Raw genomic sequence first — 71,839 nt, 5'->3', positions numbered from 1 at the left:
GAGAGTTCAATGTGATTGGCCAGTCAGGCAATGGAATCAAACAAAAAAAAAAATTTATCAAACGACCAAGATGGTCGCAAATGTCAACTTTCTATCTTGGGAAACATTTCCTCAAAAGTTGCATCACAGGGAAAAGAGAGAGCACATCATTGCTGTCCTCTTAACATATCCCGGGAGATATTCTTTCAATTGGTTCAATCAAATCCCAAATCTTTACCACAAAGTGAAACAAAGTCCTAAACTTTTTAACTTAATTTCATTAAATTCTCAAGTTTTAGTGAAAAATTAAATTAAGTCTTAAAATTATGTTGAAAGGTATAACTTAAGGATGCCACATAAACACTTTTCAAGTGACATGAATGCGATTTTAGGTATTCTTAATCGAAAGGACTTGATCGCACATTTTTTCGAAGATTTATGACATAATTGAATCCATTGAGAAGTTTAGGACTTGATTCCATTTCATACACAAGATTCAGGACTTTCTATGCAGTTCTCCTCAATACGTGGTGTTTAGTGTAAACTGGCTGTAAATCCCATTCCTTTTACCCTTGCTTTTCTTTGTCATCTTCAACCGCCTGGGGGGATTAAAACCTGCCTTGCAACTTGCAACTTCAACTTCAAGGAAATTCATCTGACAATGCAAACACGCACACGCACAAAGAAATTCCTTGGAATTGGGGCTGTCATTTCCAATATCCTGTACTTTAAGGCCCTTGAAGGTTCTCTTTCTTTTCCCCGCATAAAACTATGGAGCATCCAATGTTTATTTGGCTTCTCCGAAGGTTGAAAGGCCGCGAGCCCTCGACTATATAAACTCCTTTTCATTGCTTCAAGTATCGCCCCTCTCTCTTCTCCATCTGAAGCATTGGCCAAGAAAGTTTATTTATCAAGAACTAGCGAGAATCCAAGAGCACTCGACCTTGCCTGAACTCTCTCCCTTAAAGCTCCCCTTGTTCTTTTAGCCGTCGTCCTTTTTATTTCCCTATCGAGGTTGATACCTCAGAAATGGTGACTAGAATCAAACGAGTCCTTCCTGGGATTGAAATCTTACAAATCCATGAGTTATTCAAATGCTGGGATGTTTTGTATTTACCTTGGGTTTATTCGAATTTACTGAAATATCTTGGGGGTCCTTTCAGTGACGTTTTTCTGGTTTTGTTTGCAGCTGAATGTGTCTTTTTTTTTTTCATAACAAGTCTTACACTTCCACTATGTTCATCATCTTCTCTTTTCCCATTGCTTTTGTGTAGAAGTTTTCCTAGTTTTGATAGCATAAACAATTTCGGTGCGTTGTGAGAAGATTCGTGTACGCTTCTTCATATACTTTACAGTTCAAACTTTCCATCACCTTCTGTAGTGAGATTAGTTCTCCATTTGTTTTTATGCTTTTGGCGAATTGGGTTCGAGGCATTATAAGTCACCACGCACATGTTGCTGTCCTTTTGGTTTTCAGTTTTCATTATATGCATTTTCTGACTACTGAAAAATGACCAAAGGCGCCTGACATATTGTGGGTTATCTGTGGCAAATTACATTTTCTGCCGTCATCCTTTTCTTTTCATCTTGATTTTTGCAGCTGGCTTCATCTCGATTTTCCTCGGTATTGCCTTTTCTTTATGCGTTACTAAGTGTCTTTTGGTGTTTGTGATTGGTAAGTGCTCTGTGTAGCTTTTGATGATAAAGAGAGATTATCTCTGGATTATTTTCTCGTATTTTTTGAGTAAAACAAGAAAAGGGAGCTTGAGGGGAAAGTCCAGACAAGATCTAGTACTCCTTCCACCTCAATCCATGGTTCGTGTCTCTTGAAGCTTCTTTTCTGGTTCACCACCTGAGTCGACATTGGCCTTGTACCGGGAGGAAATCCATGTATATATACACGGTTTCACAAGTCGTCAAAGCATCTCGGGGTAAGCACATATTCCTGTTGCCATGCATGGAGTAAGATCAGAGGAATGCACAGTTGTGAGGAGTTGGTTTATCATCTTTCACCAGGATTTTATATTAATGAGACACTACTGTACTTGCGAGCTGTGCATGAGTCTGGTTGGATTTCTCTCTCTCTCTCTCTCTCTCTCTCTCTCTCTCTCTCTCTCTCTCTCTCTCTCTCTCTCTCTATTTCCCTCTTTGGTGTTAAATCCTGTCAGCGTCAAGTGAACTGTGAGTTAAGCTGATATGCCATCAAGTCGGCCCATTTTTGTAATGCTTTAAGGTCTTGGTTTGCCATTGTGCATGTCTTGTTCCAGTGAATTTGAGTCACTTTTTGAGTCATTACTGTTTAGAGTAATTTTACTAGACCGGACTATCAATTCGAGAAATGGTGAGACCACCATTGGGCTTCATACATTAGATACCACTTAAAGAAACATCTTTTGAGGACATATTATGCGTTGCGATTGTTTTGCATATCAGATCATTCATTGAGTCTCTAAGCGATATATTTTCACTATGACAATGGACAGAATTGTCGAACAATATATGTATCAATTGCACCATGTGTGAGGAATAAGTACATTTCTATATGCATTTACAAGATGTTCGGAGTTCGTCCTAATATAGTAGGCTTGGATAACACAACTCACATCCTGTAACCGAAGATGACGCACAGAACAAAGATCGACTCATCAGGCAAATAGTCCTAATACTATCTCATTTGATTTTCGAAACATCTACTAATTTCACTGTTTACTGGTTTTTTAGATCTCCTTAGGTCCTCACGGTCATCTGATTAAGAATTCAGGTATACCCCAGAACTCATCGATCCACAGCATCGCAGGATCAAGCCAACCGTGAACTTCTTACATTGGACTCGGGGCAATTTTGAGAAATAACTGCTCTCCACTAGCAACCCTGCAAAATAATCTGCATGAAACAAACTGCACTGCACCTTGGAACTGCAGATTTGGACTCGGGTAGTTTTCATTCTGTACATGAACAACACATCCATGTTAAGGAAAGGCAACTCTCGCCAGCAATGTTATTTAAGGTTAATAAACTACAGGGAGTCTCCCATTCTTTTTGACTAATTGCAAAAATAATTGAGCATCATCTGTTGTTGACGTTTATATCTGCCGTCGCCGACCAATTCATTTTCCATCTTCTTCTTGCAGTCAAGCACAACCAAAGGAGTATGGACAGGGCTATCTGGTCAAGAAAGGTACGGATTGGCCCAAAGAGACATCAAGGGTTCAAGAGAAGACACGATGTCTCATACCATCAGAGATCTTCCAAACTACATCAGTCCAGAGAGAGCTTTCTTCAAGCCCCCGTCTTTTCGTCTATTGTTTAACGAACCCTTCTCTTTGGGGTGAACGAGTGCATTCGAAGAAACCAAGAAACATGTCTTCTAGGTTTTCCCACTCTTCTACAGAAGTACAATCTTGGAGCGAATTTGTTGTACTGCAATAGAATCTTAATCCTGTTTGGCTAATTACTCGGACTACACGAAATTTCTTGAGTTTTGTAAATTAATGTTCTCCTTTGTTTTTTGCATCATCACTGAATAAAATAGAATATTCACCCGTTCCAGTTTTTTCTTGCTTTTCTTTTGATCAACTTAACACGTCCACGCCAGTTTAGGCTCTTTAGAAGACATATTGATCAATTTCACTGAGTGAGGAATAGATGCTCTTGAGTTTTAGGAACTGAGAAAGCTGTTTCTTTCTTTAATCACACCCATATATGTACGTCTCAATTTTTTAGACCACCATCATATGAATATTCGATTTGTTTTGTTGAAGAGTATATGCGTTCTTCACCCAACTTTCAAATTTCATGGATTGAAAGTAATTCTCTCAATCCTTAGTAATTTCGTGATACTGGTCTATAAAATGACAAATTTGTTTCTTAAGTTAACACTACCGGTGCGTAGCGCAGGCTCGACTATCAATAGAGAGTGAAAATGTACCCTTGAATTGTTGTATCCAAAGCAAGACCCCTAATTTGACCCCTAAACATGCACATATCCCCAGAATTACTAAAGTTGAAAATGATGGGGAATTTCGCCTAAGGTCATTGAACTAGGGCGCGCTTTGCAATCAAGCTAACTTTAATTTCAATACGCAAATTTATTAGAGTTTTTAGATTTTTGCGATTGATGCGCTTTTACCAAAAAATTGGTCAAATTTTTGAGCGACTCTTTGTTTGGGCATTCCGATTCACACAAGATCTCTTCTTTTTTTTTTTTCGAAATTCACACAAGATGTTGACATAGCATGACATTAGCATGACATTGGCAAGAAAAGAGAGAAATCCAAAGCGATGTCACTAGACCCCTGCTAGTCGTGCAGCCCTCACTATCACGTCTAGGTTCTATGTCACACTCACCAAGTACACATAAAGGCCTCGCGACCTTCATCGACCGATCGTAGAGGGTCAGCACCCTCTCTCAAAGTAGACAAAGGTCACAACCCTTAGCCTGGGCGGATGAGGAGTCACAAGGTTGGACAACTCTCTTTTTGGGATAAGTACGTTATAAGTATCATAATTTTTGTACAGCGCTCACTTAAGTACTATAACTTCTAAAAAACGTTCACTCCAGTGTCATAATTTTAAATGTGATTACTTAAGTACCACAACTTTTCAAAAACGTTTACCCAAGTATCGAAAATCTAAATGTTGTTAAAAAGTCGTGATACTTAAGTGATCAATTGAAAAGTTAAATGGCACTCAAACAATCGGAGGAAAAATTATGACACTTAAATGAGCGCAGCATATAAGTTATGATACTCATGATCGGAAAAAAAAGTTATGACCCTCAAGTGTGCGTCATACAAAATAAAACATTTCAATACAAAAGTTGTGACATATATATTGTCCTTCCCCTCTTCTTCTTTTTTTTTCCCGTTTTCTTCATTAGGCCGATGTAACACTCAGCTGTCACATCATCACGGTTTCATGCAATATGCTACCTTAGTTTTTTTACAGAAAAATTTGTCAAAAATTGGGTAGAGTTCATAAATTGGAAGAAGAAAATGAAAAGCTCAAAATGCTTTGGAAAATTGAAATTAAAGTCTAGTTATATGATTGCAAATCGCACTAGTTTGTAAATATTATGATTGAAAATGCAAAATGCATGACATATGTATGTGTAAAACTTTACCTTACCAAATTAATCGACACCTTATAAACTCGAATTATTCCCGATGGCTCTTCCGTAATATCATCGGAGTGGACTCCATGCAATTGCAGAGGCTACGCGCGCTCGAGCCCCTCCACTCCCCGTCCCTCTTCTTCGCGGAATCGCAGGCCGCCGCCGCCACCTTCGTCCGCCGCCCCGTCTGCCCCGACACCTGCGTCGCCCTCATCGAGCGATGCGGCTCCTCGACCTCCCTGAAGGCCGTCCACGCCGCCATGCTCCGCGCCAGCCTCCACCTCCACCTCCACTTCCTCACCCACCTCGTCGCCAGGTACGCGTCCCTCGGCTCCCTCCCCCTCGCCCGCGCTCTGTTCTCGCGCTCGGAGTCGTCCTCCGACGTCTTCCTCTGGAACGTCGTCATCCGGGGCTGCGTGAACGGCCTCCGGCACCGTCCCTCTCTGGGTCTCTACGCCCGGATGCGTGGGCTGGGCATCGGGCCGGACAACTTCACGTTCCCTTTCGTCCTCAAGGCGTGCGGGTGCCTCGGGGATCTGAAGTCCGGGGCCTTGGCTCACCACGACGCGTTGCGATCTGGGTACGACTCGGACGTGTTCGTGGGCAACTCCCTCGTGGCCATGTACGGGAAGTGCGGGCGCGTGGACGTTGCCCGGCGGGTGTTCGATAGAATGTCTGACAGGAACGTTGTCTCGTGGAGCTCGATGATTGGTGCGTGCGCGCGAAACGGGTGTTATGAGGATGGCTTGCGCTTGTTTTGGGAGATGCTGGATGGGGGAGTCTGGCCGAACAAAGGGGCAGCTGTGGATGCCATGGCTTGTGTGCGCAGGGAAGCCGAGGCTGACGCGGTTTGTAGAGTTGCGATGGATAATGGACTCGATTCAGATCTCTCTGTCCTACATGCGGCAATGATCATGTATGCTAGGTGCGGTAGAGTCGATGTTGCGCGAGCCCTCTTCGATGGGATACATGACAAGGACTTGGTGTGTTGGTCGTCCATGATCGAGGCTTATGCCAAAGCTGATATGCCTTTAAAAGCTTTGGATCTCTTTAGAGAGTTGTTATGCTTGTGTATTGACCCCGATGCAATAACATTACTTAGTGTGCTCCGAGCTTGTTTGGAGTTAGGTTCTTTTTTGCGAGCTTGCACGGTGCATGCAATCATAATTCGCAGAATTCTTGAAGATTGCGTAGCGCTAAATACTTGTATGGTAGATCTCTATGCCAAATGTGGAAATTTAGAGTATGCTAGGAAGTTATTTGATCTGATGCCTGAGAAGAATTTGATATCTTGGAGTGCTATGATATCCGGATATGCGATGCATGGCCATGGTAGAGAAGCACTCTACCTCTTTGATCGGATGAAGTTTTCTGTAAAGCCTGACCACATTGTATTTGTATCAGTTTTGTCAGCCTGTAGCCATTCTGGGTTGCTAAATGAAGGATGGGAGTGCTTTGAATCCATGAGTAGAGATTTTGGGGTGACACCAATACATGAACATTACGCCTGTATGGTAGACCTATTAGGTCGAGCTGGACGTTTGGATGAAGCAGTGGATTTTATTGAGAGAATGCCAATAGAACCAAATGCTGGTGTATGGGGAGCATTGCTTGGAGCATCTCGAATCCATAGGGATGTAGAACGGGCTGAAAAGGCAGCGAAGTTTTTATTTGAACTGGATCCTGAGAACCCTGGTCGTTATGCTGTATTGTCCAACATTTATGCATCATTAGGAAATAAGGAAGAAGCTAATCAAATAAGAGACCTTATGAAAAGAAGGGAAGTGAGGAAACTTTCAGGCCACGCAATAATAGAAATTGGGAACAGAATCTATACGTTTGTGGCGGGGGACAGGTCACATCGACAAACAGATGTCATCTATTCAGAGTTGGACAAACTAATGGCTAAAACTCGGCTAGAAGGGTATAAGCCAAACATCCATGAAGCTGAGGAAGAGATTAAAGAAAAGATGTAATACGCACATAGTGAGAAGTTAGCTATCGTCTTCGGGATTCTAAATTTAGCATCAGGGAGTGTCATGAGGAATAGGAAGAACCTTAGAGATTTCGGCGATTGCCATAATGGTACGAATTTTTCTTCCAAGGTAACTGAATCATAGTGAGAGATGCTCACAGGTTCTATCACTTTAAAGATGGTTCTTGCTCTTGAGGAGACTACTGGTGATTATATAGAAATCTGGCCTTTTGACAAATCTTTGGATTTTCTACTCGTTTTATGGTGACTTTTCAGATCAAGACTCGTTATTTATGATGAGCCGAAGATACCCGAAGTCTTCCGTGGCTGGGACAAATTTATTTGGCTGATCCAAGAGACTTTTCCATGATCTTTTACAGTGTGCAGGCCTATGCATCTTTCTCTTGATAGCCTACTGAAGATCGGTGAAATTAGCAGGGATATAGTGGAATACTTTGTTGAACGAGACTTCTTATGCGATCTATTTTGTCTGAACTGGGTACGTGCTTATCTTGTGACAGTTGTCAATCTCAGAGCTCATGGAATCGAGCAATATATCACTCCATCTTAAGGATCTCAAAACAATGGACTTCTTCCTGAAGCTCATATCTGATCACCCGTCAGCTTCAGCAACGATTTCAACATGATTGGGTCGAAATCTGCAACGGAGGTCATAATGACAGCGGATGTAATTCTGAATGGATTTGTCTGATGCACTCTGATAAAGAAAGTTCAATGTCAGTTGTTGATGGCTTCTTCATGGAATCCTCATTTGGACATGGACATGGACAATCGCATAATGGGAGTTATTTAGCTTGCTTTAAAGAATTGACTGCACCAAAAGGTGTATTGTGCGGTTCCTATTTTTCCAAACCTTTAAGATGTGGAAAGGTTTGGATTGAGCCTTATATCAGAAAAGAGCTCTGATCAAGATCTCTTAGAGGGTAATTCTGCAGGATTCCATTGGTTTTGCAGTTGTCAGTCAATATCATAGGTCAGCGCCACATGATGCATCCAAGGGGGTTAGCTATTCCTCTAATTGAAGAGCATATTAGAGCAACAATATAGGGATTCCGATTCCCAGACAGGACCTTGCCTCATCTTCTGAAACATGGCGTTGAGGAAACTAATTACTTGCTGCCTGATGCATATTATCCATGTTCATCACTTGCGATTAGTGGCCCTCCTAAGTTCTGGAAATGCTAGTGGAGCTGCAGTTCACCATGAATGTGTCTCGATTACCAGTTTGAAATTCAGGGGTGTGGAAACAGTGAGAACCCGGCTTTGATTTGTTATGTTATACATACTGATGGTCAATCGGGTCAAAATTGATTGTCTATCTAAATATCGTACCGTTAGATGACTCATTCTTCAGCTCTTCTCCAAAAAAAAAAAATTTTGCATTATTTATATTTTGGGTATTTAGAGTCAATGTGAAAGCATACAATGAGAAAATTCAAGATGTGTACACAAATGTGATGAGATAATACAGAGCAGGAATGTTACTCTCTCTCTCTCTCTCTCTCTCTCTCTCTCTCTCTCTGAGTTTGCGGTTGAAAGTTGCATCCTCAAACAAATGTCATCAAAGCCTTTAGATCCACCGCTTGTTGCGTCGTGAATGGTGGTCACCTCGGAACCACCGCTCCCAGCCAACATCTGAAGGACCCTTTGTCCTAAAGCAAAAACACAGTCAACGGCAAGAACATCTATAGGCGAAATCCAACCTGATGATGAAAATCTGGAAGGATGTACATGACATCAATGGAATCAATACTTACACTGGAAGTAGTGGATCCGGAATGGATTCAATGCTTGAAATGAGCCTGCGCAATAATCAAACTTACAGTGAAGTTCTAGTGGGAGTCTATGAATGTAATTCATGTCAAGCGTATGATGAATTGGAGTTTCTCCTTACTCTTTGCATACGAGAGATGATTCACCCATGGTTTCAAGCTCCTCCAACTCTTCCTGCAACAAGAAAGATCCATGAGACCGTCTATCAATTGTGATGCAAGCATACGGATGGAAACCACATGACCAAAAGCACCAGTCTTTTTCTTTCTTGGGCTGAGAAAAAACAGTCTTAATCAGTGTTGAACCTGAATGATATTGATCTGGTTTTGGAGATGTGCTATGGAAGCAGCCAACCTGTGCTTGCCGATGAAGGCTGTGGGTTCTGCTCTTGGAAGAGGCAACCCTCCTTGTCTTCTTGCTTCGCACGGCATGGGAGTCTCAGATTTTGGCGTCTCCATTGCTGCTGAAGCTCTGTCCATCATGTCAAACTCAGACGTTTGTACAAAGAAGAAGAGAGGGCTTGCATTTGGACTTATGTTCATTGTCAAAAGAAGAGAGAGAGAGAGAGAGAGAGAGAGGGAGGGGGAGGGAGGCACGAGAACGTGGACCGAGTATGGCACACGTGATTAAAGCACTAGAGAAAAGTGTAAACGAAGGAGGGGAAATGTAAGATGTGATAAACAAAGGCTTAAAGTAGGATTTAGAAGAAAGGGAAATAGCGGTCAAAAGAAGAATACGAGTGGTGGATGATGACCCAAGAAAAGGAGGAATTTTTCTGAAGAATTGGGATGAGGACAGGAAGTGGGGCAAGAAGTCCACAGTCAAAGCATGACATTGCAGACACTTTCAACTGTTTCTCAAAACATCCAGTTCAGGATCGTTCATACAGATCGGTGAGCCACCCGCCCGCCGATGTCTCTGTCAGGCTGGTCAGCTGCATATGTTACAGATCTATTTTTCTAATTCTGGGTCGGCAAGGGATAGCCATAACCACTCGGTCAGAGTTGACATTGACGAGGGGGCAGCGTTTGATGATGCTAGGAGCGTTAATAGCTGGTTTTCGTGGAAACCCACCGATGAGCTGTTTCTACACTGGGAATTGTTTATGCGAAGATATGCACCGTTATCAACTTGGTCTAGTAAGATTATTTATGCACCGTTATCAACTTGGTCTAGTAAGATTATTCTACTGTATCTTCTGATAAGGGTACACACGCTTCTTCTTTCCCATAACCAAAAACCCTCGAACCAGCCTTTTCAACTCATTGGTTGGTAAAATTTGGAGACCCTCGACGACTCTCGTTTCAAGGTTCGGATGAATTCTTCCGGTTCGTGACCGCCAGCCCCTACTTTACTTTGATGGCGAGAGTCAAACTCGTGTTGCCTTCAATCAATGGGGCCTTCACGACCGGGGAGGCAATAGCCAGATCAATACAAATTGCTTGGCTCCGTTTTCTGTTATCGACCATTGAATTGGTGACGCGAAGAAAAGATACAAAAATGGCTTTTTTTCCCTTGTTAATGGCCGGGCAATAGGAGCAGATAGGGCAGCAGGAAGTACCACAGGGCATCATTGCAGCCACAAAGTAAAGGACAATGATGCTTCCAGCAAGAAGCCACTGCAGCCAGAAAACTTTCTTTTGTACCAAAGTGGCTGCATCCTTTATGTGAGTTCAAAATCAGGTCATTCATAAAGGAAAAAGCTTTGATTTGAGCAAATCCCAAGAATTTTCCGTACAGCCCATGGATTTTTTTTTTGGTTGCCTCAGCCCATGAAATTGAAATCCATAAGTTTTTGTGAGCATGTATGTGCTTACTAAGAGCCCATACGAGATAACCCAGCTCATCATTTTCAGGCCAAAGCCCAACTCCTCGTTACATCATGCTAAGCTAAACGAGCCTTTGAAAGAGAAGACTAAACCTCAGGACCCAAAAAACTCAAATTTGAAGGATAATGACATTGATAGTCCCTCTACTTTTTCTTGAAAATTTATAGTCGGCCCTTTATTTTACTTTTTTTCTTTTTTTGGATTCTCAATAATCCAATAGAGATGATCGATACTCGCCTAGATATCGGATCAGAGTGGCTGGTTTCCAAGTTTTGGAACTGGACCAACCACTCCCATGTGGGCCAATGGAACTGGTGGCATGTTAAGTATTTTTTTATTTATCGTTAATGTTCATGACAAAATTTGAAGATATTCTTGACAATCAAAATGTAGAGTTACGTGTAACATTGTAGGTTTCATAGGGATTTTTTCAATTTGTGACAAAATTTTGTTGGAATGAGCACTTACTATTGTGTTTTGATTTGTTATTGTCATCTTACTCACTTGCATAAGTAAATGAAGTCGCTCTAGCCTTGAAGGGCATTCCTTTGTGAAATGGGAAAGCAAACTTTATATAGCCGGAGGAAAACCTTCTTTGATTCTTGAATGTATTGAACCCTCTTCGTACTTATACTAATTTTCTTTAAAAAAAATTAAAAAATTGGTCCAATCTGGGTGGTCAAGGTGAGCGATTCTACACTTGGAAGCGGGAACTTGACCGAAATTCACTGGTTTCAATTTTATAGAATCAGGAACTAGACCGGTGTTCACGAGAAGCATTCAGAACCGGCCGATTCGATCCAGGCTATTCCCAGTTTGGGTGATTATTTTTTGGCTGAGCTCTAATATTCAAGTCAACATTCCAACGTCCAACTTAGCACCCAACTCACGACTTTAACAAAGAAGGACCATTCGAGCATATATTTGAAAAGTACAGGGACCATTTCAAATGAAAAAGTAAATGACGAGTGCAAGTTTCGAGAAAAAATGGAGAGATTATCGGTGATATTATCTCTAATTTCTTCCATGAAAATCAAACTGAAAAACTTTATCAGATGAGTCCTTCATTTTTACGGGGGAAGGGGCGGAGAGAGGCCACAAGTATGAATACATCCCTTCTTGGTTGTTGTAATGATGTTGTAATGATGTAGTTGTCAACTACAGCTATCCCTCCTGTGCCTTGGCATAACAGGATCTCGCCCGCTATCAAATGTCCGTTTTGAGCCCCAAGTATGAATACATCCCTTCTTGGTTGTTGTAATGATGTTGTAATGATGTGATAAGAATGTGAGCAACGTTATGTCACGACAAATTAAGTTAAGGAGTTTTAAAAGTCAAGAAGAGATTTGCTTAACACGATTAGGTATGCACATGACTGGACAAGAAAAGACTACTCGATGTGGACTTGTGGAGAGACCTCTAAGCGACATTTCGGTGGCGTAGAACTCAAACTCGTCCACCGGTAGGACATTTGCTGGCCGAAACACTATGATTTCTGCATTTTTATAATTTGTTGGGGGTAACGACACAAACAGTTCCTATTACATTAAATATTTGGGTTAATACCACGAAAAATCCTAAACTAGTATACTTGTGACACATTTACCCCAAACTATTTTTTTGACCATAAAAAACCCCAAACTGGTACACCTGTGATAATTTTACCCTGAACTATTTTTTTTACCACAAAAAATCCTAAACTGGTACATATGTGACAATTTTACCATGAATTAAAATTTTAATTTTATTTTTTTATTTTTTTCTAATTTTTATTCTTTTCTTTTCTTTTTTTTTTTTTCATCTTCAGACCCTGGCCGGTTGCCGGTCCGGCGACCGGCCAGAGGCGGAAGCCGACGAGGGCCGCCCTCGCCGGCGTCGTGCGAGGGCCGCCCTTGCCGGCGTCAGGCGAGGTCCGTCCTCGCCCGCCCAGGGCAAGGGCGACCCTCGCCGGTATCGGGCGAGGGCTGCCCTCGCCGGATCTGGCGAGGGCGACCCTCGCCTGCGTCGGGCGAGGGCCGCCCTCGCCTGAGTCGGGCGAGGGTCGCCCTTGCCCTGGGCAGGAGAGGACGGCCCTCGCCCAACACAGGCGAGGGTTGCCCTCGCCAGATCCGGCGTCGGGCGAGGGCCGCCCGACGCCGGCGAGGGCAGCCCTCGCCGGCTTCCGCCTCTGGCCGGTCGCCGGTTGAAGGTGAAGGAAAAGAAAAGAAAAGAAAAAAGAAAAAATTCAAAAAAATACAAAAAATAATATTAAAAATTAGTTCGGGGTAAAATTGTCACATGTGTACCAGTTTAGGATTTTTTGTGGTATGTTTGGGGTAAAATTGTCACAGGTGTACCAGTTTAGGGTTTTTTATAGTAAAAAAAATAGTTTGGGGTAAATGTGTCACAAATGTACCAGTTTAGGGTTTTTCGTGGTATTAACCCTAAATATTTTTATATAGTTCAGGGACTAAATTGAATATGTATTAAAAGTCCAGAGATCACATTAAACAAATTAAAAGTTTAGGGACCACATTGAACATTAGGTTAAAGTTCAAGAACTATACTGAACAAATTAAAAGTTCAGGAATCAAATTGTATATTAGGCAAAAGTTCAAAGACTGTTTGTGTTATTTTCCCTAATTTGTTCTATGTATGACTTGACAAAAAAGGGAAGAAAAGGAGCCATTGATTTACTTGTTTGCTATTAACGAACCTGGCTATGGCATGATTAGTGAAGAATAGAAATTCGTAGGCAAGGAGATTAGGACTTAATCAAATCGGGGAAGTAACTGAAATTGTACATTGTTCTATTCCTACTCCACAGTAGATGCACTCTAGCCTTTTTTTTTTTGTTGGGTATTATTACACTTGCTTCACGGAATGCACTTCCTTTGGGCCTTTTGGAAGGTCCGGTGTATTATTTATAAGCTGGCTTTGTAAAATGTTTTGACCGAACAGTCTTCAAATGTGTCCGAAATTCAAGTTGTGATGTTTGAGATCTTCTTTTCGAAGGCATCTGCTTGGAGAATTATAGGAAAAATTACCAAAAAAGTCATAAGAATATTGTACGGATGCCAATTCAGTACACTTAGTCCTAAACTTTTTGACAATTTGCCAATGTAGTCCTATTGGCATATTTTGGCCAGAAATCGCTGATGTGGACGCCGACAAGACCAATCTGGACAATTTTTGCAAGCTCTCATCGATTGCTAGCGAGGTTTGCAGCCCATGCCCAAGTGAACCTCACCAAATCTAGTGAGGGCTGCCCTCGCCAGGCCGCGAGGTTCGAGCCCTCGTTGGATCTGGTGAGGGTGTTGCGACCCTTGTTGGCCATTGCCAAGCATTGGCGATTGGTGGAGGGAAATAGGAAACAAAGAAAAAGGAAAGAAAAGAAAAATAGGAAAATAAATAATTAATTCAAAAGATTTAAAAAAATTCAAAAATCGTCCACTTCAGCTCTGGCTGTGCCGCTTAGAACGCCCGATGTCTACGTCAGAGATTTCTAGTCATAATTAACTGGAAAGATTACATTGACAAATCGTTAAAGGGTCTAAAGTTAAATCGTCGTAATTAAAAAGTTTAAGACTGAATAAGTTCACGATTTTTTGGACACTTTTTCTAAAATTATTAGTGTCATTCAACATACAAACTTGTGCACTTGTGCAACACAACAAAGGCTTTTAAGAGGAGCAATTGTTTCTATGAAATATCACATAGACCTGTCAAATAGGTAGGTCAGGTTGGATTTAGGTTAGATTGAAGATGGTCCAATCCAAATTAACTCATTTAACCCGTTTTGACTCATTTCTATACAATACAATCTATTGACCCATACCCAACTTGACTCATATTGCTAAAATATTTCCACATTTAATCCAATCTAGGAAAACACGTACCCAGACTAAGGTGAGAGCGAGAGAGAGTCATAGAGGTGAGCTAGGTCTAAGTAAATTGTAAATCCATTTAACACCCTTATTATTTTGGGTTTTATCATTCTAGACCCATTTATCCTTTACTGAATATAACTAACCCATATAACAACTCAACTCATCAAATATGGGTTAAGAAATGAGTTAATGACCTATTTTAACATATTCAATTTCATACCATCAGCATTAGACATGTCGCAAGAAGCGCCATGCAACGTCTTGGATTGTTTTTTATACCGTTAGATGCACAATAAATTTTTCCGCTAGACTAACGTTCCCTTTTATGATTCCGTCATCTTTTGACCCTTTCCAAACAAAACTACCATTGTTATGCATTCGCAAGTGACGCTATTCACGGACTATTTGTTTTTCATGGGGATTGGGCATGCACTGTGCCAACCCAAGGGCGTAGGCCAAGAGATGATAGCGGCTCGAGCTGGAGTTGCTATCCGTGATGCTGTCGACACTTCAGCTCAAGCATGGACTGAAGCACCAAGAACCTATGTACCTTGCCTTCTTAACAGTAAAGGAGAATGTGGCTATGACCATTCCAAAAGAGATCCAGGACGTGCTGCTCAAGTATGAATCTATCATGTCGGATTAACTTATGAAGGAACTCCCGCCTTGTCGATCAACGGGTCACGAAATTGAGCTCTTTCCACAAGCCAAATAACTTACTCGAGCACCGTTGGTTCAGCTGAGAAAGCAACTTGATAAATTGTTGGAGGCAGTTTCATTCTCCATCAAAGGCCCCTTAAGGGAACTTGAAGACATCGACAAATTGAGTGGGGGAGAGGGTCACAAGTCTTTTGGGATTGCCTTGATCCGGACTTGTCCAACGTGCATTATCTATAGCCTCTTGGGTCAAGCATGCATCAACATAGTGTGGAGTTACTTTAGACTTTTTCTATTTTTCTTATTTATAATTTCTAGATAGTGTCATCTCATATCTCAACATTTCTCATAGCGGAACAGGTTATTGCACGATTACAACTGCTCGTGCTGATCTTGGTAAATTAAGTACATGAGATTGCAAGAGTTCACTTCTCATTGAGAAGAATAAATCATAGTTTCCATAGGAAGGGACCAATTGAACAGGAGTGTAAGACCTCCCTCCAATGCGCCAATAGAACAGAAATAGTCCACTTGCTTAATAAAATAAAACTGAGAAATGCTGGCGAAGTGAAGTGCTCAGGTGGGCCTCAATAGAAAAATCAAACTGTGAAAAAGCAGAAGCAGAAGCAGAAGCACTCTCTTTAGTTGGAAAAGGCCCTTTCATCAACGACAACAGATGTCATGCACTTGTTAATCATCATGAGAAAACCGTTCATTAAGTAAGAAAAAGAACAGAAACACACCCAGTGGTTCCATAATCTTGTACATAAACTTGTCTGTTTTTTTCAATTTACACAAGCTCCATTTATATTCGAGGAGCTTTGGACAGACAAGTGAAATACATAAGAAAGGCCCAAGTCCCCTAATATGAGAAAGAAACATCAAGATTTAACACTTCCGGGCGGACAATATTTACAGACTACACAACCACTCTTATAAGCCCAACATTAAAAAGAAGATGGGTCTACCCTAAGTGGGGTGCCTTGAAAATACTTGCAAAGCTGATGGATGACTTGTGAGATTTATCCACAGAACCCACGAAACTTGAAGCAGTGTGTTGAACTTCAAACATTAGTGAACTATTTGCTTCCTCAGTTGGCCATGGAACCTCGCGATGAATTCCTCAGCCCTGTGGTCCACTTGCTCATATTTCCCGTCACCCTCATCATCTGATGAGAAGTTAGAGACCCTCACCGAGTAGGGCGATTTGAGTGGGTTGTGTCGCTCGATCTGGATGTTGAACGTGTACTCAGGAGTCGTCGTCATGAAAACGAGCTTCTCGGGGTACACGGGCTCATCCTCCACGAAGTCTTCGATGACTTTAGGGAGCCTCATGCAGGGGAAGAATTGGGTCTTGTTCTTGGCCGAGGGGACGATGACTTGGTCCGGGCTGTTGCTGCAGGAGAACTCGTACTCGTACCCGTTGAGCCCGACCAGGCGCCTTTTCCTCGAGTGGTGATAGTGGTTGAAGCTGAGACTCCTCGGCGATTCTCTCATGAGCTTCCTGTCCCTTGCCCTGTCGATCATGTCGCCGATAGAATTTCTCTTGGACATCAACCCTTTCCTGATCATTACGAAAGCGATTCTCACAACCTTCCATAGCCTTGTGGCGACGATTGAGCTCGCTCTCGGTCGTGACTCCATGACCACAATCCAAAACCAACAGCTCTCCTTTTTGACAAACAAGAAGACTAAAAACTCTAAAATCAAGTCCCTCAATATGAGAATGATGCCATTGGAAGATAGAAGAGTTAAAAAGCGCCAACAAAGAGATTTCTATGTGTGTTCGAGAGAGATCTCTCGGTGCTGGGCCTACACTAACCAACGCCAAAGGGCAAGCAAATTATAGGACGGAAACTTGGGCAGCGAGCCTGGCAATATCTTTACTATTTTGTTTGATATCGTGGTAGGCGGGACCCTTGGTCGGCGGGATTGAACAATGTTTACATGCACCTTTTGACTTAAAGTCATCCTGTCCAAGCAATTAACTGGAAGATTTCCGACGTGATTTTCTTGGCGTTCAAAGAAAAATACTGCGGAAAGCGACGGCAACGGTGCAGTAGGCCCGGTTCATGCGATAGGTTTGGATCTTCGCGGGCCTTCGACGTCCTGCTAATGGCTGACGTGGTAGGCTAACGTGGTTGGCTGACGTGTAGATGACGACGTCAGGGATGACATGAACATCAACAGTGGGGCATAACCCGTGTGAGTCTGATGTCAACGATGGCGTCACACGCCGGAGGAGCTTCTGGAGCATCCGATACCCGCAGCGCGTGGACCTCACGCGCGGTGAGGTTGGGCGGCGCGTGAGGTCGCATGAAGTTTTGTTTTGAGACACCGTCAACGTGGTTTGACTCATCGGAGGACGACAATTCCGATAGTGGTGCTTATTTTTTGAAACAATCAACTAAATTGTCGAAATTGCGCTTCCAAGCGACAGGCTTTGGTGGACCACGGACGTGGCGGTGCGTGGTGGGTTGTGGGGCAGCATCTGACGGTCGTTTGAGCTAAAGTTTCATGATCCAGTTCATTTAGGGACGGTGAGTCTAGTGGTGGTGTCCGTTTTCCGAAATGAGCAGCGGAAGAACCTAGCGATGCAATCGGTGTGACTGACGTCGTAAGCTCCGATATCAAGTTGAGAATTGTGATGATAAAAACAAAAATGTAATACTCAATACATTATCAAATGCAGAGTACATAAATAAATGACTTTCTAAAATAACAAAATATCGTTACAAAGAATCAAGGAAAATATATAAAATCTTCCAAATATATATTTAACACTGCGAAGTGATGACCCAAGAGCGGGATTTGTTCACTGAGTAAAGAATGATCATTGTCAATCTAATCAAAAGTGCGGTTGAGCAACTTTTATGAGTGAATGACTTCACCAGCTCACCAGCTTAAATTTATTTGTCACAGCTTATAAAAAGTAAAAAAATAATTCTTTTACTTTCCCACCACAATCTAAAAATGATACAAATTTAAAAAATATATAAAAGCTATATATGATATGCGTGCCTATATTTAGATGTTGTGAAATTTTCAATAATTTAAGATTAAAAAAAACAAAATGAATGTGATGCAAGATTTTAAAAAGTTTAAATTTAAAAGTAAAATCAGTCCAAGTTTTTCGGCTTCCAAGCTTCATGGTACTGTTTAGTACTGTTACACTGCAATGTTAACCTCCTCATTTTATTTTTGGTCGAAGTTAACCTCCTCATTTGAATAATGGCATTTTGGTCGGATATCTTTATAACCGAACTTTAATTTCCTTTTTCAATTGGCGACGGGATGACTCGATCCAATACCATCATGAGAGGTTAGTCTTTGTCATCTCAAACGAAGATATGTACGGTAGGTGTTTTAGGGATAAGTGCACTAAAAGTCTTAAAACTTGTCACGAAAGTGTAATTAAGTACTAAAATTTTTAAAAATTGCAATTAAATCCTAAAACTTGTCAAATTGGTGCAATCAAGTCCTTTCGTTAACTCCGTTAAACTAGGCATTGATTGCACTTTTTGAAAGTTTTAGGATTCAATTGCACTTTCGTGAAAAAATTTGGGACTTAATTGCAATTTTTGAAAGTTTTCGAATTGAATTGAATTTTTGTGACGAGTTTTAGGACTTAATTGTAATTTTTGAATGTTTTAATACTCAATTTCACTTTCGTGACAAGTTCTGGGATTTTCAATGCACTTATCCCGAGGTTTAACCACTGAACCAAATATGTCAACCGCAATAATGGTCTAGTTCACTTTGTTGTCTTTGATTTAATTTAGAGTATAAATCAAGCTGAGTATTCTTTCCTGGAAATTTCTTACAGATATGGCTTTATTATGTTATGCCACTCAAATGTCAAAAAGGGCGAACGAGATATCCACCACCCTATGAGGTTATTTAGAACCATTGTCAGTTGTTCTAAAAACTTAAGCTGTTATATGAAAATGTGGTTTAATATATAAATATTCTTTCACTCTCCCTCATGCTTAATCAGGTCTTTTTTGCGTAGTACTAAACGCGAACATATTTAATTAGAGAGGCAAATGAGGCTCGAAAAATTTTAAACTCGGGATTTTATACTCTGATACCATGTGAGATTACGTACAACCATAACTAACTGTTCTAAAAGTTTAAGCTTGTTAGATGAATGTGTGGTTGAATATTTAAATGTTCTATCACACCCACCCTAAAAAAGAGTCAAGAGAACCCTAATAGCTCTAACAACATATCACCCCATCGAATCGGCCACTTTACCTAGCACCAGCCAACCAACCATCCATCCCCCGCTTGCGACTGCACGCCCACACTAGCACCGACATCGCCACCATTCCCTCCCCCCCCCCCCCCCCTCACGTACACAAGCACACAGAGTGTCATGAAAGTACGAAATCATCAAGTCTTCCTCCTACTACCGTCCACTTTATTGGAAATAATCTCTTAATAGCAAAGCAATTCCAAAAATTGCTCGAAGTCAACAAGTTTATTAAGGTGTTACTCAAAGGAAATGGGTGAATCGCGTGTCCTAAAGGCAATATTTATTTCCTCGAATTTGATGCTGAGCCCATTTAGAACATGTATTATCAAATCGTCATTACTAATGGAAGAATTGATGATGGCAAATTCATCAACGATTCCTTTGACAACTCGTAAATACTCAGCTACTGATGGAGTGTCACGTTTTGTGAGGATTAAATGCTCTTTGAGACTCATGTTGTGCGAACATGTCTTGTTGGCAAAGAGATGCAAAAGTTTGTTCCAAGCTTCGTGCGCTGTTTTGGCAGAAGAAATGAGAAGCATGATTGAGTACGAAGCGAAACTTATGATTGCATGCAGCAATAGTTGATCTTGGTGTACCAAACGAGAATAAGATGGATTGGTAGTTGTTTTGTCATCAGTAGTAATGGTGTTAGACAAACACAATATAGTTCCATCTACATGGCCCATTAAATCTTAGTCCGAAGTAGAGAATTAAACTGAGCCAACTAGGAGGGATAATTCATCGATGTTTACTTGAGGGGTAGTTGTACAGTTGCATTGTTCAACACAAGCATGGTAGCATTATCTAAAGAGGGGCTAGTGACTATCATAGGAGCCATGATGTTTGAGGATTCTTCTGCCACTGAAAAAAAAAAAACTAAACGATATGCTTGTGAGCGGTAGGCTCTGATACTATGTAAGATTTTGTGAGATCACTATCAACTATTTTAAAAGTTTAAGTTATTAAATGAATGTGTGGTTTAATATTTAAATACTCTAACATACCTTACCGAGTTGCTGTATATCTCGAATTGTTGTCCACACGTGTAGCTTGCAAGGGCAGCTTGACTTCAAATCAAGATTGCCATGATCTAGGGTCCTCAACGGTCGATGCTGTCACCACAACAACATTGTAGCGAGTAGAGAGAAAGAACGGCAAAAGTACACTAGAAGTGCCATAACTTGTGTACGGCGATCATTTTGGTGCCATAACTTTTTTTCGGATCACTTTGGTGCCAAATCGGAGGAAAATTGATCACTTTAGTGACTCCGGCCAAAATTCTGGCCAAAAAGCTGACCTGGCATTTATATTAAAAAAAATGGTCTAACTTGTACACGGTGGAAATTACGTGGCTTTTTTTCGAATTTTTTATTTTTTTATTTTTTAAAAAAGTTGCAGCAGCGGCGAGGGAGCCCTCGCCGCTGCTGCCGCCAACCCACCACCGCCGGGAAGGGCCGACGGTGGTGGGCGCAGTGGTCGGTGAGGGTCGCCGGCCCCTGGCCGGGGCCCGGTGACCCTCGCTGAGCCCAAGGAGGGCCGGATCCAGCGACCCTCGCCGAGCCCAGCGAGGCAGGATCCGGCAAGGTGAGACCTCACCGTCGCGACCCAGGCGACGGCAAGGTCTGGCCTCGCCTTCGCTGGGCGAGGCGAAACCTCGCCGTCGCCTGGGTCGCGACGGCGAGGTCTCGCCTCGCCGGATCCGGCCCTCGCCGACCACTGCGCCCACCACCGCCGACCCTTCCCGGCGGTGGTGGGTTGACGGCAGCAGCGACGAGGGCTCCCTCGCCGCTGCTGCAGGTTTTTTTTTTTTTAAGTACACGTCAGCGGGCTAAACGTCGTCGTTTTTGGTTTTAATGCTGACTGGACCTCTCCGGCGAGCCGTGGACCTCTCGGGCGAGCCGTGTCAGCGCCACATTGGATTTCCGGCGAGCCACGTCAGCATTGGCACTAAAGTGATCGATTTTCAAAAAAGTTGGCACCAAAGTGATCGCCGTACACAAAGTGATCGCCGTACACAAGTTATGGCACTTCTAGTGTACTTTTTCTGAGAAAGAACCAACCAAGAGGAGAGAGGATATAGAGAACAGAGAGAAGTGAGAGAGCAAGACTAACATCAAGTTTCGCCATATGAAGTGAGACTTACCTATAACTACATACATAATAGTAGTTCGTGGAAAATTTGATTTGAAGTGTAACATTAAAAGTGTGAGAACAGGGACTAGCATAGCTGTTAACTGTATGAGCTCTGCACATTGTACGAAATAATCGGTTTAAATCCTAATTATTTGGTACACCTATTGGTGTATGAGCCTGTCAGTAGTCTTACCAAAGTGCTAGAGGCCAGAGTCTCTCCACATGACGTAGTAAAAGTTGTAAGCATAAGTTGACTAGACGCCATTCAAGATTGTGACTCCAACTTCACGGGTAAATTCTGGTCAGTCTTTTGGAATCATGAGGTTCGAACTATGCATGTCTTCAAACTTTCATCCCCAGACATATAGTCAAACTGAACGATTTAATGGAATGTTGGAAGAGTATTTGAGGTATCACCTGAGTGCCAACCAGAAGTTTGAAAGGCCAGTGTTAGTGCCAGCTAAAGCGGGCAAAGTTGCTTGCCGGCTTCAATTTCCTACTTGGTTGAAGATCCATGGGGGTTCCATGTGAGCTGTTTAAGGCCTTGCTCAAGACATGGAGGACCAAATGAAAATGTGCTGACTCAGTCAAGCGTGAAGATAAACTTTCTAGTAGGCGATGCCGTGGAAGAGATTCTAGTCAAGCAGACTTTCAAGATCCAATCACAGGTGCCATGCGAATGGAGTATCTAGTTTAATATAAGTGCCGAGAAGCCGAAGACACCAACTAGGAGGTGGAGGCCTCAAACCGCTCTTATTGCAAAAAACAAGGAGAGTCACCAAGGATGTCGACAAATTGAATGGGGAAGAGTGTCGCAAGTCATTTGTGAGTGCCTTGATCTTGACTTGTCGAGGGAGCATTGTCCATGGCTACTTGGGTCAAGCACATGCCAACATAGAGATGTTAGAATAGTAGGATCTTTCAATCACATGAGCATGAGATCAATTGATAAATATAGCGTACCCAAATCAAAAGAAGCCATTATTTTATCCAGTGAGAGAGAAGATGTTTTCCTGTGAGTATGAATCTTCACCAGTCTCCTTTATAATGGTTATGATGGGCGTGTATTTTTCTCTCAACAATTTTGTGGAAAATAGGGAAAGCATGATAATTGCATGCCAATATTCTCCACCAAAAAGAGACCTTATATAGAGAGAGTGATGGGACCAACCCAAAAGCTATCAAATCTCAACCGTCCATCAAGGTTTAAGATATGGGCTCCACATGCCTAATTGGACGTCACAAATATGTGGCTCATAATACATTTAATTCAATTAGGTTCATGTCAAATGTTAAATAATAGGCCGCATAAATGGGTTGGACCTTGTCAAGTCCAACATTCTTCCACTTGGCCAAAGGTTATATTATCGTTCTAATTCATGAGGCTTAACACAACATAATCAAGCATATACAACATTCCTTAAATAAAGTCATGTCTAACATTTATATAGAAAAGAATTGAAGCCAGTATCCATGTTCCAATGCTACAGTATACCGTTCTCCAGTTACTATCCCAGCACAAACATTAAACACAACAGTTAATGGCTTAATAGTCATGAATAATAATGTTTCATAATATAAACATGTTCATGAGGTCCATACATAATTGTTTGTTTCAAAAAACTTCAAAGGTGCATATATAATAAAAAACAACAAACGATCACAAAATAAATAAAAATACGTCATGTGTCCAAAACCATGACCTAAACTAAAGGCTATTAACCAAACCCATACTAGCAACATGTTCTCGAAAGAGATTAGGTGATAAGCCTTTCGTCATGGAATCCACTAACATGGCTTTCGTACTAATATGCTGAATGGACACAATTTGATTTTGGACCCTTTCTCTCATAACTAGGCACTTCATGTTGATGTGTTTGGATGCGCCACTTGATTTGTTGCTTTTCAAGAAGAAAACAGCAGCCTGATTGTCACAATGAATCTTCAGTGGTCTCGAAATAGTATCAACAACCTTAAGCCCCATAATGAAGTTCCTCAACCATAAACCATGAGAACTTGCCTCATAACATGCTACGAACTCAGCCTCTGTAGTGGAAGATGCAATGAAGGACTGCTTTGCACTCTTCTATGAGATGGGTCCTCCAACGAGCATAAAAATGTAATATGATGTGGATTTCTTGGTGTCGATGCGCTTAATATAATCAGAATCAAAATAACCAATAACCTCAAGGCTATCTGTTGCCTTGTAAGTAAGCATAAAATCTTTTGTACCCTGTAAGTAACGCATCACTTTTTTAGCTGCTTTCCAATGACTCATTTATAGGCTTATTTGGTAACGGCCAAGTATTCCAACAACATATGCTACGTCTAGGCAAGTACATATTTGAGCTTACGTAAGACTTCCTACAACAGATGCATAGGGAACATGCTCCATTTGTCCAAGCTCCAGCTGATTTTTAGGGCATTACAGTAAGCTGAATTTGTTACCCTTAACAACAAGGGCAACACTGGGAAAGCAGTTATGCATTTTGAATCTCTTGAGAATATTTTTAATATAGGCTCTCTAAAATAATCCTAAGATCCCTCAAGATCTATCTCTGTGAATCTCAATGCATATTACATAAGAGGCTTCACTAAGGTCTTTCATCTCAAAGTTGCGTGAAAGAAAACTCTTGGTCTCATACAACATGTTCTTATCACTGCTAGCAAGTAGTATATCATCTACATATAATACTAGAATGATGAATTTACTTCCATTGATCTTGAGGTATATACACTCATCCAACGCATTTCCTTTAAAGCCAAAATTACTGATCACATCATGAAACTTAAGATACCACTATCTTGAGGCTTGTTTCGAAGTATATATGGACTTTTTCAGTTTGCATTTCATGTGTTCCTTACCCTCAACCACAAAACCTTGTGGTTGTGCCATATAGACATCCTCTTGCAAGTCTCCATTAAAAATTGATGTTTTCATGTCCATTGATATAGCTCTAAATCAAAATGAGTTACTAAAGCTACAACTATTATCAAAGAGTCATTATTTGACACAAGGGAAAAAAGTATCGTTGTAATCTACTCATTCTCTACCTTTCGCGACCAATCTGGCTTTATACCTTTCAACATTACTTTTAGGGTCTAGCTTAGTTTTGTATACCCATTTACAGCCTACAGCTTTGGCCCATTTAGGCAAGTCTAATAGGTCCCAAACATCATTAGTTTTCATTGACTTCAACTCATCTTTCATGACTTCAAGCCACTGAGTTGAATGATCGCTTATAATGGCTTCATCATAAGAGATAGGATAAATTCCTTTGCCAACATCATAGTCTAACTCATCTAGATACATGATGTAATCAGCAGAGATAGCCGATTTCCTTTCTTGGCCCAACCTCCTAAGAGGTTGTTCATCAATGGGAGGAAGAATAGGCTCTGTATTATGTAGTTCCTCGTTAGGTACTTCCTCAGGTGGACCGGAACCTTCTAGTGAAGGTAATGATACGCTAGAAGCTTGAATAATAGACACCAAAACATGATCTCAAATAGAAACTTGACCTCAGGTTTCCTTATGGTTTGTTGTTCTATGGTACTATAATTAATATTTTCCAAAAACACGCATTTCTAGTTTTAACAAATTTAGTGGTATGTGAAGGGCGGTAAAATTTAAAACCCTTTGATCTTTCAGGGTAATCAGTGAAATAAAAACGTATGGTCCTTGGGTTGAGTTTCTTCATTTGTGGGTCATATATTTTTTGCCTCACCCAAACAATCCCATAAAATATCCCAAACTTGGTTTCCTTTGTGTCCATAGTTCATAAGGTGTTTTAACCACAGCTTACTAGGGACTCGATTAACGATATGCACGACTGTTTTAAGAGCTTCAACCCAAAGACACTCTAGTAGAGTGCTATGGCATATCATACTTCGTACCATATCCATTAGAGTATGATTCCTTTGCTCAACAATACCATTTTGCTGGGGAGTACCCGGCATTGTATACCACATCTCTCCAAAAATAAAGCCAAAGCACCAGAATTATGACCTGTATCGGACAACCTTCCATAATATTCTCCTCCACAGTCAAACCTTACAACTTTAATTTTTAGGTCGAATTGATTTTCAACTTCAGCTTTGTAGATCTTAAACATGTCTAGTGCTTCAGATTATACCATAACGTGAGTAGTCATCGATGAAATTGATAAAATACTTATGACCACTAATACCAGGATTAAGGAAAGGTCCACAAATATCAATGTGGATGATTTGTAAAAGTCCCTCACTCCTTGTGGCACTATGTTTATTGCCATTTGGGAATTTTCCTTTAATGCATTTAATACATGTGTCAAAGTTAGAGAAATATAGAGAATATAGAATTTCATCCTTAATGAGGCGTTCCATTCTGCCTCGTAATATATGGCCCAAACGCTCATACCATAATTTTGAGGAATTCTCATTCTTCGATTTTTGTTTCTTATTAGTTTTTAGCAACTTCATCATTCAATTAATGATTTAGTAAACGAAGGATATAAACACAGTTTGTAGAGGTTTCCCTCTAACATACCATAATCAATAGTCTCACCATAACGAGAAGTGGAATAACTTTTACTCTCAAACTTAAACGAATAACCATAAGCGTCAAGTTTTGAAACAAAAATTAAGTTTCTAGTGATACTGGGAACATAAAAAGTATCGACTAAATCCAAATTGAAACCACTCTCCAACACCAAACGGAGAGTGACAACATCTTCAACCAGAACCTTTTCTCCATTTCCCACGACAATGTTAGGACCCCTTTATTTAGTTTCTTCTTTGAAAGGAATCAATGTAATGAATTAGTTATGTGTAGAGTCGCACCAGTATCAGTCCACAATATTTTTAAAGGAGCATCAACAATATATGACTCATAACAAACATGACTTAATAAAGTATTACCTTTCTTCATCAGTCAGTGCCGGAATTTCGAGCATTCTTTCCTCGCATGTCCTTTAGCTCTACAGAAATGACACTTAGGACCACCTGGTCTTTTCGATCCAGAAGGACCTGTCTTATCAATCATAAGGTTGGGACTACCCTTGTTTCAATAATTGCGACCCTTGCCAAGCATCTTTCCTTTTACTTTATTTGAAACAAAGGTAATTACGTGAGCACTGTCGAGTTGTTCGGATTTCATCCTCTCTTCTTCTTGGACACACATAGAAATTAGCTCGCTCATCTTCCATTTGTCTTTTTGCGTATTATAGTTGATTTTTTTAAAAGGACCAAACTGTGCAGGAAAAGATGTCATAATGAAGTGAACAAGGAAATCTTCAAAGATTTCCACATCCAAGGACTTAAGTCGTGTACCATATTAGTCATGTGCATAATGTGCTCATGAACACTATTGATTCCATTACACTTGAGGATAATCATTTTGGAAATAAGAGCAGTAGCCTGTGCTTTGGAAGTGCTATCATACTGCTCCTCAATGTGAGCAAGGTACTCCTTAGCATTAGTAGAGTCAGGAATGGCTCCCCGGATAGCAGTTGTTATGGAACCTTTCATAATCATCAGAGATGCAGTTGGATCACTCCCACTTTTCATAAGTAGTTTTATGCTCATTTGAGCTTTCATTTGTGAGTTCAGCGGAGCGTCAACCTGTAATTCATAGTCCAAGAATAAGACTTATTTGCCCTTTCCATTTTTTAAAATTTGTACAACTAAGTTATTCAATAGAGGAAAGATAACTCGTAATAATAGCAGAATTGTATGCTAGATCATAAAAATTAAATTCATGCACAAAAGTACCTTTAGGAAATACACAAAATAAATAAAATGATGTAATTCATCATCACAATAAACTGAAAAATAAACAGTTCATGTACATGGAGAGGTAAAATACACAAAACCTTACCAAAAGAAATTCAAGAATCATCCATAGCCTTTCATTGGACCAACTATAAACGATTTAAATGGATTCTTTTATAATTTACCAACAAATTTCATAAGGCAAGCATAAATCAAATAAAACCGCTTGGTAGATTGATTCGAGTCACGTATTAGCAATTTACTTGCTTATCAGATTATCATTATACTCAAAATTAAATATCTTAACTTTCCATTGGGCCAGTTACGAATTTAATTATGAGCATAATATAAGACGGTTTTTATCATAATCTAAATCTATTTAAAAAAATAATCTTTTGTTGGGCCTATTACTGCTCAAATAGTTTAGAACCACAATAAAAAAAATTATTCGACATCATAGAGTTGTACTTGACAAATTTAACACAACCCAATCGCCAAATGAATATAAGCAAGTACTCATAATACAATCACATACAATGCCAATACGTTCACGCCATTAACAATACTCGCTTTCCAAATACAATATAAGCAAGTACTCATAATACAATCACATACAATGCCACCACATTCACGCCATTAACAATACTCGCTTTCCAAATACATGTGTGCCGAATAAAAGAGAAGGGAACAACATAAAATTAGGCCATTTAATGGCCAGATCACGAAACGATAACCGGAATTTTCGACAGTATCCATCGATTTCAGACGTGTTGTTTATACAAACTCAAAAACATCTTAATCAAATACATTATTTGCATAAGATATTCACAAAATTGATTATCATCATGTATTTATTCCATCATCAATGAAATACTATAAATCAATCATAAAAGGAGCCGAAAGATCATAATAAACATTATAACCATATTCATGCAATGAATAAACCAAAGCTCATATACCACATGTTAGAATAATAAGATCTTTCAACCACATGAACATGAGATCAAATTGAGTAAAAAATCATAGTTTCCACAGGAAGGAAACCAATTGAAGAGGCATGGAACACATGCTTCCAATGTGCCAACAGAACATAAATCAGTCCACTTGCTTAGTAAAATATAGGTGCCGGTGAAGTGAAGGGCTCAAGTGGGCCACAAATGGAAAATCAAATTGTGAAAAAGCATAAGCAGAAGCACTTTGAAAAAAGCTTAGTTGCATCAACAACAAGATGACATGCACTTATTAATCATCACTAGTATACCATAGATTAAGTAAGAAAAAGAACAGAAACATACCCAATGGTTCCATAATCTTGTACATATTGTTTGTTTTGCCATTTATACATGCTCCATTTATAATCGTGGAGTCTGGACATACATGTGAAATACATAAGAAAGACCGAGTTCCCTAATATGAGAAAGAAACATCAAGATTTAACACATTTCAGAGTCGACAGTATTTACAGACTAAACAACCACTATTATAAAGCCCAACATTAAAAAGAAGATGGATTGTTTTTTTTCCTTCTTTCGAAATCCTAAGTGGGGTACCATGAAACTGCTTGCAAATTTGACGGATGACTTGTGAGATTGATCAACACAACCCATGAAACTTAAAGCAGGATTTTGAACTTGAACTATTAGTGCACCATTTGCTACCTCAGTTGGTCAAAAAACCTGCTGATGAATTCCTCAGCCTTGTAGTCCACTTGCCCATATCTCCCATCTCCCTCATCATCTGATGAGAAATTAGAGACCCTCACCGAGAAAGGCGAGAGGAGTGGGTTGCGTCACTCGATCTAGATGTTGAACGTGTACTCAGGGGTCTGCGCCACGAAAACAAGCATCTCAGGGTACACGGGCTCGTCCTCCACGAAGTCTTCGATGACTTTAGGGAGCCTCGTGCAAGGGAAGTATTGTCTCTTGTTTTTGGCCGAGTGGATGACGACCGGGTTCAGGCTGTTGCTACAGGAGAACTCGTACTCATGCCCGTTGAGCCCCACCCGGTGCATTTTCCTTGTGTGGTTATAGTGATTGAAGCTGAGACTCCTCAGTGATTCTCTCATGAGCTTCCTGTCCCTCGCACCGTCGATCATGTCAGTGATAAAATTTCTCTTGGACACCAGCCCTTTCTTGATCATTACAAAAGCGATTTTCACAATCTTCCATAGCCTTGTGGCAATGATCGAGCACACTCTCGGTTGCAACTCCATGACCAAAATTCAAACAAACCCAAAAGCTCTCTCTCTCTCTCTCTCTCTCTCTCTCTCTCTCTCTCTCTCTCTCTCTCTCTCTCTCTCTCTCTCTCTCTCTCTCTCTCTCTTCCAACAAGAATACTAAATACTCTAAACCTAAGTCCCTCTTTATGAGAATGATGCCATTTGAATTTAGAAGAGTTGAAAGAAGAAGAGGAAATCAAAATAAGCCAACAAAGAGATTTCTATGAGTGTTTGCTGAGACCTCTAAGTGCTGGGCTTGCACTAGCCAATGCAAAGTGTAAGCACATTTATAGGGAGGGAAAGTTGAGCGGCAAGCCTGTTAATATAAACTATAGAGACCCTAATGAAAATTGTTGGCATGTAAATTAATGAGAGACATAGAGTATTGAGAAGAGCAAAGGAAGGTGGCAGTAAGGTCCCATTGAAAGCATTAGTACGATATTCTAGCGGACTACACATCGCCTCCACACATTTCCCTAGAACTCCTTGGGCAATAAATAATTGGTGGAACGATATAAAAAAAAAAGAAAAAGAAAGTTATTGTTTACTAGGAGCTATTACATGCCTGTGGGTCCAAAAGTGAAGTTTACCAGCTGAAATATGGAGTTGAATAGCACACAGCGAAATTGATGGGATTTGAAATAAAGGGTTCGTGGGGTCCTTGGTCGGAGGGATTGAAAATGATGTCTTTAGCTGCTCGTTTTGCCTTAAAATTTGTCCAGGAAGGTCTTGCGACATGAATTTCTTGACAACCTCGGAGAAAGTCCAGGTTCTATGCAAGAAAGTAACACGGAAAGCGACACAGACTTGAGATAACTTTTTGAGATGTTATCGACTAAGTTATTGACTACCCGCGTTGTAGTCGGCTCGATCCATGCGGTGCGTTGGATCATGTGAGTGTCCAATGTATCACATGTATTGGGACTCTTCACTTCAAATGCACTTACTAATATTCTCAATTTTGTGGACTCGGCTCATTTCTTTATTCTTTCTTTTTATAAAGTTATTTTCTTTATTTTATTTTCAAAAAATTAGCATAGTTTTGAACCGAATAGCCATCTAGTAGTCTCTTGTGCTTTAATCTCCACTGATAATAATATCGCGCAAATTTACTGTCTGCTGCCATAGTTCAATCTACTGTTTCCTCAACTCGTGTCATCCAACTTATGTTCTCACTTCATCTAGTTCCAATGAGTAATGATAGATGGACCGAAAAAGTAGACCAAAATATATAGATGGCTAAGTTTTTTAGATTCGTTTTTTAATCCATTGCATGGGTTTGCACAAAAATTCTAAACCTTGCCATTGGGTGGGCCAAGCCTGGCAAGGTCCTTGAGCCACAGCCTCTCCCACCACGCCCACATTAAAAGAGATCATGAAATATGTTTAACTAATAAGGGATAAGTATATTGTAAGTCCCAAAACTTATCACGAAAATGTAATTAAGTCATAAAACTTTCAAAAAATATAATTAAGTAGTAAAACTTTCCACGAAAGTGCAATTAAGTCCTAAAACTTTCAAAAGCTATAATCAAATTCTAAAACTTATCAAATTGATCCAATCAAGTCATTCCGTTGATTACACTATTTGAAAGTTTAAGGACTCGATTACACTTTCGTGACAAGTTTTACTACTTGATCGCATTTTTTGAAAGTTTTAGGACTCGATTGCACTTTCATGACAAGTTTTAGGACTCAATTGCACTTTTTGAAAGTTTTATGACTTAATTGCACTTTCACAACAAGTTTTAGGACTCCCAGTATACTTATCCCAACTAATAATTATATCGTGATGCTTAATATCTACAAATGGAAATAGAATAAGATAAGCTCAAATTTCTAATATAGAATAGAAAAACAGTATGAAACTCATCGTTAAAGTATTACAATACGATAATATAGAGCCCTAAAATAAATTTTTGCATTTGCTTTCTATTTCTATATTATTTTTTAGTTGAAAATAAGAAAAAGAAAGTCAATCCCTCTGGGCTCGCCCATGTTTTTCCATTGGGAGGTCCTGGGTGGGACCTCAAGAAATTTGGGCCTGAGCCGGCTCCGCCCAATGAGCAGGTGTATTCGTCCGGTGTGGCACATAATTTTCACACCTCCGACTAGATTAAGCCCCATAAAACTCGAGGAAACGACCATCAAGGGGTGTGTCTTACTTATTTTGAACAATCTCACTAGATATCTCCAATTGGATATGAAATTTTGAATTTTACACAAGGCTGATGGTTTACTAGCTTAAATCAATGAGTTATGGGCTAACTAAGATATATTAACTGCTTCACATCATATCAATATTTGATATGTGATTTCTTTAACATTACTCACACGTGCAACTCAACATCAAAATCATCTCTATGACTGAGACCACAGGTACAGCCTCACAAACAACCCTAAACATTGAACAAACACTTCCAATCATCCTCCCCTTATCCTAAGGAGAAGCTATGACCCAACAAATTACAAATAGATGACAGAGATGATGATGTTTACGGTCCTAGAAAATAAAAACCCTGAAAACTCAACTTGAGGTGAACTGGTTTTTTTTTTTTTTCTCCGGTCCGAGTTCTATGTGGATCATGTCTCAGGTCAGCAGGCATAACAAAACACATACCCTTCATGTCCGAATCAAATACCTTTCCCAACCTTGGCGAGAGAGTAAGAGAGAAAGTTGGCCATACATATAGAGCATAGAGAAGACAAAATGGAGCATAGAGAGACAAACGGGGCTGATGGTTGCGAGCAGGGGTGACCGACTATGGATGACGATGGGATGGCCACGTCACATTTTAGCGGGTGGTGCTCGGTGGAGGAAGCTAGGGTTTGTGGGTGGCTCGTTTTGAAGGGAGGTTATTTAGGCTGCGCATGACAACGATTCTGTGCCCGGGAACAGATTCTGCTCAGAAATGATTCTTTTTGATTCTGTGCCCGGAATTGATTTTGAGCATTTTAAGGCGTTTGTTAACGGTCCAAAATTCCATCCCTGGAATAGAAAAAGAACAGAAATGCGTTTGGTAACGCCAAAAAATTTCTTTTTATTAATAATATTTTTAAATATTTTAATATTTCTTTCTTTTTTTTTTTTCTTTTTTTCTTTTCCTCCTTCTTGGCCATAGCTTGCTCGCCGGCCATGACCGGTAAAATATTTTTTTATTAATAATATTTTTATTAAAAATATTTTTCTTTTTTTTGGCCATGACCGGTAAAATATTTTTTTTTATTAATAATATTTTTTATTAAAATATTTTTATTAAAAATATATTTTTTTATTTTTTTTGGCCATGGCCTAGTTGCCGGACATGGCCGGTAAAATTTTTTTTTATTAATAATATTTTTTATTAAAAATATATATTTTTTCTTTTTTTGCCATGGCCTGGTCACCGGCCATGGCAGGTAAAATATTTTTTTATTAATAATATTTTTATTAAAAATATATATTTTTTCTTTTTTATGGCCACAGCCTGGTCGCTAGCCATGGCTTAATAATATTTTTTATTAATAATATTTTATTCTCGTCAGATCCGGCGAGGGCGGTCCTCGGGCCGGACATTAGAAGCTAAATTAAAAACCAAGAAAAGGAAGAAGAAAAAAAAATTGATTCTCAAAATTGTTCCCAGAATCAAGAAGCTACTTTTTTCTGATTCTTGATTCTGCTCCAAAACTGATTCTGGGAACAATTTTTGACAAAATTGTGCCCAGAATCAAAAAATTAAACAAACGCATTTCTGTTCCCAAACTGATTCTGGGAACAAAAGAACAGAATCAAACACTGTTTGGCAAGTTGTCATGCGCAGCCTTAGTCTTTTTAGATGCGGGATTCTGGCTGAGTATGCAATGTGGTGTTTTAAGAAATGCGGGAGGAAAAGTAAAGAATTCTAGCTAGCATATTTTTTCTTCGTGATGGAAAGAATAGACAATGAAAATAAAGATCCACTTTTCAAAATGAATTCATTATTTGGAGATATCATAAAAAAAAAAAGGGTTTTGTTTATTTTGTCCAATAAAAGAGGGCGATGCTCATTTCTTGGGAAAATTACCAAAACAATTTTAAACCTATTGTAATTGTGTCAATTCAGTCATAAACCTTTTTTTTTTTGTGCCAATTCAGTTCTTAACTTTTTGCATTTGTGCTAATTTAGTTCATCCAGGCAATTTTGGCTAGCCGATGCTGACATGAACGTCGGCCGTCCGGCCAACGCTGACGTATCAATTTTTTAATAGTATTTTTATTGTTTTTGAATTTTTTATTATTTTTTCTTTTCTTTTCTTTTCTTTTTCCCTTTCTTTTTTTTCCTTCATCTTCATCTTCAACCTCTAGCCGGTCAAAGGCGGGGGCTGGCAAGGTCGGCCCCGCCAGTTGCTAGTGAGGACGAGCCACGTTGTTGCTGGGCGAGGTCGACCTCGCCAGTTATCGACGAGTGCAAGCATCACCGACGGTCGGCGAGGCCGACCTCGGTCCCACCCCCCCCTTTTCTAACTAGCCAAAGGTTGAAATGAAGATGAAGGGAAAAAAAGAGAAAGCGAAAAAGAAAAGAAAAGAAAAGAAAAGAAAAAATAAAAAAAAATATTAATAAAAAATTTCAAAAAAATAAAAATAATATTTAAAAATTACCACGTTAACGTTGGCCGGACGATCCGCGTCCACATTAGCGCCGGTCGGCCAAAATTGGCTGGATGGACTGAATTGACATAAATACAAAAGGTTTAGGAATGAATTGGTACAAAAAAAGATTTATGATTGAATTGGCACAATTATAATAGATTTATGACTGTTTTGGTAATTTTCCCCTCATTTGCTCATTTTCTCAGTAATGACATTTTAGTCGGACATCTTCAAAACCTAACTTTAATTTCCAAGAAAGCGACGGGATAACTCGATTCAATATGATGAGGTTTAGTCGCTGTCACCTTGAAGAAAATCATGTGCGCTAGAGGTTTGACCACCGTGTCTCAGCCGCAATAATTGTCTTGTTCGCTTCGTCGTCTTTGATTTAGAGTAAAAATTAAGCTGACTCTTGTTTCCTGGAAGTTTCTTGTCTAAGTTACAAAAAAAAAATTTGGAGTAAATATTTTATAACGAGCATAGTTTAACATTTTCGATAATTTTTTTCCTAAATTTTTTACTTAATTGACTCAATTAACTCTAGCATGGCTTTATTATGTTATGCCACTTGCATATGTGAAAAAGATCACTTGAGATAAATAAATTTGGGATAGTTAGAAAATTCTCTCTCTAGTTTCACTCTCGTATTAATTCGCATCCTTGGTTTTTAAAATCTATTATTAGCATTCACACCTAAAACTCCTGAATATAAGAACTAGAATACCCATTTTGAAAAAAAGAGTCGAGAAAACTCTACTATCTCTAAAGCATCCCATCCCAAAGAATCAGCCACTTCACCTAGCAGAAGCACCAGCCGCTGCCGCCAGCCATCCCACCCACCTCTTGCAACCGCAGCCGCCGGCACAACCACCGACATTGCCGCCATTATGCTGCCTCTCTCTCTCTCTCTCTCTCTCTCTCTCTCACGCACACACATGCACATCAGAGTGTCACAAAAGCTCGAAACCGTCAAATCCCCCTCACGCCACCATCCACCTCACCAGGTCGTTTTTCATCTCGAACTACTATCCCCTCACGCTCCTGCAAGCCCACCACCGCCAAATCTCAACGCCATGGACGACCTCGGGCAGCTCAACTTCCTATCAAGGTTGCCATGACGTTGGTGATTTACTTGATGGGTCCATCAAGCGACTAATTCTGCACATGTTTAGACTAATCCTTTTTATGGGTTGAAAAGGGTAGAGAACATCCACCGGCTGAGATTTACCATAAGAGATCCACTCTTTGTACTAAATATTCAGTTAGAGTAGTAGCTCTTCAGTGACCTGTTGGTGTACAAGCCCATCATCGCAACCTAACCGGCATGCTAGAGATTGGACGTATCTCCACATAATGTAGAAAACGCCATAAGCAAAAGTTGACTAAAGGCTCATTCACAATAAGACTACAACTTGTGATCTCATAAAATGTGATCCTTCACCATTGGGCTAATACGAAGATGAGCATGATGGATAACATCGTTCATATTTGCATATACAGCCCGTTTGGTTGCAGTAATTGAATAAGACTGTAATGTAATGGCTATAACGTTGAAATGTGATATATAGAGTTGTAATGACTATTGCAATATTTGGTTTAAGCAATGCAATACCTATTACACAGACTGGTTTCATGAATAAAATATACAGCAAGGAAAAATACCATCGAAATTTTCAAATACACCTAAAATCAGAAGTAGAGGGATGTGACTAACATTCATACATCCAAATTTAACAGATGATGATGATGAGATGGCAAGCCAAATCATTGTTACTTTCGCTCCCACACTTATCCCATGAATTGATTATCCCTTTTCCCCCAATCCCATTTATGCATCCCTTCCTTGTGAGATCATTCATGATTGGGACGTAGTTGTTGCAGGTTGGAGTGGGCGTTCAGATCCACGGGCGAACCCGTATTTAGAGTCTGCCTCATATGTGCCTGAGCCATAGGTGGAGCTGACCCTGACCATTCGCTGACGCCCCAACCAGTCTCGAATGGCTCGAAATGAACGGATCTAGACAAGCGATTCCCTTTCTGGACTTTGCCAATTTGGCCATGCCCACCCTCAGCTCGAACTGATCCTATTCTTAGATAGGAAAATTAATATTTGTAATTGTGAGCGGGCTTAATTAAGGACTTTTGTTCCTGTACTAAGCATTGCCCGCCCAAATAATCAATCCACAATAGTTGTAGCATACAGCTAGAAAAACTCTTTCTCATGAGACGGTAAATCGTGTGAAGAATCTCATGTTGGATCAATAGAGGTACTTTAGACATTTCCAATTTTCATAATTTTTTGATCGTGTCATCCCGTGTCTTGACATTTCTCATGGCTGAACAGGTTGTTTTGTGATTGCAACTTCTCGTGCTGATCTTGGTAAATTTGTTACGTGAGCCGGTGCAATGCTAGAGTTCACTTTTCATTGAGAAAAACGTAGTTTCCATAGGAATGGAACCAATTAAAGAGGAGTGCGACACATGCTTCCAGTCTGCCAATTGTACAGATATCAGTCGACTTGCTTAGTAAAATAAAAGCGAGAAATGCTGGTGAAGTGGAGCTCAGGTGGGGCTCAAAAGTAAAATCAAACTGCGAAGAAGCAGAAGCAGGAGCACTTTTTTTAGTTGTAAAGGGCCCAGTTCCATCAACAACAAAAGATATCATGCACTTACTAATCATCATGAGTAAACCATAAACTAATATGAAATGAACAGAAACAGACCCAATGGATTCATAAGTTTGTACAGACGTTTGCTTTGCCATTTATACATGCTCCTTTTATAATCAAGGAACTTTGAGACATGTGAAATACATAAGAAGGGCTGAAGTCCCCTAATATGAGAAAGAAACATCAAGATTTAACACATTTCAGAGCAGACAGTATCTACAGACTACACAACCACTCTTATAAGCCCAACATTAAAAAAAGAAGATGGGTCTTATTTTTTTTCTTTTTATATCCTGAGTGGGGTACCATGAAAATGCTTGCAAATTTGATGGATGACTTGTGAGATTGATCAACTCAGCCCAAGAAACTTAAAGCAGGATTTTGAACTTGAACCATTAGTGCACCATTTGCTTCCTCAGTTGGTCATAAAACCTGCTGATGAATTCCTCAGCCTTGTCGTCCACTTGCCCAAATTTCCCATCACCCTCATCATCTGATGAGAAATTAGAGACCCTCACCGAGTAGGGTGATTTGAGTGGGCTGTGTCGCTCGATCTGGATGTTGAACGTGTACTCAGGAGTTGTCGCCATGAAAATGAGCATCTCGGGGCACACGGGCTCGTCCTCCACAAAGTCTTCGATGACTTTAGGGAGTCTCATGCAGGGGAAACGTTGGCTCTTGTTCTTGGCCGAGTGGACAATGACCGGGTTCGGACTGTTGCTGCAGGAGAACTCATAGTCGTACCTGTTGAGCCCGACCTGGCGCATTTTCCTCGAGTTGTTGTAGTAATTGAAGCTGAGACTCCTCAGCGATTCTCTCGTGAGCTTCTTGTCCCTCATCCCATCGATCATGTCACTGACAAAATTTCTTTTGGACATTAGCCCTTTCCTGATCATTACAAAAGTGATTTTCACAATCTTCCATAGCCTTGTGGCAATGATCGAGCTCACTCTCGGTTGCAACTCCATGACCAGAATTCAAAACCAAAAGCTCTCTTTTTTTACAACAAGAAGACTAAATACTCTAAAACTAAGTCCCTCTTTATGAGAATGAGGCCATTTGAATTGAGAAGAGTTGAAAGAAGAGGAAATCAAAATAAGCCAACATAGAGATTTCTATTGAGTGTTTGAGGAGATCTCTAAGTGCTGGGCTTGCTCTAGCCAATGCAAAGTGCAAGCACATTTATAGGGAGGGAAAATTGAGCGGCAAGCCTCGCAATATCTTCTTTATTTTATTGATTGATATAAACTATAGAGACACTAATGAAAATTAGGATGTCACAGAAAGCATTGAGAAGGGCAAAGGAAGGTGGTGGCAAGGTCCGATGGAAAGGACCACTAGAATATTCTAATGAACTGAACGACCGTTCCACACATTTTCCTAGAACTTATTTCATGTCCAATAAATAATTGACGAAACAGTATACAGAAAAAGAAAGATATGGTTTAAAAGAGGCTATTATATGCTTGTGGGTCCAAAAGTGAAGCTTACAAGCTGAAATAGGGAGTTGAATTATTTTAATTTTTTTGGGTCATTGAATTAGGGAGTTGAATAGTATACAACTAAATTGATGGGGGTTTGAAACAATGGGTTTGTTGGTCCTTGGTCGGAGGGTTTAAAAATGATTTTCTTCGCCTTGAAATTAGTCATGTCCCAGCAAATGACACGAAGATCTTGCGCTGTGAAGTTCTTAACATTATATTGGAGAAAAAGTTCAGGTTCCATCCAAGAAAATACCACGGAAAGTGACAGCAAAACAGACACTTTGGGATTTCTTTTTGGTCGAAAGAAAGTTATATTCATTACTTAAAATGATCCATGAGAAATACATAAACTTCATGATAAAGCAAATCGAAACCGAGCAAAACCCAGAATACTGCAAAACAAAGCCAAATCCATAAAACAAAGAGGATCAACGGAACACCAGTAAAGTTAAACACACACTCGTTCCACAAGAACGAATCTGTCAAGCAAAATAATCGACAACCGATGCCTGAATCTTGTATCTACGTTAGTGATGAGCACATGCCGGAAATTCCTTCTCCAATAACTACGGCGTTGCTAATTGGCGATGTGCACCTAGATTCGGCTTCTTTTACATCATCGTCGAACAGAGACAACTAAAACAGGTTGAATAGATATAGATCTAACATTTGGAAGAACGAACCTTCGTGGTTCAGTAAGATGCCGAAGCTCATGCAATCACTATTAAAACTGGAGGCAGATAATCTGTTCACGGACAGAGCAGAGGGGTATCGAATCCCCAAAAGCATATTTATTAAACTCTCATAACTAGATTGGGAGAGGATAGCTCCCAAATCTAGAACGAGATTGAGAAGATTCAAACTCGCAAATGTAAAACTAAACCAGGAGAAGAAAGAAGAAGAAAAATACAATAAAACACAAACACAATCGACAAAAGAGGGAGGGGAGAAGACAACGGAGAGAGAAGAGAGAGAGGGAGACAGACACTTGAGATCGAGAAGCATCAATTTAATTAGAAGTTATGAATGGGTTATTGACTGCACCCCATGTAGTTGGCTCGATTCATGTGATACGTTGGATCTCGCGAGTCTCCAATGTATCACATGCACTAGATCTACTAATTTCGGATGCAGTTAATAATTTTACCACTTTTATAGACTCATTTCATTTTTTAAGTCTTTCTTCTTTATAAGTTATTTTCTTTATTTTAACTTTAGAAATTAGCTTAGTTTTGAACCGAAATGCCAATTTTATAGTCTCTTGTGTATTAATCACCAACGATGATAATATGAAGCAAATTTGTTGTCCAATACCGCACCATGTGTCCATCCAACTCTTGTTCTTACTACATATAATTCAACTGAATAATGAGAAGTGGACTGAAAAAGTAGATTGAAATATAATGGTGAATGAGCTGGTTCAATTTTTTAGTGGGCAGGGCGGGCCTCAACCCCGATCACCTCTGGCTCACGCGACGCTCGTCGATTCCCTAGTAGCCCTGCCCTTTCTTTCTTTCTTTTCTTTGAACTTTAAAGTTGCTTTACAAAATTTATACCAAAAACCACTTATCATCCAAACGCTATATACTTTGAGCAAATACATTTTGAGTCAAAGAAGTTTGGAGAAATGACTTTACATCTCCCCAAAACTCTCTCAAAAGATGAGAGGTAAATGAACAGAATGGGAAAAAGAATTCTAATTGATACTTTATTTTTGTGCGAGGAGAAGACGGAAATAAAAATATAGATCCAGTTTTCAAAATGAATTCTTATTTGGAGATGTCAGAAGAAAAAGGGTTTGTTTATTTTGTCCAATAAAGGAGGGAAATGCGCATTTGCTCGAAACAATTTAGAAGAATTGGTTTTATGTCTTTAAGGGACTACGGTTGAATATATGGAACCGAAGGTAACTCGATTGATAAGAGAAGGAAAATGAAAGAAAGAAAAATTTATGATAAAATTACATTATCAACTTGCATTTTCATTTCTATCTGGCTCGAAGGAACTTGCAATTTCAAAAAAAGTGACAGGAGCAACTCAAATATTTGATCATTTCATCACGACGCTCAAAGTGGCTCTATTTTAAATTATATTCATTTCGACATATGAGATTTTAGATGTCCTTCCTTTACCAAAATGCCATATAAGACCTCTAATGTACGAACTCCGTCTATTTTTCATCATACATCCTTTAAGATTAGAAATGGTGGGACAAACGGAAAATTTGTATTTACTTTCCCATCAAAATCTCAAAAACTATGCTAATTCAAAATAGCTATAAAAACTTATATATAAATACGCGCGGCGACTTTTCGGATATTATGAAACTTTCAATAATTTAAAATTTAAAAAAAGTGAATGCGCCACAAGAACAAAAAAGTAAAAAGTAAAATCACTCCAAAAAAAAATTTGGGTTTCCAAGCTTAATAGTACTGTTTAATAGTGTTATACTCCTAGGTTAAGGTCCACATTTAAATAATGGCATTTGGGTCGGATATCTTCATAACCTGACTTCAAATTCCAAGTAAATGCCATGCATCTCTTTCGAAATGACTAGTTTGAATATCATCATGAGGTTTAGTCTTTGTCATCTTGAAGGAAATCTCGTGCGTTGGAGGTTTTACCACTGAACCCCGTATGTCAGCCGCAATAGTTGTCTTGTTCACTTTAATAATAGTCTTTGATTTGATTTAGAGTATGGATTAAGCTGAGTATTATTTCCAGGAAGTTGCTTGTCAATTCTAATAAGCCCACGTGAAAAAAATCACATGACAAATCACTTTGTGATAGGAGTTTCACTCCTGTGTTAATTTGCATCCTCGGTGTCAAAACATATAATCGGCATCTCACACCTAAAACTCATGGGTAAGACATAAAAGTGATAAGAAAGAAAGATTAAAAGAGAATGGTATTTGTTCTCTTATAATGGTGTATGAAACAATGTACATGAGAAGCATTTATATAGGCTTAGAGGAGTAAAGGAGCCTAGCATTCTTCCTATGTGGGACCAAAGAGAAAGAAGAGATGTAAAGGAAAACCTACAAAACTATACAACATGTTCTAACACCCCCCCTCAAACTCAAGGTGGATCAAATAACGAGAGTTTGGAAAGAAGAAATTTAAATCGTTGTGATGTAAGAGCCTTCGTAAAACAATCGGCAAGTTGATTCTCAGTTCCAACAAAAGGAAGTGAAATTGTGCGAGCTTGGAGATGATGACGAGTCAGATGACAATCGATCTCAATATGTTTGGTACGCTCATGAAAGACTGGATTTGCACCGATATGAATGGCACTCTTGTTGTCACAATGCAGAGGAGTAGGATCCAGAAGTGAAACTCCCATATCAGCAAGTAAGCGGCGAAGCCAAACAATCTCAACAGTAGTGTCGACCATAGCACGATACTCGGACTCTGTAGAGGAGCGTGAGACAATATGTTGTTTCTTGGAACGCCAAGAAATAAGTGAATCGCCAAGAAAAATGCAATAACCAGTGATAGATTTGCAATCAGTGACATTGGAAGCCTAATCAGCATCATAATAGGCACGCAACTTGAGAGCAGAAGAAGATGGTAGAAATAAGGAAAGCTTCGACAGTTACAAGGCCTGCAGGATCAAGCTCCCACCGGCTGGTCTCATTATGCCAAGGGCAAAGAGCCGAAGAAGTTCAAAATGCTTAACTTCGATGAGTATGATGCAGCTCGTGTCCAAAGGTCTACTTGGAGATTTATATGGTGAAAATGGCCCAATATGTCAAGAATATAATTCTGATGATCCAATCTTTTCAATGAAGTTTGACTGGGCTCACACTACAGTGGTACATTCTAAAGAAAATCAATCTTCTCGAAACTTGAGAAGGGTTGTCTGATGCTTTCCTCAAGCTATACAAATTTTACATCGACATTACTTCGTCTCGTGAAGATCCGATTCGAATGGAAACAAAGAAAACCGAGTCCTTCAAGACATATGCCACTAGGTGGAGAGCACTGGCCGCCCAAACCGCTTCTGAGCCAACGGAGAAGGAAATGATGCACTTAATCATGAAGACATTGCCCTATGCGTATCGAAGTTGGGTGTTGGGCTCGTCTACTAAATCATTTACTCAACTTGTCCCTGTGGGCAAGCGCATTGAGATCGCCATACGTGATGGATGGCCATCGGTGCAAACCGAGGCAACTAAGAGTACATTCAAGAAGGATAAGGAACCTATACACGCCGCTTCCTTGGTCCCTGTCTCAGATCCTTTTCATTCTCTTGGAAAGGAGGTTACTTGCTAAGGAACCAAAGCACGCTAACCCTAAATATTTTCCTAACTATGATCCATCTAAAATATGTGACTATCATTTGGGTGAAATAGTATATTCCGTCGATGATTGCGTCATCCTGAAGAATAAAGTTCGGAAACTGTTGGATGCGAAAATGTTCTCATTCTGCAACACCCGGCACAATCATGGAGAAAGCACCGGTCTCATCATTGAGTAAAATTGAAGGCTCAACTTCTCATCCCTTAGAATAGAGGCATCTCTAATTATTTGCACGCCCCCTACATGGGTGCTTTTCTTGCTTATGTTTTGTTTTCATTCTTAGGATTTGATTGCTTTCATTTCCCTTTTCAAGTGATGCAATTCATTTCCCTCATTCAATAACATGCCAATTCATGAAAATATTCATATCTGAAGGTAAGTTAAAGTATACCAAACTAGCTCTGTGATGAAATCTGAAATAAAAAACAAGGCAAGGTAATTCTGAAGGCTGGGCTTCTCATGTTCCTTCCAAAATTTTCGAAAACAATTTCAAAATAGCATGCAGCACATGCTTCCGATGTGCCAATAGCACAGATATCAGCCCACTTGCTTAGTAAATAAAAGTGACAAATGCTGGTGAAGTAAAGGGCTCAGGTAGACCTCAAGGGGAATATCAAACTGTGAAAAAGCAGAACCAGAAGCACTTTTTTTTAGTTGAAAAGGGCCCTTTAGTATCAACCATAAAAAAGATTCATTAATCATCATGAGTAAACCATAAATTCAGTAATAAACAGAACAGAAACATACCCAATGGTTCCACAGTGTTGTACATAAATTTGTTGGTTTTGCCATTTACATGCTCCATTTATAATCAAGGAGCTTTGGACAGACATGTGAAATACAGAAGAAAGACTGAAGTCCCCTGATGTGAGAAAGAAACATCAAGATTTTACACATTTAAGAGCGGACAGTATTTACAGACTACCTAACCACTTTTATAAGCCCAACGTTAAAAAGAAGATGGGTCTTATTTTCTTTCTTTTGATCTCCTAAGTGGGGTACCATGAAAATGATTGCAAATCTGATGGATGACTTGTGAGATTGATCAACACAGCCCATGAAACTTAAAGCAGGATTTTGAACTTGGACCATTAGTGCACCATTTGCTTCCTCAGTTGGTCATAAAACCTGCTGATGAATTCGTCAGCCTTGTGGTCCACTTGCCCATATTTCCCATCACCCTCATCATCTGATGAGAAATTAGAGACCCTCACCGAGTAGGGCGATTTGAGTGGGCTGTGCCGCTCAATCTGGATGTTGAACGTGTATTCAGGAGTCGTTGCCATGAAAACGAGCATCTCGGGGTACACGGGCTTGTCCTCCACGAAGTCTTCGATGACTTGAGGGAGCCTCATGCAGGGGAAGCGATGGCTCTTGTTCTTGGCTGAGTGGACGATGACTGGGTTCGGGCTGTTGCTGCAGGAGAACTCGTACTCGTACCCATTGAGCCCGACCCGACGCATTTTCCTCGGGTGCTTGTAGTGACTGAAGCTGAGACTCCTCAGTGATTCTCTCATGAGCTTCCTGTCCCTCGCCCTGTTGATCATGTCACTGATAAAATTTCTCTTGGACATCAGCCCTTTCCTGATCATTACATAAGCGATTTTCACAATCTTCCATAGCCTTTTGGCAATGATTGAGCTCACTCTAGGTTGCAACTCCATGACCAGAATTCAAACCCAAAAGCTCTCTTTTTTTACAACAAGAAGACTGAATACTCTAAAACTAAGTCCCTCTTTATGAGAACGATGCCATAGGAATTTAGAAGAGTTGAAAGAAGAGGGAATTAAAATAAGCCAACAAAGAGATTTCTATGTGGATTTGAGAAGAACTCTAAGTGCTGGGCTTACACTAGCCAGTGCAAAGTGCGAGCAAATTTATAGGGAGGGAAAATTGAGCGTCAAGCCTGGCAATATCTTTATTAATTTTTATTGATGGATAGAAACTACAGAGACACTAATGATAATTAGCTTGTCACATTGAGTATGGAGAAGGGCAAAGGAAAGGTGGTAGCAAGGTCCTATGGAAAGCATCACTAGGATTGTATAATGGACTAAGCAATCCCCACATTTTCCTAGAACTTCATGTCCAATAAATAACGGAAGATAAAAAAAAAGATATTGTTTATAAAGAGCTATTATATGCTTGTGGGTCCAAAAGTGAATTACAAGCCCAAACAGGGAGTTGAATTATTTTAATTTTTTTTGCTCATTGAATTAGGGAGTTGAATAGTATACAACTAAATTGATGGGGGTTTGAAACAATGGGTTCGTGGGGTCCTTGGTCGGAGGGATTGAAAGTGATGTCTTCAGTTGCTCTTTTTGCCCTGAATTCGTCGATTTCAAGCATATGACAGGAAGATCTTGCGATATGAACTTCTTGACGTTACCTTGGAGAAAGTCCAGGTTCTATCCAAGAAAATACCACGGAAAGTGCCTGCAAGACAGTGACTTGAGATTGAATGCCATCAATTTTTTTTTTTTGAGAAGTTATTGACGGGGTTATCGATTGCACCCCGGGCAGTAGGTTCGGACCACATGACATATTGAATCCGGTGGGTCTCCATCGTATCACATGTACCAAGTCTATTTACTACGGGTGCAACAAATAACTTGTTCAATTTTATGGACTCAGCTCATTTCTTTATTCTTCCATCGGCTGAGTTGGTTTTTTTTTAGTATGTTTTTAGGCTCATTGGGCGGGCCAAGCCTAGCCAAGTCACCCGGACCATGTACTTGTTAAAAGAGATTAGGAAACATGTTTTATTACAAATTTTATTGTGATATTCAATATTTACAAAGAAGCTCAAAATTTCTAACATAGTACAAAAAAATAAACATAAAATTCACAGGTAATGTAATATAATGAAATGACACAAAGCGTTAAATTATTTTTTATTTGTTTTATATTTCTATTTATTTTTCGGGGATAAGTGTATTGGAAATTTTAAAACTTGTCACAAAAGTGCGATTGAGTCCTAAAACTCATAAAAAATGCAATTAAGTCATAAAATTGTCAAATTGGTACAATCGAGTCTTTCTGTTAACTCTGTTCAATTATATTAGTGAAAAATACGGACGTGACTTTTTTTAACTTTATCCTATGACGATGACGATGACGACAGACATTGTGGTGGCAAAGTGCGAGAGTGAGAGTGAGAGAGGGAGATTGGGGTCTTTGATCAGGCATGGGTGAGCATGACTTGGTGCATGCATGTGTCGTTATCCGATGGGCGAGATAGGATATGGGATTAGAGCAAGAGATTGCAGACATTCATGATGGCATAAATTGGCCAAATCCGCGGGCTTGCAATGGTAGCCAAACGAGAGGGCACCAAACATGACCAAGGACTAAAGTTCAAGTCCCCGCCCAAATCTTTATGGGTTACAAATTTTCCAATGGTCGACGATGACCTAAATGTTAGATTCGGAAAGGCCAAAAATTTCAAAAAAGTTTTAAGTGGGATAAAACTTTTTAAAAAATCCTGTACCTAATATTAAAGTCTTGAGGGCGTTCTGGCCCTTTTGGGTCCTCTTCTACCATTTTGTTTGGAAAGACTATTAGATAGATAAAGAAAATCAAGGTGCAAAAGATGAGAGGTGAAGAGAAAAATTGAGGAAAAGAATTCGGGGTAATTGTTCAGAAAGTCCTAAACATATTGTGCGGTGGCCAATTCAATCCTAAAATTTTCTATTTGATCAATTTAATCCTAAACCTGTTGACAATTTGTTGATGTAGTCACTTCAGTTAACGTGAACGTTTTTGCAATTTTTTGTTTTCAATTTTTTTTGTTTTTTTATTTTCCTCTTCCAAGGGAAATAGGGAAAAAGCAAAAAAGCAAAAAAGCAAAAAGCGAAAATGAAAAAAATGAAATAAAGAGTCAAAAAATTTTAAAAAATTGTAAAAATCATGCACGTCAGTACTGGCGAAAAGATTACATTGGCAAATCGTCAAAAGATTTATGATTAAATTGACCAAATTGAAAAATTAATGACTAAATTAACTGCCGTACAATAGATTTATGATATTTTGAATTATTTTCAAAAGAATTTTAACTCGTCTTTTTTTTTATTGTGCGAGGGAAAGCACGGAAAATGAAAATAATGCTCCAATTCCCAAAATTGGAAATATCATAAGAAAAAGGAGTTTTGCTTATTTTGTCCAACAAAGGAGGGGGAATGTCACATCCGCTCGAATGGAAATGATTTTCCTATGTTAAGCTCCGCATTCAAGTAATGACATTTTTGGTCGGTCGTCTTCACAGCCTAACTCCAATTTCCAAGAAAGTACGTGCATCTCTCTCTTTTTTCAATTGGCGACGGGATTACTCCGCTCAATGAAATCACTCTTTGTCATCTTGAAGGAAACTACGTGCGTCAGAGGTTTGAAAACTAGACTACAAGTCTCGGCCGCAATGATTGTCCTGTTTCCCGTCATTGTCTTTGATTTAATTTGGAGCATGATAAATTAAGTTGAGTATTGTTTCCTGGAAGTTTCTTGTCAACTCTAATCTGGCTTCCTTATGTTATGCCACCCTCGCATGGGAAAAAATCCCATGAGATAGATAAATTTTGGGTGACTTAGGAAAATCATTTGCAAATTTCACTCATATATTAATTTGTATCATGAGTTTCTTAAATCTATAATCAACATCTCATACCTAGATTACTAGATAAAAGGGCTACAATACCCTTCTTTAAAAAAGAGTCAAGAAGACCCTGTTAGCTCTAATAGTATATCACCAACAAAATCAATCACTTCACCTAGCATTGGTTGCCATCACCCACCGCTTGTGACCGCAGCCACCAGCACTGGCATTACCACCATTATGCCGCCTCTCTCTCTCTCTCTCTCTCTCAAGCATACATTTTTTTTTATTCAGTCCTACTCTAACTCTCAACTCACTCTCAGACTTTTACCATGCTTCTTGCAGGGTGTGGGAGTCGAAACCCACATCTGAAACTACACGTCCTTATCCCTAACCCCCCCCCCCCCCCCAAGAAGGTGGGGATTCGAACTTCCCACCTCCCCCTTCCCAAGTAAGAAGGGTAGCCATTGGGACAAACCCCAGTGGTTCTCTCAAGCATACATTGAGTGTCGCATAATCACGAAACCATCAAGTCCACCTCATGCCATCGTCCACATCACTGGGTTGTCATTCATCTTGAACTGCTGTCCGCTCACGCTGCTACAAGCCTGTCGCCACTGCCAAATCTGGATGCCATGGGCAACCTTGGGGAGCTCGATTTCATATTAAGGTTGCCATGACGGTGGTGATTTACTTGATGGGTCCGTTAGGTGACTAATTCCACACATGTTTAGACTTATCCTTTTTTATGTGTTGAAAAGGGTGTAAAACATCGACCATCATAAGAGCTCCGCTTGTTGTACGAAATATTCGATTTAGCTCATAGCTATTCATAATACCTATTGGTGCACGAGCCCATCATTGCAACCTTACTGGCGTGCTAGAGGCCAAAAAGTTTCTCTTCATAACGTAGAAAATGTCATAACATAAGTTGACAAAAGACTCATTCATGATAAAACTTGAATGTGTGACCTCATAATAGACAGTGTGATCCTTTACAATTACCAACAACAACAATGATAATAATAGTAATGTACTCTAAAGATAACACATTAATAACAACAATTATTTACTAGCTACTCAATATTTTACTTATCAATATGTGATTATGTCAAAATAATTATAATTTATATCATAGAAATGCTATTAATTTATTTGTTTGTAAGTATTATAAATTTTATAGGGATACATACTGTAATAGCTATTTCTCCAAGCATATATTGCGATATGCAGTCGACCTATAATAAACTCGTAATTTAATAGTCAATACCGCAACTACCGCAACCAAACGTGTGCTAATAAAACGACGGCGTGACAATGTGAAATGTGAAACGTAGATAGACAACTCCGTGTAATGCATTTGTGTTTACTATCAGATAAATTAATATATGTTTGGGATGAGTAAATCAAAGCTGAAGCCACGGTCAAATCTCTTACCATGTACAAGCCAGCTTTAATTAAGAACATGACACATAGTTTGCAAAAAGTAGATCTACGATTATGATGCATTTTGCATGTAATGTGCTTGTTGTGATAGTTTAATTAGCTTAGGAGCTTAACCCATGTTCTTTTTTTTTCCTTTTAATATCCTCTCTTTATGAATTTTTTAGTGGAAATGGCAACTTCACTGAAAAGTTGGGGAGACAGAGCAATGCGTGGTCATCGTCTTGATGGGGACTTCATAGCTTGTTTGAGAAACTTGTCTTTGTCATTTAAGAGTTATTACCAAAAGTCATTATCAAATTGATTTACATGGTATCTTCAGGAAAATTGGTTTAAAAAGTTTTAAACCTATTGCATTCCTGTCAATTCGATCCTAAATATGTTAATTGTGACAAATGAGTCCTAAATCTTTTCACATTTTATCAATTGAGTCTATCTAGCCAATTTTGATAGGAAGTTGCTAACGTGGATGCTAATTATGTGGCACGGCTGACGCTAACATGAGCAATTTTAATAATATTTTAATATTTTGCAAACTTTTTATTAATTTTTTCTTTTCTTTGTTTTTTTACCCCAATTGTGGCTGGGTACCTTGCCAGCCATCACCAGCCACAGGCGAGGGTTGCCAACCCTCGCCCAGCCTAGGTGAGGACATCGCTATCCCTTGCTGGTCATGGGCGAGCGCCTCTATGCCCTCACTCCTTGTCGGCCACAGGTGAGGGTGTCGAGCCCTCGCCCAGATCCAAGCGAGGGCCGACACCCTCGCCTGTTGGCCGACGAGGGCATCGTGCACTCACCCAGATCTAGGCAACGATCGCAAGCCCCACACTAGCGAGGGTGTCGTGGCCCTCGCCCACAGTTAGGGAAAAAAAACATAAAACAAAGAAAAAAGGAAAAAATTATTTAAAAAAATCAAAAAATATTAAAACATTATTAAAAATTGTTCACGTCAGCACCGGCTGTACCACGTAGGATAGTTAGCATCCATGTCAGTGATTTTCGGCCAAAATTGGCCAGATTAACTCAATTGGCAAAACATGAAAAGGTTTAAAATTCAATTGACATAATTGAAAGGTTTATGACTAAATTGGCAAAGGTGTAATAGGTTTATGATTTTTTGGATAATTTTCTCGAAATCTTAATGTAGTCTTGAGTCTTGAAGATGAAGAAAGAGTGTATTTAAATATCTTACATCGCTTACTTAGGGAGTTTATATACTCTTTATATATGTCAAATCCCACCACATCTCAGAGCCATACTCTACCTCATCGTGTGTGCGCCCCCGATTCATCAAATTCACGCGTCGTTCTCAATCTAGCTTACACATGAGAGGGGATGTTAAAGTATCTTACAACTCTTATCTACGGCATTGACATTCTACTTATATATATGTCGTTTTCCTCTACTTATCAATGTAAGTTTTTGGGTTAGATTTTTTAATGATACGTACATCATTTTTGTCGTCTTGTGAGAACTAATCAGAGCAGACATGCTATTGATCTAATGTGACTGAATCACTTCTTTTCGACTAGCACCAATGTGAACAAAAAACAACCCACATTTGATATTCTATTTCATGTTCATGGATCTGAAAAATAATAGAAGATTGCGTATTCGAACTGTAAAAACTCTAAAGCAAAAATTGGACCGTGAGGTTTATTATAATCCGAGGGCGGCAATCTAGATCTTCTGTTCTAATCAAGATATAAATTATTCGTCTGGATACTTTTTTTCTTTTGAGTAATTGATTATGGACAACGGGAAAGATAATGCAAAAAAAAAAAAAAAAAGAAATAGAAATGTTTTGAGAAAATATATAGGAGATGTCACTTTCTGTCACTTTTCACGTTGTTTAAATGACGAAACCAAGTTGAGGCCTTAGTCATGCATGTAGTCCGGCTTCGAAGCACCATCCAGGAAGGAGGAATAATAATAACATGAATACAACGGAGTGCAAGTTTTAACTCATGCGAGAAGCATTTTCAGATCTGCGTGAGAGTTGTGTTAGAATGATGTAAGATATGGGTTACATTAATTGAGATTGTAATTAACCGTTTTACAGGCTTGGTCTAATAAGATCAGATATAAAGTTTCTTAATTAATCTAATATGGAACTGGTTAATGTGGACCGAGTAAGATCCGGCCCGTGATAAAAGAGCCTGCTTAAAACTTTACAAATAGTGCTCAAGTCTCTCTTCTAGCCCTAATTCACAAATTATCTCATATAAAGGGCAAATGCCAGAGGCAATCTCATTGAGTCAGTAATACAAAGGGTAATAAAGGAGAAGACTTGTAGAGAAAACTTGTGCTGAGGATCGTTGCTATTCCGCATCAAGAATGACGGATTCCAAATCAGGTGAATAAATTCCTTTTACTCTATTACTATCTTCTAGATTCTGGCTATGGAGATCTTGGGTGTCGTTTTATCGCGACCAACAAATGATTCCGCGTCAAATAATTGGTGTGGTGCACGATGCGGAGCAATTAATATATCCTAGTTGATCTATAATTCATTGGCTTAAATTTTTTAATGAAAGTAGGCCCAACTGAATATGTGGACTAGCTTGGTATTGAGCTTACACTTATTTTATCCCTAATTTAATCGCATGAAGATTAAACCAAATGAGATTCCAGCTTATACGTAAGAAATTTTGCATGAATTTCTGGCATGAATTTTGCCGAAACAGACAGATGTCTTGGAAAATTTTGTATTATTTTTTAACGTGTAGTTGAAAAAAAATGAAAGAGAACCTGTTACGGGTCCATCATATGAAAATTGGCTTGTGTGTCTATTTATTGTGCCCTTTCTCGGAGAAATTTCCTAGTTGACTGTTAGTCAATGAATTGCACGCGTGTAACGGGAGATTTCACCTGCACATATCAATCAATTAAAGGTATAGCACATAGAGTATGGTGTATCATCAATGATTCCTAAAACAGTAGTGTGTGCACCTACCGACAATCGAAAAAACCACCTGGTCGCACCATTGATACGTTAATAGAAAGGAAAGGAAAAAAATTACCAAAAAAGTCCTAAACTTTTTGCAGTTATGCCAATTCAGTCCTAAATCTTTTTTTTGGCCAATTCAGTCCTAAACCTTTTGCAAACCAGCCAATTCAGTCCTTTTGACCGGCCGGCGCTGACGTGGCCGCCAGCCGGCTGACGTGGCGCCGGTCGGCGTCCATGTGACAATATTTTAATATTTTTTTTTTTCGAATTTTTTTCCTTTTTTTTTTCTTTTCCTTCTCCCCCTGGCCTGTCCGACCAGGGGGGAGGCTCGCCGGCGAGGGTCCAGCTCCGGCGAGCTCCGCCCTCGCCCAGATCTGGCAGGGCGGAGCTCGCCTAGCCATGGCGAGCTAGGCCCTCGCCGCCGCTGGACGAGCCTCGCCAGATCTGGGCGAGGGCGGAGCTCGCCCTGCCATAGCGAGCTCCGCCTCGCCAGATCTGGGTGAGGGCGGAGCTCGCCCAGCTCCGGCGACGTGGAGCTCGCCTTGGCTGGGCGAGCTCCGCCCTAGCCCAGATCTGGCAAGGCGGAGCTCGCCCAGCCATGGCAAGCTGGGGCCCTCGCCACCGCTGGGCGAGGGCCCAGCTCGCCATGGCAAGGCGAGCTCCGCCCTCGCCCTGCGGCAGCGAGGGCCCAGCTCGCCTCGCCGGAGCTGGGCCCTCGCCGGCGAGCCTCCCCCCTAACCGGACAGGCCAGGGGGGAGAAGGAAAGGAAAAAAAAAAGAAAAAAGGGAAAAAAATTCGAAAATAATAAAATATTGCCACGTCAGCCGGCCGGCGGCCACGTCAGTGCCGGTTGGCCAAAATGACTGAATTGGCTGGTTTGTAAAAGGTTTAGGACTGAATTGGCAAAAAAAAAATGTTTAGAACTGAATTGACACAACTACAAAAGATTTAGGACTTTTTTGGTAATTTTCCCGAAAGGAAAGAGAAGATAACGATGGGAGACAGTGAAGGGAAAGGCGATATCTGCTCCCGTGTACTACACCTATCTCCTATCAGTTTAAACGCATCGTTAGGTAGATGTCCCATGTTCAAATTGAGTCATAATAGTAGGTTTGCCCTTGAACTGTAGAGCATCACTCTGTATCTCGTCCATCCTCTCCTCTGTTTTTCTCTGATTGGGTCTCCTATGATTATCGCAGTCCACCGTGATTGTCGCACCCAAGCTGAACATCACCGTCAAACCCGCCTCAAGGCACCTCTCTCTCTCTCTCTCTCCTTCAGAAAAAATGCGGGGAAATACTATGGAAGGCACGAAGAAAGTATTCGATATGTCCATCATTATATCTCATAATAATATGTATTCACAAGGTCAAAGCAGATGAACCATTGATGTAAGCAACATGACCTCTTAATTTCTTCAAGGTGATTTCGAAATCAATTTCGTATATTCCTAATAAAATTCCACCACACAATATCCGGGAAACTCCGATTGACCAACCGTGAAGAACAGGTCAATCATCAATTAATTTTACTGATGAGGAATCAGAAATTCTCTTGAAATTTTCTCATGACCCATCCAATCCGTTAACAACTTTTTGGGTCATTGTGGCCCGCCCAATGTCAAGAAGCCCATGTTATGCACAAAAAGGAGGCTTGAAACATCGAGGGTTTTCTCCTTTTTCAGCCGTTGCTAAGTTCAAAGTAACCTAATTTGAGCTAAGGGCAATATTTTCCTCTTAAAAGAGATTTTCTCCTTCTATAATTTTGGTCGGTGGTATACAAGTTATCAATAGAACTCAGCTAAAACTAAATACAGGTGCTGTCTATACCTGTAAACCGCCTATCGGAAACATAATTGAAGGACGTTTGCTCCAATGAGAGATGGATAAGCATGACCCTTTTGTGTTTAATGAGTCTCTGACACGAGAGTGGAAAGGGAGTAAGAGTAAGACAAAGATCACTTTTGCCAGTTTTTGGGACTCGAGAAAAGTACATTTTAAACCGTTAAAATAGCACGTCATAACTTAACGTGCAATGTCGTCCCTGAACTTTTAATTTGTTCAAAATGGTATCTAAACTTTTGATAAATATTCAATTAAATTTCTAAACTAGATGAAAATATCTAATGTTATCCTCCGTTAATTCAAGTAAATAGAATTTGTTGATTTTGCTTCTCACCTTGTAAGTTTGAATGGTGAACAAAATAATAATGTTACATGTAGATTATCCACATAAGATATTCAATTTAAATCACGATATAATAATCAACATCATTAAATAATATGGATAATGTTTTTTCCAATTAAACAAATTAAAATGATTGTTATGTTCTAATTTGAGTTAACCATCTTACGCGGATTTTTATTTTCTTTAAATTTACCATAAATTGTGTTGATGGACTTCATCTCATGTATTACAAAAAAAACTAAAAAAATTATATAATTTCATAAGCACCTAGCTGTAGGTGATCTATAATTTTATAATCACAAAGTTGTAGCTGTAGTATTGTCATGACCCCTTATTTTATAATTTCGTAATCACCATGATAATAATAATAATAATAATAATAATAATAATAATATCATAGTAAACATTTACTACTCGAAATTAATTACAACACCTACACGATTTTTTTGATACTTTCACCGTAAAGTGCCCAAAAAGAAGATCAGCTTTTTCACGCTCTAATTCTTTCCTGTTTTTTTTTCTTCCGACCAAAAATAATTTTCTGCCTTTACCTGTCTTTGAGATTTGACCGATCAAATGCGATGCAGGGCTTGTCGCTTATTTAAGAAATTAAAAGAATCTGGAATTAAATACTTGCTGAGGCCAATGTATTGTCACGACCTTTGGGGAGTCATCCACGTTCACGAGTCGAATCTGATTTTGTTGTTTTTTTTTTTCTTGCTTTTTCTTCTCTGTCTCTGCAATTTTTTAAGGTAGAACCCATTTTAGAAGAGTGAGGTGGAAAGTCTGCAGAGGAGAAGGGGTTGCAGCATCAACTGCGAAGTGAGCAGACTGATGAATCATACATACATTTCTCCTTGCAACACCCACCTTGATCGATCGCAACTCACTCTTCTTCTCGAACATCGTCCCTAAGTCTTCCCGCGCGCACAGCGTTTGCCTGAACTTATATACGGGTGGATGGTCACATTGACAATAAACGATGCATAGAACGTAGAGCGAAAGTTTGTAAATCAGCTGTGCAAGAGAGAGAGGTCATGTGATTCCCATTCGTCTCCATCTGTTCAATTGAAATTAAAAATGTTATCCACTTTTCTTAACTTTTTTTATTTCAAGCGGTTTTTCGTGGGAAATTGGAGATACGGGCTAATTCAGTGCTACCTAGTCTAGTCTCGTATTTTGTCTGTGTCCAGTAAATAATAAACACAACACAAATATAAACACCCTTTCTCTTCCACTACCTTATACTTCGCCAGAATATAGCACTCTCTCTCTCTCTCTCTAATCTATAGAAAAGCAAAACCCAAAGAATCTGTCAATTGCAGCTTTGGGACAACAATAAGTGCATGCAATCGCCAATCCGAAACAAGAACTGGTTCATGAACTATCATCAAACATCAATGTCTTCCTTCATGTTTCTTATAAGACAAAAAAAAAAAATTCTCTTGATGCCATCAATACGATTATTTCATCTTGCAAGAGTGAACTGTCGACTTCATCAGGCCACATCAACGGATAATCTAAGACAAAAACACACCACGGCAAGATTCACGCCCAAATTGAAGCCCGAATAATACATGTTAAACAATTCGTTATTTGTTATCTAAGTGTCCTTTGTCCAATTATGAATCATAGAGTTTGTACACTTAGTGACCATGCCATGTTTTTATGTATATTCATCAAGGACCTGACCGTCCGATTTTAGGCGGTTCCCAGCTCCTAAAATTTTGAACCGGTGATAATCGGTTCGGTTCTCAATTTTTGTGGACCAAATTGATTTTTTTTTTTACAATTCTTATTATTAAAACATTTTTCTTAAAAAATTAATTGAGCTTTCAATTTGTTTCTTTCCTTTTGTTCTTGTAGAGCAGTAATTTCGCCCCTTTTAGGAATGATTAATTGGAATTTGGCTAATTTGAACTGGAGTCCAGCCTTCGTAGTTTTTGCCTGCTCATCCAAAAGTGAATGAGAGAACGTGATGGAGATGGCGCTAATCGACGGAGATAGAGTTGATAGACTATGATGGCAAAGCTAGCACTGACATATGGAAACAGTAATCGATGGGACATCGCACTGTTGCCAAATCTTCATTTTTATAACAATTGTACATTGTTTACCTTCTCCGGCCTCTATCATGCTTTTGAGATTAGTTCTGATACTGCACACGAATTCATCTATAGGTCTTTCTCGATATAAACGTAGTAAAAGGAAAAACATTTTCGCAATTGTGAAGCAGTGCGTGAGGAGTGGCAATAGAACAGCTTTATTCAATGTTTCCAAATTTGGAGGGCTTGGACCCCTTTTGAAAAAAAAAAATAGTATTTTAAAAACGTGCATTCATTACAAAAATAAAAAAAAGTTGAATATGTAGACTAAGATATTGAATAAGAATTGCATGAAATGGAGATGTAATAATATTTTAAGAGAACTAACGCAATGCATTCTACAATTATAACACGAAGAACTAGCATACTCATAATATTTAGAATTTGATATTCTATAACTACACTCCGCCGATCTAGTATTCATTTCTTATTTTCTTTTCTTTTCAAATAAATATACTTGCTTATATTTTTAAAAAAATCATATAATTTTTTTATATCTTTTAAATATTTATTTTGTTTATATCTTTCAAAATTTGATATTCCAAGTCCGGAAAAAAATTAGTATACTCTTGTTTTCTTTTCAAATAAAATAGTAAAGCTTACCCGTTGTGAAAGACAAATAAATACAACTCAAGCCATACCTCTACTACGTATGTAAATCTACTATAAATGTAAAGTAAATCGAAGAAAGATTTCAACCTCAATCTCTTTTCAAGAATTTCCATACAAGCCCGTGGAAATTTGTCATCATAAATGTCAGTTTACATCCCCAACCAAAGGATAAAATCATATTCAAGTTGATTTGGAAAATTTCCTACCTTTCTGAAATCTAATCTGTCCTGATTTTACGAGATATAGTGCATCTTTTTCTTGAATGAGTTCAAATTGTAAACTTTTTTTCACTGTTTCGTCTACAAACAAAGTTTGTTGTTTTTGTTCTGTCAGTTGACAAAAAGAGAAAAACAATTAGACGTACGATTAATGCCTTGTCTTTAGTCACAATTATTTGCCATCCAAATTGAAGATCGGTGTAACCGAAAAAAAATTGAAGATCGGATCTGGGGTTTTCTTGTTAAGTGAAGTCAATTTCTTTTGACAAATTTATTTTTCCATATTAAACACTGAGAAACGGGAAAAAAAAAACGTTTTACGGTAAAATAACATCCTCCATACAAGCACAGCCTAATTGGAACAGAAGTTAAAACTATGTTAGCCTGAATTCAAGTCAAGACAATAATACACAGACTGTTCGAGTTAATCCGAGTCGAGCTCGAGCCTATTAAAGATTTCCCAAAGTCAGAGCTTGAACTTGGGTAATCAAGCTTGATCACGCATCGGGGTCTATTAAAGGGCGCTTGATAATCGGGTTCAGCCGAGCTTGATGTCTACTCAATTTGACTCATTATTTGGCCAAAAATTAAAAAACTATTAACTCGATTAGTCCGGTAATCAAATTTTTGCCTTTCGGGCTCCTGCCAGAGGACTGCAAATGGCTCTGGCAACCCCATCAAAGGCCGTAAATGGTTCTATTTTGCCTTTCGGGCGCCCATGGGGAGGACTGCAGATTGAGCCATGGCGACACCATAAAAACGAGTATATTTTGGCTCGTCATCTTCATGGACGGCCGTCACGGCCCCGATCGAAACGGCCGAAACGTCATCGCCCATTATATAAAAGCTCAGCCTCCTTCCCGTGAAAATCACACTGCCATTTTCCTCTTAAAAAAAACACAAATGGCCGATTCCCTTCTCGCGTACCACCGGGCACTTGCAAATGCCGCAAGAACTGCGAAGAGGTGGTACACACTACACAGAATGCGATTTCAAATAGCAATGCTATGTTCATTTATTCTAAATTTCCCGTTTTGCTTTCATTTTATTTCCTTCTCAGAGCGGATTCTGAAGCGCAAAGAGCCATGATCGAGGCTGCAGAAGCTTTACTCGGCCGAAGGTTACCGAGTCCTGAACAGAAGCACATTAGTCGTCCACGATCAGGCCCAGATGAGAGCTTTACTGGAGTTATTGGATGAAGTTGATTCGCCCTATCAGCTTTATAGGGTGACAGTTCATGGTCCGGTCCCGGATGAAGATAATGAAGACTCCGCTGTTCTACAAATGAGGCAGAGTTTGGAGGCGCGCGGATTCGTTCTCGTGGAAGGGTATAGTTAGTGGTGCTCTTGCTCTCTTGGTTTTTTTTTTTCCCTTTTATTTTCCTCTCTTTTTCATTTTTTAATTTAATTGCAGGAACACATACTACCTTCCGAACACGGAGGCGAACGTGCAGGGATGACTGGAGAAGAAGAAAGGCAGAGTAGAGTAGAATAGAGTAGAGTAGAGGAGAGACAGGAGGAGAAGAGCAGAGTAGGAGCAGTGTGTTCCTTTTATGTTTTTCTTTTGGGCGCCCATTGACATTTTGAATGTCCTCGCCTCCATTGGATCGAACTGAACTTTTAACTTGTTATGGTTGATGAAATGAGCAGATTAGCGGAATGCCATCCGGTGTATATGGTTTGAGCAAAAAGTTAGGAGTTCATTTCAAGAACATGAAATTGTCAGTAAAATCGTACTGAAGTCTGTTCCAGTTTTTTGTCAGATGTCTGGGTCTTCGCTTTCTGTTGTTTTATGTCATTTGCCTTGAAGGCAAAAACTTAGTGTTTGAACTTCGAACGAGGAAGAAACAATGATCATCAGCTCACCAAAAGAAAAAGAAAAGGGAACACCGCGAGCGGCTGACAATCATCTCACTAGCTTGAAGCAAAACTCAACCGTCTCCATCTTCGACAGAAAGAAAAGCGATTTGATCAGAAGCTGGGACTGACGTGAATAAATGGCAAAAAAAGTTGTTTCCTCGGTTCAACTTTCAGTTTGCTAATGCTAATGGACTTAAAAGAGTGCACAAATATAAATGCAGCTTTATCTTAGCTTATGCATTTTGACACAGCATATGAACCAGAGATTTTGTTCCTTTTTCGTGTGCTTGGATCGGTCGCCGAACTAAACTAACTTGCAAAATCATGCGGGATAGAAGGATTAAGGCTACTATCCTAACATGTAAACAAAGCGTTCGATGCAGAACACATCAGAAGAGGTTGTTAAAATTATATTGACTGCGGGACATCTATTAATCACAGACTTTAAGGTGCCGTAATTTTTTATGGCAGTCGCCTTGTGGGCTCTGTTCTGGTGTTACTCTGGAGAATTTTGCTTTGATGACCATGGACATATAGTAATTCGGGAATTTCAGATCCAATTCTAGGTAAATTTGCTGGAAAAATTGATAGATGCTTTGATTGAAGAGGTAACATATGGGTACTTTGGTGGTAGTGTTTAAGGTGAAACTCAGTTTTTCTTTTGTCTGCTGTTCTGGTTCAGGTAAAGCACGCCTCATTCATGAATTTTTACTTAACAAGGAAGCGTCAAGAATTACAGTAATACTACCCCAAGACATTCTAATATTCTATAACCAGAAATCTAATGCGTGCGTCCCCCCTCTCCTAACCCACATCCGCTAGAAATCATTGTAGATTTCTTGGATAACATCTTTCATTTTACAGGGTGAAGCCGAGACTCGTTGTACCAGTCAAATGCGAAAACTAATTAATCAGATAAGCATGCGACAACACCACATTGTGGACCTAGAAGGTGTGATAATTTTCTTGTAAGCATTTGTTTCCCTCATGTCGTTTCTGTAGAGGACTGCAACCGTATGGATTGTATGCAAGCTTGCAGCGTATGAATATTTTGGTATGTGTCTTGCTCTGTGCGTCAAGAAAATCGCATTCTGCATTTCTGGATTGTCTCCACCCCCTCTTGCATTATGTCCTTTTGGGGTGAGTATCCTATAGGCAGATTTCATGTTCAAACGAGAGCGTCTTACATTCAAGGTGATAACTACTTCCTTCGTTAAGCCACAACTTACTTGGAAGATTTGAGATCTCAATACCAACCGGCATTGTCGAACTAATTAGAAATCAATATATCATTTTCTTTTAACAAATGTAACTGTAATGAATGAATTTTATAAAATGTATTTAATCATTTTCTTTTTCTCGTGGTTTCAGAATCTTCTATCTCCTAGTTGCTCTTCGGTTTCAAGTTTCAACACATCTCCATGGAAATTAACCACGGTTATATGATTTATACACGAAGTATGAGTACACCAACTGTCGTTCTAGTTGTTCGGGAAGATATTTCTAGAATACTCGATGGCAATAAGAAAAGTGATTGCAAGATGTGGAGTGGTTCAGGTAATTGCTGCACGTTCGACAGGATGTTCATGCATTCTTGTTGCCGTATTCAAAATTTCCCTGGTTCAAAAGACAGGCGATGGTAGAGGAATGTCCGGGTCTTTAAAAGCAGGAGGAGAAGTGAAAAGCGTGAATCTTCTGTGCGTATTACTGGTTAATATACTGTCCCTTTAAGATTTTCCTGATGTGCCTCTTCTACTTTTCCTCGTAAAATAGTCACAGTGATCTCAATGCTACCTTTCTTCTTGCGGGTATTTGCTTCTCCGTTGAATATATTTTCAGGGTACTGTCTGCCACCCAAAATAGCTAAGAAGATAAAATATTGAAGTTCACTAAAGCGCAGATTTCGTTTTTGAGGCTAGCACTTCCACTTGGGGTCTGCATAGTAACGTTTCTGTTCCTAGAAACAATTTCTAAACAGAAATAGTTTTTTCTATTTCTATTTCTTGGAACAGTTTCTGAGAAAAAAATAGCGTTTAGTAACTGCACAAAATTTCTGTTCCTGGAATAGAAAAAGAATAGAAACGCGTTTAGTAACTGCACAAAATTTCTATTCCCGAAAAAAAAAATTATTCTTAATTTTTTCATATGATTATTTGCTTAAAGTTTTTGAAGAAGATAACTTCTTTGATATTTTTTAATCACTTCAACATTCATAAACTCGTGATTTTTACGTTTTAAAAAAAACACTTTTATGTGGTCATTATGAGAGTGGCATGGCCTAAAAAATAAAATCATAACATATATGATATAAAATCGGATGACCTTAATACGATTAACAAAAATGTATCCATAATAGTTTACAAATACATTACAAAAGTCATGGATGACCTTAATACGATTAACATAAATGTATTCATAATAGTTTACAACAAACATTAAAGAAGTCGAAAATACAAAGTCATGGAATCTCATCCATATTATGATCCCTTGCCATTTTATTTGCAATATGTTTTCTAATCACGTTTATCTTAGCTACCCCCGTAAGTGATGTATCGTCTGCAACCTCCATTTGTGTAGGTCCGTACGGGTACTCCGGATCTCCATAATGGGAAAAGTTTTTGTCCATCTTGTCTTCCTCACGAATGTAATTATGGAGAGCACAACAAGCAATTACAATAAGTGCTTGCTTTCGAATTGAAAATGGAGGCATGTGTCTCAAAATGAAAAAGCGATTCTTTAATGCTCCAAATGACCTCTCAATGACATTTCTAAGTGAAGAGTGCCTATGATTGAACAATTCTTTCGCTGTTCTGGGCCGTCTCCCTCTACCCCTATAATCGTTCAAATGATACCGTTCACCTTTAAACGGAGTTAAAAATCCTGGAAGTGCTGCATAACCAGAATCTACCACATAATTTTTGCCTATAAGAAGGTATAAATAAATTTGTTATGATATGCAACAGTTATACAATCATAAAGAAAAATATATCTTGTAGACAACGAAAATACCGAGTGGTGGTCGAGGAAATTGCAGTCGAGGAGTCTCGAGTGCTGCTGAGAGCACCCGACAATCGTTGGCAGATCCTTCCTACCCAGCATACACGAAAGTAAATTTCATATCAAACGAACAAGCACACATCACATTCTGTGTGGTACTTCCTTTCCTACCTCTATATGGGATTTGCTGCGATATAGGGATGGAAGCATTAATGTGGGTGCCATCAATAGCACCTACGCAGTCCTGAGATTTTATGAAAGTCTAGTGTTACACATGATTATCAACTACATGTATTTGATTGTGTATAATCAATATGAAAATCATACCTTGAAGTAGCGTTTATGGTTAGGATCCATAAGAATCTCCTCTGGGACAACATCAAAGGAAGATGGTTTGATAATTTCTTTTGACAGTTCAATAACTGCTTTCAACACTATATTAAAATACTTGTTTATTGTTGCTCCTGAACGTTGGAATCTTTCACATAAATCTCTATTGGAGTTTTTGTGACCAACCAAATATAAAAATATCCCAACTTGTTCATCTACCCTTATATATCGACTATCTTTCAATAAACCTCTTGCGCTCATTAAACCACATAGGTTCAGAAAAACATGTCTCTCCATCCTGAAGGCTTCATATATCCTATCTGAATGTCCATAAATAATCTCCCTTACCCATTCGGGTCCTGACAATTTACTATCCCTAATAGGTTCTTTGGTATGAACAGACATGTCCAATTCAAGAATATTCAACCATACTATCATTACGTCAATATCAATGTCATCCAAAACCTGTTTAACTTGTGCTACCTGCCCACTGGACACACTATTTTGTCCCCCTTCCATAGTACCTATGCCATAACACAAATACAAGAACATCAATATAGATATACGAAAAAAATACCCAATAACAACAAATAACATAAGTTCAACAAATAACTTAAGTCATAAAGTGAAACAAACCAAATATAAAAATTCCATTCAATCCATCGTACCCAAGTCACCACACATGCAAGAGTCTGAACATCAATATCTTAAAAAACCAAATAACAACCAACAACATTAGTCATACAGTCAATGAAACCCCACACAATCCACAGTACATTTCCTAACATCTACTAAAGACATTAGAGAAGTCCATGTCTCCTTTCAACTGGTGATATGATGAAAGCCTCCCTCCATGCGGGACTAACGCAAGCTCGTTCCACTCCCTTGTTGTAAAGATTCTGCTCTAACTCGGGCATGCTTACCAGGACTCCAATCACAGCAGCTATAGAGTAGGGGTCTACAGGTGGTGATGCAACCTGTGAGGTGATAGAGCCGGTCACAGATTGACTTGCCCTAGTTTTGATCAAATCTTGTAAGGCTTTGCAGGTGCTACCAATAATAGAAGAGTGACTCTGTTTTCTCCTCTTGGTATTTGGAGTTCTATCCAACTTGTGCTTATCATGAACTGGAGTAGCAGTTTTATCAGATGTAAAGACTCCCTCATCAACATGGTGTTCACTCACATCCTCTCGACTTAAGTCTGCATGACCACCACTAGTGTCACCTTCGTCCGACACCATCAAATCTTCAGCATTTCCCACTGCATGCTCTCCAGTAGCATATGTATCAGCAAATACAATACACAAGTCAGGATACTGAGGAAACCCATCCTTTTTGAATTTTGCCCACTCACTATTATCCTGCAATTTTCACAATGATGATATACGTCAGTAAGACAATGAAACCTCTTGCCATGTACATGTACATTGATCTCAAAATGACCAAAGATTAAATGATACCTTCACATGACATTCCCATATACTTGGATCATCAACAACAACTGTTTTGTTGACATTATCCCAGCCAAATCCAGATTGTGAAAGAAGCTTCTTAAAACTACCATATTGTTTTCTCAGTTTGTTCACCTTATTCTTCAACTGCACTTGATTATATTGGAGTCCTGACCGTTTATTGAATTCAGTCCGTATGTTAGTCCACCCAGCTTTGTTGTAAGTAGAAGAGGTGCGATTTCCCTTTTTGACCTCTTCTACCAACAAACTGACATACAAGTTGGTTAAAGACTCCGTCCACTTTGCGTTGATTGCCTCTTTCTGGGATGCCATTTAACCTTCACTAGTTGAACATCATATGAGTTCATGATAATCATATAGATGGAAAACCACTTTCTGCGTTGTCGAGAGATTAGGAAATCATACAGCCAAATACTCTAACCGGTCTAGCTACTCATAAAAAAGACTAGAAATTTAAAAAAGCCTAAAACAATATTCCAAGTCAAGAGATTATAAAGTCCAATTTGATTCCACAAGCATGAATACAACCTAGCATCAATAAATAATTGAATATGTGAATTGATATGTAAACACCTTAAACAAACCTTTGCAAGCCTATACTAACAGCGAAACAAAAGCTGTCCACTACTCTTTTTTAGTATGACACAGAGACCTCACGATCCTGATGATCAAAACAGAGAATACACAAGATTGACTAATGTGTATGAAATCGGCCATACAAGGGCAGAGAAACAATTTTGCGATTTGAATCTCCTCCGAGGGACACTCATTCGGCACGTGAGATTGAAAGAATCCCATGTAAATATAAAAGAAAAAGAATGAGTTGCAATGGAACTCGACAGAATTTACAGGAGGAATCTTGCAATGAAGCCTGTGCTGAGTATCCTCTGCAGATTTTGTCCGTTGAGGAGCACGTAAAGACACAAAAAATAAGAAAGAACGAAAAGAACAGCTTCCCTGTTTCTAACCTTTTTTTCTTCTTTTCTATCCAATCCCTCCAATATATACCTATCATCTACTTAACGAAACTAATTTACTATCAACTGATGTCCTTGCTGCTGACAGAAGAACCGCTGACAAAGCAAGACTAAGAAGAGAACTTGGAAGCTGCTGTGGACAAAGAGCAGTTGGTCGATAACTCCAACTAATTGATAGCATAATGTAATCAACGCTACAGCATCAATCGACGCTACGGTTTCAAATTTACAAACAATAAGAGCAAATCCATATGCAGAATGCAGCCATTCAACTTCAAGAAGTGAGAATCACAACTAAAGAATGTACAACCACAAGGAATCGAAGCGAAAAACCTGGATTCGACTGAGAGAAGCAACCGAGAGAGAGGCAAGCACGATTGGAGCAATCGATAGCCGAGCGAAGAAAGGGCGACTGGAGAGAGGCGACCAAAGAGAGGCGACACGACTGGACAGGGCGACCGAACTGATGCGACCGCGGGAGGCGAGTTGTGTGTAGATCTGGACTGGACGAGAGGCGACAAAGGTAACGCCACCGAAGAGAGAAGACGGGACGGAGGCGACAACACCGGAGAGAGGCGACCGGACGGAGGCAACACAACCGGAGAGAACCGACCGGACGGAGGTGACGCCACCAGAGAGGGACGGCGGGACAGAGGCAACACTTTGGAGGTGGTGAGCTGGGAGGAAGAGCACTGCGTTGGAAAGGCGAAGTGAGAAAGAGATAGGGTTCAGAAAAAAAAAATGTTTCTTTTTTCTTGTTCCAGAAACAAGAAGCAAATTTTTTTTGCTTCTTGTTTCTGTTCCAAATCTATTTCTGGAACACTTTTTTGTTCCAGAAACAAAAAAATAGATTTTTTTTACTAAACGGATTTCTGTTTTTTTCTGTTTCGGGGAACAAAAAAACAGAAAAACAAAAAAACAGAAACGTTACTAAACAGACCCTTGATGTGTATAAAGAGGGATGTCCAGGAGCTTCATTATAATCATGCGCATGAAAGTCTCCAGAGCGTGACTTTCCGTGGGGTCCTTGGTAGTAGTGCTGTCCACTGGTTCATTGTGTTTCCTATGATGGTTTGACCGTGCAAATGGAGTATAAGATGATGGATTTATCTTTGCATCTCGGTACATCAACATTGGAACAAGTTTCGAGTGCCTGTTGACTGATGCAACTAGTTTGAAAGAGCCTTTGCCATCAAGTGTTCTTCATTGCTGGTTGCGAGCCATGTAAAAATATGGAAAATCTTGTCCTTCTAAGCGATTATTTATTTTCGCTGCTGACTATGAATACTGTGACGACATGGAACATGCTACCTGAGCTGTTATATAATTAGTAGAAAAAATTTAGGACGCATTTAGTACCTGTGTAGCATTACTCATTGCTATAGCAATATATTACCCATGAGTGAAATAAAATATAGTCTAGATATTTCCCTGAAATTCAATGCATATTTACTACATCTTTCAATAATGTGTCTGAGTTCATTTAAGATGTAGATGTTTTTAAATAAAGTCACGAGAATGTCAGATTTTACACTCACTTTTCTTATCGCCAACCCCATTATCCTCTTTCGGAAATTAAAAAGAAGGAACGACTTCTTCTTCATATCTTCAATTCTTTGCAACCCTAGTCACGATCAAGTTCAATCTAATTTTTTAATGGATTATTTTGGATTGGATGTGTAACACACGTACTCGGAGATAATTATGTGACCGAAGTCATAGACATGTCAAATATCCAACGGCGGAAGTGTAAACTAACATTCTTATATGGGCGGTGGATCAAATGAAAATCAATATATCATGATCCATCATTAGTAAAATTGTTTGGTTTTTTCAGGAAACAACTGATAACATTTCTATAGAGATTAAATAATCTATGGTTAATTGATACAAACGGCTTGACTAAATCAAAGCAAAAAAAAAATTGACGTTAGTTTAATGCAGTTTGTTAATAATTAAGCTCTTTAAGATGCAATTCAACTCTCGAAAATGGATTTAGCATACTTGCAAGAGATTTTTACTATTAAGAGTGAAGAACTCTTCCAAAACTTCACCAACTACTCGAATATGGCTGATGATCCCTTGATAAATCAATGGACACAAACCTTAATGACACGATTAATAACTTCTCTCTTGGCCGGTCACAATTAACCACCGTTGTTTCTGCTTAGTATGTGATCAAAAGAGAATGACCCCCGAAATCTTTGTCCCCAACCTAGGGTTCTTTGCAAGGTCTCCCTCCTTTCAACATCCTAAATGGACCAACCCAGTTTTAATACTTAGAGAGAGAGAGAGAGAGAGAGAGAGAGAGAGAGAGAGAGAGAGAGAGAGATGGGGTTCTTTCAAGTGAGTCCACCTGCTGCCTCCTTTAATTCTTTCTTGAATTCAATCGAATGCTTTCAAGTGAGTCCACCTACCTCCTTTGATTCTTTCTTGAATTCAATGTAATGCTTTGAATTCAAGATCAAGCATTGAAGCTTCTCTCTCTCTCTCTCTCTCTCTCTCTCTCTCTCTCTCTCTCTCTAAACTTGTTTTTTTCATTCGTATTGCTTCTGTTAAATGCTTCATCAATCCCCACCTTTTTGTTCCCCTTTCATTTATGCCTTTTAGTTTCTGAGTTTAGGGTTTAGAATTTAGGAAAGAAAAAAACAAAGAACGAACAATTATCCGAGTGGCAACGCATGTTGAAGTCATCAAATAAAGGAAATTCATAATTTTTCCAATAAAACAACGTTTAAAAAATAACCTTAAAAAATGTTAGCTGAGTACGCCTGAAAAAGATAAAAAAATTTAAATTTTGAGCGAGAGTTACACGTATCGTGAGAAATCAAATTTCTTAGTCGTTGAAAATATTTTTTTTGGGTCGGAAAGTCATTGAAAATAATTGACAAGTGACAAAAGGGCAAGAAAAAAGGAATTAAAAAAGACTTCAATTAGGGTCTAGAAGTACAGCTAGAACAGTGCGCCATGTAAGGAGGGGCGCAATTGCAGGTTTTCCTTTTTTACGATTGGCATCCTGACATTTACCATTCCATTTAAAATTGCATCTGATATTTGATTCTATCCACGGATTTGCCACTTTCCTACCAATTTTGTACCCTCCCCCCAAATCGTATCTCAACCCCTCTCCTTCGTGCCACTGCCGTCGCCACCTGTTGCCACCCGTAGCCAAGCCACCGCCCATCGTCCACAGTCGCCTCTATGGTGTCGTCTCTTTATCCACTGCATGCCATCGATTTTGATGTCCCCTCCATGGTCACCAAGATTGCAACCAATCCGGACGGCCTTGAGCTCCACCGCGACGTCGAGTTCAGGGCCAAGATCGAGCCCCAAATTTTGCAGACTTGAGCTTGCACGAGCTCGACATTGTCGCGTCTAAGCAAGATGCGGAAGAGAGTGTAAGAGAAACGGTGAGATAGAGAGGAACGAAGGAGGGAGAGGGGGCTAATCTGCAGTGACGCATAATGATTGATGTTGTCGTCGTCGACAGGGGCGGCTGAGGAGGGGGGTTAAGATTTGGGTGTGATTGAGGACACCTTGGTCTTTTTAGCTTAAATACTTTGTTTGGAAATGCAAATTGTAGGTTTTCTAAATAGATATATGATGAAAAGTGACAATGTTTTTTGAAATGCTCTCCAATTAACTTGGAACATGAATTTCTCGATTTGATTAAGTCACATAGATGAGCACAAAACCATCATATCCATGTGTGTTGAGAAAACCTCATAATAGATTTTGAAGTTGACAAAACTATTTATGTGTGTTTTATAAGTCTGATAAATGTCTTGAAGTATTTTGATTTGGGAAGTTATTCTTGAAAGAAAAGATGTGGCAATCTTAATCTTATTCAAGTTCAGATTATGGAATTTACTTCAAGTAAAAGAGGTTCAGACTTAAAATTATAAATGAAGGATTCAGATTTAGAGAACTGCCCATCCTAACACAAATTTTGAATATAAGTCCAGAACGTAACAAAGTCTAGAACGTGACACGAGCTCAGAACGTGACACAAGTTCGGAACTCATACTTTTTCAATAAATTGATTGGCTCAATCTTGAAGATTGTTTTGCAACGATTTAACATGCAAAACATCTTAATTGATTGGCAATTCAATCTCGAGACAAGTTACTTTCCAAACGACAAGTTCTACTTATAAAAACCAAGACTTTGATTGTATGGACAACCTAAATCAACAGAATTCAGATTTTATCCCTCAACGGCTACTCAATCATCATGATATAGTTCTGTCTAATGGGTAGATTGAAAGACGATCCTCCAAAGGCTGTCCAATGGCCAGATTGAAAGTGAAGAAGTATAAAAGGAGACCAAAATGCTGAAGAACAGAAGAAAAAGAGACAAAGTCCATAATCTACAATTCCAAAATCTGAGCGTACTTCAAACATTTATACTTGTCTTTTGTGAGTTACAATCTGTGATCTTGAGAGAATTACTAAAAAAAGTGATTAAGTGAGTAGTGAGATCCATCATACACTGAGTGTTATCGCTCAAAATTGTAATATCTTGTTGATCATTTAGTGGAATTCAGGTAGTAAACTGTCAGTGTGGGAGAGTGGACGTAGGTTTGATTTAAGCCAAACCACTATACGTCTTGTATGCGGATTTTCTTATCCCTAAAACTCCTTCTGTTTATCTTACTTTGTTGCACACTTGCACAATTGATTTCAAAGATTGTTTTAAATCTAAATGTTGCTTCTTAAGTTCATAATTTGTTATTGATCTGTGGAATTCCGCTTAAATTGGTCAAGAATTGTTTAAATCATCTATTCACCGCCCTCTAGGTGATACTTGTTAGCCACCTCAATGTATACTAGCTAAATATGATGTGGGCATAGTTCGATTACAGCACGACATGTTCTCTAGCATTATAAAGACACATGTGCCCAAGATCGTCAAGCCAAACAATTTTTTTAATAAATTGGGGCGCATGAGCACAATTGCAAGCTACCTAGAGTTCCATGAAACACCTCACAAGCCCTATAAGTCTTGACATTTGAGGTGTCCAGCTGATTCTTCACCAAATCAATTCACACCTACTTTAAGAGATTTGAATAAATAACTTCCAATTCTCTAATCGATAAATTCTTTATGTCCCAACCACCTATGTTGATCTCGGTTCTCGCTCGTTTAGACCGGTCTTCTCCAACTCATCACTGTGACAGGAGAAACGTGAAGTTCAATTTTTTGCAAGGGGAGTTACCTAGAAAGTGGTTTTCTCTTATCTTGTCCCAAGTAGTTGGAAGTTGGAACAGTGTAATTACCAACGTTATGTTGGTGAGAACGTGAAAGGTGAGCGTGGATGTCCGGGAAATTTGAATTACACTCAATTAGGCTGTTGCCCGCAGAGCGGATTTGTCATGTTCATGTTATATGTTGGAGTCACGTCTATCTGCGTGACATGAGTTCCGAGGTATCATCGTACCAATTCTTGTGTCAAAGCGTATTTGTACACTTCTTACGTACTATTCCATGCACGCGAAGATCGTGCGATCGCACCTCCTACTCTAGGAAAAGTACTTTGCCTTATACAAACCACATGCGATCACGTGAGTCTACTAATTCAAATTATGATAGATTTGTTCCAAAGAAACTTGCTATATATATATATATACATATATACATATATGTCGATACCTTTTCCTTATGTAAAGAAGACCGATAAAACAAAGAAGGTCTAGTTATCATTTCGTACCAATCTTAATAACCTTAGGTTTATCAAAACCTCACCATTCACTCAATCCACCGCCACTTGTGGAAGCCACCATCACCTCCACTCAATCCACCACCACTCGTCCAACCACCGTTACCAACACCAACACCGACACCAACACCGACACCATCCTTGACTCTCATTTTGTTTCTTTCTTGTTGTTTTTGTGGAACAGTAATTTCATTCCCTTTTTGAACGAATTAATTGGAATTTGGCTAATTGGAACTGGAGTTCAGCCTTCATGTTTTTTGCCCGCTCATCCAAAGTGAATGAGGATGTGACGAAGATGGCGCTAATCGACGGAGATAGAGTTGACAGACTATGATGGCAAAGCTGGCACTGATAGATGGGAACAGTGATCGACGGGATATCGCACTATTATCGAATTGTCATTTTTACAACAAAAGGCTTTAAAATCCTGCAAAAGGGTTTAAAAATTGCAAGGTCAAGGCTTTAATTAAAGCTTCTTTCTTCTTTTTTGTGTATGGTCACAGATCACAACAGCGCAGTGAATTAAGAAACTGGAGATCATGATTTTGATTGAATGTCCTGATAACATTTGCACATTCATTGCCTTCTCCGACCTCTTATCAAGCTTTTGAGATAAGTTACGATACTGCACACGAATTCATTTATAGGTCTTTCTCAATATATGTAGAGCAAAAGGAAAACATTTTCGAAATTGTGAAGCAGTGCGCAAGGAGTGGCAATAGAACAGCTTTATTCAATGTTTCCAAATTCGAAGGTCTTGGAACCTCCTTTGAAAAAAATAGTATTTCAAATATGTGCTTTCATTATTAAAAAATAAAAAAAGATGAATATGTAGACTAAGATATTGGATAAAAATTGCACGAAATGGAGATGTAATAATATTTTAAGAGAACTAAGACAATACATTCTACAACTCAAACAAGGCAAACTGGTATACGAATAATATTTAGAATTCGATATTCTATAACTACACTTCGCCGATCTAATATTCTTTCTTATTTTCTTTTCTTTTCAAATAAATATCTTTATTTATGCTATAAAAAATCATGTAATTTTTTATATCTTTTAAATATTTATTTTGTCTATATCTTTCAAATTTTGATATTCCAAGTCCAGAAAAAATGAATATACTTTCTTTCTTTTCAAATAAATCAAATTCAAGTTGATACGGAAAATTTCTTACCTTTTTGAAATGTAATCGATCTCAATGATTTAGTATATCTTTTTCTTGAAAGATCTCAAATTTTGAAAAGTTATTTCATTCTTTATTTAAAACTTTTTTCACTGTTTTGTCCACAAACAACGTGTGTTGCTTTTTTGTTAGTTGACAAAAAGAGAAAAAACAATTACATGTGCATTTGATGCCTTGTCTTTAGTCGCAATCATTTGCCATCCAAATTGAAGATTGGATCTAGGGTTTTCTTGTTAAGTGAAGTCATTTTCCTTTGACCAATTTATTTTTCCATGTTAAACACTGAGAAATGGAAAAAAGAAGAAGAAGGTTTTACGGTATAATAACATCCTCCATACAAGCACAGCCTAGTTGGAACGGACGTTAAAACTATGTAGCTTAATTCAAGCCCAAATAATAATATATACACTAATCGAGTTAATCTGAGTCGAGCTTGACCAATTAGAGATTTCCCAAAGTCGGAGCTTGAACTTGGGTAATCAAGCTTGATCGCACATCTGGATCTATTATAGGGTGCCTGATAATCGGGTTTTGTCAGGCTTGAGGTCTA

At 39.2% G+C, this 71,839-nt stretch overlaps 7 protein-coding genes across 7 annotated transcripts; 1 reads left to right on the top strand and 6 right to left on the bottom strand.

Moving 5' to 3' along the window:
- The first annotated feature begins 5,177 nt into the window (after positions 1-5,177).
- Positions 5,178-8,577, top strand: LOC115681907 (pentatricopeptide repeat-containing protein At1g11290, chloroplastic-like). Its single transcript, XM_030606013.2, has one exon. It carries the CDS (start codon positions 5,179-5,181, stop codon positions 7,066-7,068), a length of 1,890 nt encoding a protein of 629 aa, XP_030461873.1. The 5' UTR covers position 5,178; the 3' UTR covers positions 7,069-8,577.
- On the bottom strand, positions 8,456-9,656 carry LOC115681908 (guanine nucleotide-binding protein subunit gamma 2-like). The gene is made up of 4 exons (XM_030606014.2): positions 9,167-9,656; positions 8,983-9,035; positions 8,846-8,890; positions 8,456-8,740 (listed from the first exon to the last, which is right to left on the bottom strand). Exons 1-4 carry the CDS (start codon positions 9,401-9,403, stop codon positions 8,659-8,661), a joined length of 417 nt encoding a protein of 138 aa, XP_030461874.1. The 5' UTR covers positions 9,404-9,656; the 3' UTR covers positions 8,456-8,658.
- Positions 9,657-16,287: 6,631 nt separating this feature from the next.
- On the bottom strand, positions 16,288-16,860 carry LOC115666612 (uncharacterized). Its single transcript, XM_030588313.1, has one exon. The coding sequence runs from the start codon at positions 16,858-16,860 to the stop codon at positions 16,288-16,290; it is 573 nt and encodes a 190-aa protein (XP_030444173.1).
- Positions 16,861-37,249: 20,389 nt separating this feature from the next.
- LOC115663544 (uncharacterized) lies at positions 37,250-37,822 on the bottom strand. The gene has a single exon (XM_030585537.1). The coding sequence runs from the start codon at positions 37,820-37,822 to the stop codon at positions 37,250-37,252; it is 573 nt and encodes a 190-aa protein (XP_030441397.1).
- A 5,909-nt stretch (positions 37,823-43,731) lies between these two features.
- Positions 43,732-44,304, bottom strand: LOC115663545 (uncharacterized). The gene has a single exon (XM_030585538.1). The coding sequence runs from the start codon at positions 44,302-44,304 to the stop codon at positions 43,732-43,734; it is 573 nt and encodes a 190-aa protein (XP_030441398.1).
- A 17,386-nt stretch (positions 44,305-61,690) lies between these two features.
- On the bottom strand, positions 61,691-62,448 carry LOC130137309 (uncharacterized). Its single transcript, XM_056308093.1, has 2 exons — positions 61,927-62,448; positions 61,691-61,843 (listed from the first exon to the last, which is right to left on the bottom strand). The coding sequence occupies exons 1-2, from the start codon at positions 62,446-62,448 to the stop codon at positions 61,691-61,693; spliced, it is 675 nt and encodes a 224-aa protein (XP_056164068.1).
- Positions 62,449-62,729: 281 nt separating this feature from the next.
- Positions 62,730-63,783, bottom strand: LOC130137522 (uncharacterized). The gene is made up of 2 exons (XM_056309013.1): positions 63,390-63,783; positions 62,730-63,290 (listed from the first exon to the last, which is right to left on the bottom strand). The coding sequence occupies exons 1-2, from the start codon at positions 63,711-63,713 to the stop codon at positions 62,730-62,732; spliced, it is 885 nt and encodes a 294-aa protein (XP_056164988.1). The 5' UTR covers positions 63,714-63,783.
- Positions 63,784-71,839: the final 8,056 nt, after the last annotated feature.

The sequence above is a fragment of the Syzygium oleosum genome, unplaced genomic scaffold (assembly GCF_021117445.2).
Source record: "Syzygium oleosum isolate NSW1041296 unplaced genomic scaffold, Sole_v2.1 Sole_v2.02, whole genome shotgun sequence".
NCBI lineage: Eukaryota > Viridiplantae > Streptophyta > Magnoliopsida > Myrtales > Myrtaceae > Syzygium > Syzygium oleosum.
The sequence above is the reverse complement of the archived record's forward strand: the minus strand, read 5'-3'. Positions and strand labels throughout refer to the sequence as shown.

Bases quoted from the DNA above. Each gene is read 5' to 3' on its own strand.
- LOC115681908 (XM_030606014.2), bottom strand. From the start codon at position 9,403: ATGAACATAAGTCCAAATGCAAGCCCTCTCTTCTTCTTTGTACAAACG. The intron at 9,036-9,166 runs GTTCAACACTGA...TTCTTGTTGCAG, and splicing joins ACCAGATCAATATCATTCAG to GAAGAGTTGGAGGAGCTTGA. The intron at 8,891-8,982 runs GTAAGGAGAAAC...ATTATTGCGCAG, and splicing joins TCATCTCTCGTATGCAAAGA to GCTCATTTCAAGCATTGAAT.
- LOC115663544 (XM_030585537.1), bottom strand. From the start codon at position 37,822: ATGGAGTTGCAACCGAGAGTGAGCTCGATCATTGCCACAAGGCTATGG.
- LOC115681907 (XM_030606013.2), top strand. From the start codon at position 5,179: ATGCAATTGCAGAGGCTACGCGCGCTCGAGCCCCTCCACTCCCCGTCC.
- LOC115663545 (XM_030585538.1), bottom strand. From the start codon at position 44,304: ATGGAGTTGCAACCTAGAGTGAGCTCAATCATTGCCAAAAGGCTATGG.
- LOC115666612 (XM_030588313.1), bottom strand. From the start codon at position 16,860: ATGGAGTCACGACCGAGAGCGAGCTCAATCGTCGCCACAAGGCTATGG.
- LOC130137309 (XM_056308093.1), bottom strand. From the start codon at position 62,448: ATGGAAGGGGGACAAAATAGTGTGTCCAGTGGGCAGGTAGCACAAGTT. The intron at 61,844-61,926 runs GTATGATTTTCA...ATAAAATCTCAG, and splicing joins ACCATAAACGCTACTTCAAG to GACTGCGTAGGTGCTATTGA.
- LOC130137522 (XM_056309013.1), bottom strand. From the start codon at position 63,713: ATGGCATCCCAGAAAGAGGCAATCAACGCAAAGTGGACGGAGTCTTTA. The intron at 63,291-63,389 runs GTATCATTTAAT...TGAAAATTGCAG, and splicing joins TATGGGAATGTCATGTGAAG to GATAATAGTGAGTGGGCAAA.